General features: G+C 45.0%; 2 protein-coding genes, 2 long non-coding RNA genes and 1 pseudogene across 11 annotated transcripts; 2 read left to right on the top strand and 3 right to left on the bottom strand.

Moving 5' to 3' along the window:
• Window positions 1–3,819: 3,819 nt before the first annotated feature.
• LOC125550923 (replication protein A 70 kDa DNA-binding subunit B) lies at window positions 3,820–7,388 on the top strand. Of its 4 annotated transcripts, XM_048714048.2 has the most exons (13): window positions 3,820–4,008; window positions 4,104–4,177; window positions 4,287–4,418; window positions 4,606–4,775; window positions 4,871–5,144; window positions 5,214–5,307; window positions 5,382–5,491; window positions 5,573–5,651; window positions 5,730–5,865; window positions 5,935–6,092; window positions 6,167–6,461; window positions 6,569–6,829; window positions 6,904–7,388. In XM_048714048.2, exons 4-13 carry the CDS (start codon window positions 4,635–4,637, stop codon window positions 7,240–7,242), a joined length of 1,887 nt encoding a protein of 628 aa, XP_048570005.1. In that variant the 5' UTR covers window positions 3,820–4,008; window positions 4,104–4,177; window positions 4,287–4,418; window positions 4,606–4,634; the 3' UTR covers window positions 7,243–7,388. The 4 variants fall into 4 exon arrangements, with proteins under 4 accessions (XP_048570005.1, XP_048570004.1, XP_048570003.1 ...); XM_048714047.2 differs by having other exon boundaries at window positions 3,820–4,141; XM_048714046.2 differs by having other exon boundaries at window positions 3,820–4,141; window positions 4,212–4,418.
• Window positions 7,389–8,529: 1,141 nt separating this feature from the next.
• LOC125550924 (uncharacterized) lies at window positions 8,530–18,033 on the bottom strand. Of its 3 annotated transcripts, XM_087517872.1 has the most exons (9): window positions 15,504–18,028; window positions 14,259–14,314; window positions 14,027–14,168; window positions 13,850–13,929; window positions 13,267–13,374; window positions 12,966–13,171; window positions 12,584–12,682; window positions 10,006–12,201; window positions 8,530–8,792 (listed from the first exon to the last, which is right to left on the bottom strand). In XM_087517872.1, exons 1-6 carry the CDS (start codon window positions 15,567–15,569, stop codon window positions 13,150–13,152), a joined length of 474 nt encoding a protein of 157 aa, XP_087373998.1. In that variant the 5' UTR covers window positions 15,570–18,028; the 3' UTR covers window positions 8,530–8,792; window positions 10,006–12,201; window positions 12,584–12,682; window positions 12,966–13,149. The 3 variants fall into 3 exon arrangements, with proteins under 3 accessions (XP_087373998.1, XP_087373999.1, XP_087374000.1); XM_087517873.1 differs by having other exon boundaries at window positions 12,584–13,171; window positions 14,027–14,102; window positions 14,223–14,314; window positions 15,504–18,033; XM_087517874.1 differs by having other exon boundaries at window positions 12,584–13,171; window positions 14,027–14,102; window positions 15,504–18,022.
• Window positions 10,610–11,813, top strand: LOC147974955 (uncharacterized; annotated as a pseudogene).
• A 1,982-nt stretch (window positions 18,034–20,015) lies between the features above and the next one.
• LOC147974954 (uncharacterized) lies at window positions 20,016–26,002 on the bottom strand. The gene is made up of 4 exons (XR_015600435.1): window positions 25,439–26,002; window positions 23,244–24,850; window positions 22,471–22,540; window positions 20,016–21,779 (listed from the first exon to the last, which is right to left on the bottom strand). It is a non-coding gene; the product is annotated as an uncharacterized LOC147974954 (long non-coding RNA).
• Window positions 26,003–34,800: 8,798 nt separating this feature from the next.
• On the bottom strand, window positions 34,801–38,057 carry LOC125550925 (uncharacterized). Of its 3 annotated transcripts, none has more exons than XR_007302041.2 (4): window positions 37,725–38,057; window positions 37,498–37,633; window positions 35,973–36,232; window positions 34,801–34,989 (listed from the first exon to the last, which is right to left on the bottom strand). It is a non-coding gene; the product is annotated as an uncharacterized LOC125550925 (long non-coding RNA). The 3 variants fall into 3 exon arrangements; XR_007302040.2 differs by having other exon boundaries at window positions 35,973–36,090; XR_007302039.2 differs by having other exon boundaries at window positions 35,973–37,633.
• Window positions 38,058–63,188: the final 25,131 nt, after the last annotated feature.

Raw genomic sequence — 63,188 nt, 5'->3', positions numbered from 1 at the left:
AGGATTCAGCCATCGTTGGTGATCAATAACTGGTTTGGCATCTTTTTCCAAATTTATTTTGTGTTGGCATAGAGTGGGACTAATGCCCTTAAGATCATCCAGAGTATATCCAATAGCAGCACGATGCTTCTTCAGAGTTTTCAATAATTTTTCTTCCCCCTTCTCTGAAAGGTTAGCACTAATAATAACAGGATATATCTTCTTTTCATCAAGATAAGCATATTTAAGAGTATCAGGTAATGGTTTAAGCTCAAACACAGGATCACCCTTGGGTGGAGGAGGATCCCCTAGGATTTCAACAGGCAAGTTGTGTTTTAGAATAGGTCCCTGTTTAAAGAATACTTCATCTATTTCCCTTCTTTCATTCATAAACATATCATTTTCATGGTCTAGCAAATATTGTTCTAAAGGATCACTAGGAGGTACGACAATAGAAGCAAGACCAAAAATTTCATCTTTACTAGGCAATTCCTCTTCACGGTGTTGTCTACGAAATTTAGAGAAATTGAACTCATGAGACATATCACCTAAACCAATAGTAACAACATCTTTTTCGCAGTCTATCTTAGCATTAACAGTGTTCAAGAAGGGTCTACCAAATATAATGGGACAAAAGTTATCTTGTGGGGAACCAAGAACAAGAAAATCAGCAGGATATTTAGTTTTCCCACACAAGACTTCAGCATCTCTAACAATTCCAATTGGTGATATAGTATCTCTATTGTCAAGCTTAATGGTGACATCAATTTCTTTTAACTCAGCGGGTGCAATATCATGCATAATTTCTTTGTATAAGTCAATAGGTATTGCACTAGCACTAGCACCCATATCACACAAGCCATGATAACAATGATCTCCTATTTTAACAGAAATAACAGGCATGCCTACCACAGGTCTATGTTTATCTTTAGCACAAGGTTTAGCAATTCTAGCAGTTTCATCACAGAAATAAATAACATGCCCATCAATATTATCAGCTAAGAGATCTTTAACAATAGCACCATTAGGTTCAACTTTAACTTGCTCAGGAGGTGTATAGGTTCTAATATTGCTTTTACGAACCACCGTTGAAGCTTTAGCATGATCCTTTATCCTAACAGGGAAAGGTGGTTTCTCAACATAAGCAGTAGGAACAATAGGATCATTATAAGTGATAGTCTTTTCTTCAACTTTAATAGGTGCAACTACTTTTACTTCTATGGGAGGATGATATTTAAACCACTTATCCTTAGGGAGATCAACATGAGCAGCAAAAGATTCACAAAAAGAAGCTACTATCTCAGAGTCAAGTCCATATTTAGTGCTAAATTTACGGAAGACATCGGTATCCATAAAAGATTTAACACAATCAAACTTAGGTGTTGTACCTGACTCCTTACCTTCGTTGAGGTCCCAATCTTCAGAGTTGCGTTTAATTCTTTCCAATAAATCCCATTTGAATTCAATAGTCTTCATCATAAAAGAACCAGTACAAGAAGTATCGAGCATGGTACGATTGTTGTTAGAAAGCCGAGCATGCTTTTTTTGAATAATCATTTCTCTTGAGAGCTCATGGTTGGGGCATGAATATAACATTGACTTAAGCCTCCCCCAAGCTTGAGCGATGCTTTCTCCTTTGTGAGGCCAAAAATTATATATATAATTACGATCACGATTAATAAGATGCATAGGATAAAACTTCTGATGAGATTCCAATTTCAATCGCTTGTAGTTCCATGATCCCATATCATCACATAGCCCATACCATGTCAATGCATAGATTAGGTGCTCATCAGGCATACCTGCAAGCTTAAATAATCCACAAACATCATCCACATAGATTAGGTGCTCATCAGGATGTAATGTTCCGTCTCCTGCAAAAGGATTAGCTAGCAGTTTTTCTATCATACCCGAAGGAATTTCAAAGTAGACATTTTCATTTTCAGTAGGTTGAGGAGCAACTCTTTGCTCTACTGGTCGGGGTGAAGATACCCTGAACAAGCCCCTTAGAGGATTACTTTCCATAGTAACAAGTGACAGTAAATTTCAGCACACTATATAAATTTTTCCTTACCAAATTCCACCTACCAAAGGCGCTTCACTCCCCGGCAACGGCGCCAGAAAAGAGTCTTGATGACCCACAAGTATAGGGGATCTATCGTAGTCCTTTCGATAAGTAAGAGTGTTGAACCCAACAAGGAGCAGAAGGAAATGATAAGCAGTTTTCAGCAAGGTATTCTCTGCAAGCACTAAAATTATAGGTAACAGATAGTTTTGTGATAAGATAATTTGTAACGAGCAAAAGTAAATAAAGTGAAGCAAGGTGACTCAATCCTTTTTGTAGCAAAGGAGAAGCCTAAACAAACTCTTATATAGAGAAAAGCGCTCCCGAGGACACATGGGAATTATCGTCAAGCTAGTTTTCATCACGTTCATATGATTCGCGTTCGATACTTTGATAATTTGGTATGTGGGTGGACCGGTGCTTGGGTGTTTTCCTTACTTGGAAAAGCATCCCACTTATGATTAACTTCTATTGCAAGCATCTGCAACTACAAAAGAAGTATTAAGGTAAACCTAACCATAGCATGAAACATATGGATCCAAATCAGCCCCTTACGAAGCAACGCATAAACTAGGGTTTAAGCTTCTGTCACTCTAGCAACCCATCATCTACTTATTACTTCCCAATGCCTTCCTCTAGGCCCAAATAATGGTGAAGTGTCATGTAGTCGACGTTCACATGACACTACTAGAGGAGAGACAACATACATCTCATCAAAATATCGAACGAATACCAAATTCACACGACTATTAATACCAAGACTTCTCCCATGTCCTAAGGAACAAACATAACTACTCACAAATCATATTCATGTTTATAATCATGGGAGTATTAATATGCATAAAGGATCTGAACATATGATCTTCCACCAAATAAACCAACTAGCATCAACTACAAGGAGTAATCAACACTACTAGCAACCTACAGGTACCAATTCCAGACTTAGAGACAAGAATTGGATACAAGAGATGAACTAGGGTATGAGAGGAGATGGTGCTGGTGAAGATGTTGATGGAGATTGACCCCCTCCCGATGAGAGGAGTGTTAGTGATGACGATGACGATGTTTTCCCCCTCCCGAAGGGAAGTGTCCCCGGCAGAACAACTCCGCTAGAGCCCTAGATTGGTTCCGCCAAGGTTCCGCCTCGTGGCGGCGGAGTCTCGTCCCGAAAGCTTGCTTATGATTTTTCTTCGGACAAAAGACTTCATATAGCAGAAGATGGCCACCGGAGGGCCACCAGGGGGCCCACGAGGTAGGGGGCGCGCCCATGGGGGTAGGGCGCGCCCCCCACCCTCGTGCCTGGTGGGTGGCCCCCCTCTGGTATTTCTTCCGCTCAATATTTTTTATATATTCTGAAAATAACTTCCGTGGAGTTTCAGGACTTTTGGAGTTGTGCAGAATAGGTCTCTAATATTTGCTCCTTTTCCAGCCCAGAATTCCAGGTGCCGGCATTCTCCCTCTTCATGTAAACCTTGTAAAATAAGAGAGAATCTATCTATACCTATACTAATTAGCGACTCCCTAATAATTCCCACATTAATTAGAAAATTGGAGCCATACATCTAATGATGGGACCGAGTTATTACGGTCTAGATTAACCCATACAATTTGAGGCTGAAAAAATTAAGTTCGCTTATTAAACAGACTGATTCACAAAGCCCAAAATCATTGGACGGCTGAGTCAGAAGAAAAGGCCCATAGCGCCGTGAGTCAAGAAAAGGCCCGTAGCGCTCTCCACCGTCTCTTCCATTACCAAATAAAAAAGAGACCCCCGTTCACAAAAAAGGAGACCTAAACCAATCCTAATTTCTTTCTCAATCTCATCTCTCTCTCTCTCTCTTGAACTCCCAGGTCTCTCCGCATCTCCCCATGATGACCAGATCCATGTCTCTCAAATTGGAGCAAGGAATTTGGGCATGGATCCCTCTCTCAATCACGTCTCTCTCTTTCTCTCAAACTCTCAGGTCTCTTCTCTCCTCACCTCAAATTGCAGCAAGGACTCTTTTATCCTCACTTCAAATTGCATCAAGGACTCTTCTATCCTCACCTCAAATTGCAGCAAGGACGTTGGGGCGTGGATCTCCTGCGCTCAACGAGGTTATCGCAATAAATTATTTTCCTCATGTGGATCAGGTTCCCCTTCTCACATTGATTTTCTTTTTGCTAGATTGGATTCAAAAAAAATCTAAGGATTCAATTTCAAATCTAATCTTCTCACGTATGCTCTTTGGATACGTCACAGAGATCGGCTCGGGGCAGAACTAAGCCCATAAGGCTAGCTTATAAATTAAGCCTGCAGCCTAACATAGACCATCTCAAATCAAGGAGGCTCTGTTCGTTGTCAGCATCGTCATTGGTCAGATTCTCCTATTAGGTGCGATAGTTGCCTCTGTTCAGTTGCTTTTCACCCAATTTTTAGATGATTATTTTTTCTGTTGGTTCAATCACATTGTTAGGCTTTGCACTTACTATGTCATACAAACTAATCTTTCTTTCCGATTATAAAGTCTTTGATTTGGCTAAGACTATAACAAGTTCTAATCTTCACTGTTCGCTTACAGGTCAAATTCTTTTGTTTTCAATTGAAACAATGGCATACGATATGCTCGATGCGATTAACAATGGGAAGGATTCCTGGAAAGTGAAGGTCAGTGTAATTAGGCTATGGGACGCCATTAACCTCAATAACAATGAACTAATTAGCCTTGACATGATACTGCTTGATGAACAGGTCAGTTTATTGGTAAAAGGATTTTTTTTTCAACATAAATAGGTCACTATAATTTAAATACCAATGCATCTTCTCGCTGCATTATAATGTTTCAGGGCACTATGATACATGCGAAGGTAATAAAACATATGGTTAACAAGTTCAGGCCATTGATCCAAGAAGGTTTAGTCTACATGATAGCAAATTTCAAGGTTACATCTGCCATGAATTTCCGTCCAGTTGAAGGCGACAAGATTATTAACTTCTTGCACACAACAAAAATTCAAGAGATTAAGGGACTTAAAAATATCAGAATAGCAGAACAAAGTTTCATGTTTTGTAGTGTTGAAGTTCTTTCCAGAAGAGATGGCCAGAGGATGTACTTATCCTGTATGATTGTATTTGTTTAAATTATTAACTTGAATCTTCACCACATATTAATACCATCTTATTTAGCAGATGTCATTGGGGTAGCAAGTTATATAGGGAATATTGAAGAGACGGAGACAACTCCTGGGATTTCCAAGATTCGAGATATTGTACTTCGAATTGAGTAAGTACACTTAAATAAAATTGTATGAATAAAATATCATGGCTGCTCATAGTCATGTCTGTTGGAATATACAGGGATCAAAAAGTTAATATTAGACTCTGGGGCAATAAGGTTGACCAAATTGATGAAGATTCTATGGGACATGTTGTCATAGTAACATCAACAACGGTCAGAAAATTGAAAGGTTTGTATTTATATCAATCAAGGGTAAGTAGTGTTATGCATGTCTTTTTTGTATTCGAAATTTAATATCAAGTGCTTGCAGAGTACTCGCTGTCATCTACAGGTGCGACCAAAGTATATATCGATTTGGATATCCTTGAAACAGCTGAGCTCCAAACGAGGTGCAACCGTTTTTCCGCAATAATATGAAGAAATCCTATTTAGTCATGTACATGGATACTTACCTCATGCGAAAATAGGTATTGCTTGGAAGATGATATCATAGAGGAAACAGGGCCGGAAGCCCACTTGCAAGGAACAATTCAAGAACAAATGCTCTATAACAGAAAGACACTAAGAGAAATAACTGAAATTGCATATGAATCTGAAAAACAGGTATTTATGATTAACTTTTAAATTCTTTTTTCATATGTTTTATGTGCTAATTTAACCTACAATGGACAGGAAAAGTTCTATACTGCAGATGCAACCATTAAGTCAATTGATACATCAGATGAGTGGTACTACATAGGATGCGGCAAATGTAACAAAAAACTACAAAAAGAAGGGAATCACTTCTATTGTCCAAAATGTGAGAAAGAACCTGAGAAGACATGTCCAAGGTAAATTTGATAATATCTCATGTTTTAGGTAGTAATTTATCCTCCACTTACCAGATGTGTCATTTTGTTACTAGGTACAAACTTAAGCTAGAGATATGTGATCATACTGCAACAACAACTTGCACCATGTTTGAGACAGAAGCAAAAAAACTGATTAAGCAATCTGCAAGATTCTTGATAGATAGGGATGACTGTGATATCCATGAGCAGGCAAAAAAAATTCAGAAAATATGTGGGCAGAGATTGATTTTTCAGTTCAGACTGAATGACTATAATTTCAAGTACGGTTACCAAGATTACACTGTTCATAGAATATTTTTTATGGACTCTGAAGAAGATTCATCGGTACAACACGTTAATGTTGAACAGGTATCGTCTATTTGTACTACGATGCTCCATAACATTTTGTATATGTGCGTGCCATATTTTACAATGAATGTTTATGGAAACTAACTCAATTTGTCATGTTTTTGTAGAACACTACGAAGGGCACTAAAAAGTCTAGGACTAGGAACACATGTCGCGTTGTACATTCTGATGAAGAATCAGAAGAGGATAGCCAAGAGAAAGATGAATGCAAATTCAAGGAATCTAGCCCCAAAAGAAAGCGTACAATAAGCATTACTGAAGATGAAGATTCCGAAAAAGATGGAACTGAGAATTATTCAAAGACCAGCATAACGCTTACTGGTGTTGATAAGGGATCTAAGAAGAAAGGAATTCAGAATGATAACCATGTAAGTTTCTTGGTGCATTTTCATGTTCTTTCATAGTTGTTGTACACCTCTCTAACTGGTATAAATGTTCGCAGGAGCAAGTGAACAAATTATCACTTTCAAAAACTATAAAGCAAGAATCAGAGGATGATGAACTCACTATTGACCAGACTAAAAGGGGTAGGAGACGGAGCACAGGTCGTGCTACACATCTTGACGATGAATCAAAAGCTAAAGGTAGTCAGGAAATAAACAAATCCAAATATATGGAATCAAGCCCCAAGAGGAAGCGTGTTGTACGCAAATGCGTCGGTGTTGATCAGGAGCACAATGATTCAAGGCCTAGGACAAGGCTTAGTTGTGTCGATAAAAAATCACTGAGCAAAGGCATTCAGAAGTCTGGTGTATTAAGGACTCGAAAGACAAGTCACTAATTAGTGGAGATCTGTTAATTTAGGATGTAGTACAATAGATGGGAAAATCACATTTGTACTTTATATGAACTTCGTCATTGTTTAAGATATTTGTAATAAATGTAAAGGCATACCTTTGTGTTAGTAAGTTATTATTCTCTCTATTATTCAGAAGTAAATGTTTGGTGTAATTCTGAATAGTCTAAAACAATTCAATCTTAGTTACCTTAGTTGCTTGCTATATGAAGAAAGCATGACAGCTAAAAGAACAATTCTGTGGTTCATGGTTGAGTCCATATTTGATTCTGTTGTAGCATTTGATCGCCAGCATCAGGAACTGATTTCTCTCCGTAAGTGCATCCCTTTTAATTAGAAACAGTTGATTTCTCTCCGTAAGTGCATCCCTTTTAATTAGAAACAGCAGTGGAGTTTATCCATCCTGTTCGCCAAATTTGTACCAGGTGCCAACTCTGGTAGGAATTAATTAGGGTGCTCTCTTCATATGTGCTAGCCTCCCCAAGCTAGCCGGTGGAGGGATTGATCAGCTACCCTTTTTTACATGGATCAGATAGCTTTTTGGTACGACTAACCTCCCTACAGAATCAATCAATTTGTTTGCTTTGCTAGCTTGGTTGGGCACACACGTTTACAAAGGAGGTCCTGATTCAGTGATTTCCTGAAGTTAGTTTTCAGCTTGACCTGTGTTGCGTGCATAGAGATTTCACATACACTAATCCTGGGGCATAATCAATTCTACCTGTCACCCTAGCGTACATAGAGATTTCTCATACACTAAGCCTGGGGCATAACCCATTCTACCTGTCGCTTAGCTCTGACGCACATGCTCCAGTACGCACTGCATTCCGTCTTGCCATCTAGCCCTATCATGCGTGGCCGACCATGACTCAAGTTTAGACTGGAATTAAATATTGGTTTTTCCATGAAGACATGTAGATAAGCACGAGTTCTGGATGGTTAAACACACGGATAGAAATTTGAATGAAATACATAGACTATACGTGTATGGAACGGAGACGTGCATATATAAGACATACATCGCTAAGACTAACTGCTCAGATCTAAACGTACGCGTGACAAATTCTACACAACAAAATCCTCTTATCTCTCTTTTGGTAATTTTTTTTGGTAAAATATAGTATCAAGTCAATTCGTCTCGCCGCCGATCACATCCTTCATCCCGGCAAGACAGCACCTCTGATCTCATCCTACATCACGTACAGGCGATAATTAATCCTTACACGGCAAGCAGTAAGGAGCGAATAGGTTGTGTGCCAGTACTTGCAGGTATTCATTACCAACTTCCACTATTATATGCATCAACTCCGTAATCTCATCACATATGCTTTGTTAATTGCAACTACAGAGAAATTGATGAACAAACATCAAAATTAGTTTGCCAATTACAAACCATATAGTATGTCCTGTGCTTAAAAGGTAATAACACATGTACATGATCTACAATTCTTTGTTGGCATACTATCAGTAGGAGAACAGGAATATTTCCAGGAAACTGATTGATCCAGACAACATCCTTCAAAACAATGTGGTACCTGACATGTATACATTAAACTTATCGTCAGCAACTAAGAATTTCCGGACAAGTAAAATAAGGTGCTTACAAGATGTCCTCACTATCATTTACTGCTTACATACTTTGTGATAACCCCGATAAGGAATAAAATTCTAAGAAAGTTAAATATGATTGGATTTCGACTATCAATATGATAATAGCCCATCCAAGTGCACGGGTCAACTATCAAAATACTTGATACTCTTTGCATGTTGTTGTTCTTGGACAAAATCCTTACATTTTTCCCTCATATTTTTCAGGATTAACTACCTGCAGTCAGCATGCGTCGAACTCGCAATGGACTCGACAAAAACAACAATAGGTATTCGTTACCACAATATAAAAACAATTTTATACCCATTAATTTACCTAGATTATTAAAATGGCACCAAAATCTAATGCAGCAATGAAAGACCTGACAAAGCAACCTCCAAACTTGCCACTCTACAATCTAATGATAATCAACCAGACATCATTAGAGCAGCAATGAAGGATGCTGCACGGAAAAGGAAAGAAATACTTCAGCAGAAAAGGAATCAGGTGCTTATAAGATGTCCTCACTAGCATGTACTTAATTTTTTTTGTGATGTTCCCAATGAGGAATAGATTTTAATTTCTACAGTCAAGGTTAAATATTCAGTGAGAAATAAAACATGGGGTACATGCCAGATCTTTGCCTCCAGAAAGGAAATACTGCTAACTTCCATATACTTAATTCTATCTGCATGTTGTTGCTCTCAAACAAAGCGTTACAATTTTTCCCTCATTTCAGGATTCACTAGCTGCACTCAACTTGCGTCGAAGTAACGGTGGACCAAATCAAAACAACAGAAGGTATTCATTACCCCAATACCAAAAAATAATTATATAGCCATTAATTTTCCTGGATTACTCAAATGATACCAAAATATAATGCAGCAATATATTGGGTGATCAAACAATACAAATACCTAAGCAAGGAACCTCACAGCTTGCGACAGTAGAATCTAATGATAGTCAATTAGATATTATCAGAGCAGCAAGGAAGGAAGCTAGACGAAAAAGGAAAGAGATACTCCAGCTGAAAAGGGAAAGGAAACGAATAAGGACAGCAAAAGACAGAGGTGTGGTATCGATCAAGCATTAGCCGAGCATGAGATTAGCAGACTGATCCGTCGATTGCGACGACTTTCTAAGTGAAAACAGAAACTTACATCGTACACCACGCATTTGTAGAACCGATCCCCTGCCTACTGACCAGATCTCGCTACGTTGGTGACGACCTGGTCCCCGCAGAATGGGCAAGGCATGAGAGGGAGGGGCCAATCCCATGGGACGGGGAGAGAAGTTGACGACGAGGCAGACATGGCGGAGAGGATGAGATTGCAGATGGGGGTGGATGAGCACTGAGAATGCTTGGAGAAAATAAATGGAAGCGGTGGGTGGATGGAGAGTGGACTTAAGTAGCTGGGGCAATTATTACCGGACGACGCCGTTGGGTGGTGAACGGACACATACGGCTCATGTGGCTCAGTTGATAAGCCGAGCCATCTCTTGCCATCCTGTACCTCTACGGCTGGGCAACGGCGCGGCTCAATAAATGACCGACTGCGGCGCGGGGAGAAACTCCATGTACGGTAACGCAATACAGGAAGACGCACGGATCTTAACGCGGACCACCGGCGTAGATATAGGGATCAGCTGAGCTCGAGCTCAGAAACAGATTTTCGCTGTGAAGTATCAAATATAGCAAAGGATGTCACTCAAGTTTCAAATTTGGGAAAACCAAATTGCGTTTGTGAATTTTGCAATGCCATTATGTGGCATGGAGAGAGAAGCACAAACACACATAACATCACAGTTCCAAAATTTGGTCTCTGCTGCAAGGAAGGGAAAATTAAATTACCACCACTGAAGCAAGCTCCGTTGTATCTCCGACAGCTACTATGTTACAATGAAAGAGGAGAGTCATCCAATTTTCGCCAGAACATCAGGTTGTACAACTCCATGTTCGCGTTCACTTCAATGGGAGGAAAGGTTGACTATGAAATTAATAAGCAGACACCTGGACCATATGTTTTCCGTTTGAATGACCAAAACTACCATCAGATTGGCACTTTACTTCCTAAAGATGATGTGACGAAACCAAAATTTGCCCAATTGTACATACATGACACAGAAAATGAAGTGCGTAACAGGATTACTGCATCAACTTCAATGGAGAGTAAGACAAAGCCAGATGAAAACATTGTCAAAGGTCTACTAGAGATGCTAGATGAGCACAATGTTTTAGTCAAATCGTTTCGTATGGCAAGGGACAGGTTTGAAAACCGAGATATTAAAGATGTAAGACTAAGATTGATCAACAAAAGGTCGAAAGATGGACGGCAATACAACCTCTCATCTGCCTCAGAAGTTGCAGCACTAATTATCGGGGAACAAGATGGAGAAAATAATGAATTTGATATAATAATTGAGACCAAAGACAGAATGTTACAGAGGATTTCAGAGTTGCACCCAAGCTATATGTCAATGCAATACCCCTTGCTTTTTTCCATATGGAGAAGATGGGTTCAGACCAGAAATAGAGTATCAAAAAAAGAGAGGCGACAAAGGTAAGAGAAAGTATGTAACAATGCTGGAGTTTTATGCATATCGCATCCAACAACGTCTTAACCAAGCAACAACCTTGCAAATGAGTGGACGTTTGTTCCTATAGTTCTTAGTTGATGCAGCAACGTGCATTGAACAATGGAGACTAAATTGGTACAGGACAAACCAAGGTAAGCTGAGGACAGAACTATAGAGAGGACTGCATGATGCAATAGAAAATGGAGATACACGAACTGAACAAGTTGGCCAAAGAATCATACTACCCTCAACATATAATGGTAGCCCTAGAAATAAGCAGCAAAACTACCAAGATGCCATGGCGATTTGTCGTTGGGCTGGCTATCCTGATCTCTTCATCACTTTACATGCAATCCAAAATGGCCGGAAATACAGGATATGCTGGATCTAATTCCAGGCCAGAAACCTGAAGATCGTCCAGACATTGTTGCCAGAGTATTCATGTTAAAACTGAAGGAACTTATGAATGACATAAAGAACGAGAAGTGTTTCGGACAAACAATTGCGAGTAAGTTTACCAACCAACTACAGATTTACTATTGCCTAGGTGATTGTCCTAAATCATTTCTTCTCAAATTTCTTTACTTGCATGCAGTTGTCTACACGATAGAGTTCCAAAAAAGAGGCCTCCCTCATGCACATATACTGGTGTTTCTACATCCAGATGATAAAGATCCCAGTCCTTCCCAGATCGACAAAATCATATCAGCCGAAATTCCTGACAAGAATAGTGATCCAGATGGGTATGAAGCAGTGCAAAATTACATGATACATGGTCCCTGTGGTCAAGCACACCCAAAATCACCATGCATGGTCGATAAAAGTTGTGCCAAACATTTCCCCAAGAGTTTTTGCACTGAAACTACAATAGATGAAGATAACTATCCAGTATATAGAAGACGAGATGATGGCAATACTGTGGACAAAAACGGAGTGAAGCTAGACAATAGATTTGTTGTGCCATACAATAGAAACATACTGGTCAAGTATCAAGCCCACATAAATGTTGAATGGTGCAACAGATCAAGGTCTATAAATTATTTATTCAAATACATCCACAAAGGAGAAGATCGAACAACTGTATTAATAGAAACAGAAGAGAAACAAAGAGAAACAAGAGGTGTCAAATTAACAAACAGGGACGACGAAATCAAGAGATACCTTGATGCTCGGTACATATCTGGATGTGAAGCCGCATGGCGCATATTTCAGTTTCCTCTTCAGTATAGAGAGCCTGCGGTTGAAAGGTTACAATTTCACCTAGAAAATGAACATGTTGTGGTATTCCCAGACTCGATGGATTTAGATAAAATCATATCTCGGCCTAACATAGAAAAGACAATGTTCACAGAATGGATGACAGCCAACCAATTGCATGAGGAAGCTCGCAGTTTGACGTATGCACAGTTTCCAACCAAATGGACTTGGCATGCAAAAGAGAAAGAATGGAGGAAAAGACGTGGTGGTAAAAAACAATAGGCAGGATTTACTATGCACAACCAATAAGCGGTGAAAAATACTACTTGAGAATGCTTCTAAATACCGTGAAAGGATGCAGATCCTATGAAGAAATCCGAACAGTTGATGGGGTTGTACATCCAACATACAAATCTGCATGTTATGCTCTTGGGCTACTTAATGACGACAAGGAGTGGGATGACTGCATCAAGGAAGCATCCCATTGGGCCTCTGCTCCTCAAATGCGCCAACTTTTCTGCACAATACTTTTATTTTGCGAGGTGACTGATCCTGCAAAGTTGTGGCAAACAAACTGGGAGTTACTATCTGAGGACATCCAACGTCGGCAAAGAAGAATACTCAATTTTCAGGCCCTAGAACTCAACTCATTGCAAATAAAGAGCCTCCTCTTGGCAGAGATCGAACAGCTATTGGCTAAAGGTGGTAAGTCCCTCAAAGATTTTCCAGGAATGCCACTACCAGATAGTTCGATTCTTCAAGATATAAATAATAGATTAGTAAATGAGGAACTAAACTACGATAAAGATTCTTTAAGAATAGAGCACACAGAGTTACTACAAAAGCTAAATCAAGATCAGAGGATGGCTTTTGATGTTATAATAGAATCAGTTAGCAGCAGTTGTGGAAAACTGATTTTCGTTGATGGATATGGTGGAACTGGAAAGACATTTCTGTGGAAAGCAGTCACGACAAAATTAAGATCCGAAGGAAAAATAGTTCTAGCAGTAGCTTCAAGTGGTATAGCAGCACTTCTTTTACAGGGTGGAAGAACAACTCATTCAAGATTTCACATTCCGCTCAAAATCACAAACGAGTCGACATGCAACATCAAGCAAGGAACATTTCTCGCGGAACTAATAAAGAAAACTTCACTGATAATATGGGATGAAGCACCTATGACACACAAGCACTGTTTTGAGGCATTAGACAAGAGTTTGAGAGACATACTTCGATTCACAAATGAGGATGCCGAGCATAGACCGTTTGGTGGAATGACAGTAGTCTTGGGAGGTGACTTCAGACAAATCCTACCAGTTATATACCAAAGGGGAAAAGGGAACATATCATTTCGGCATCTATAAAGAGATCCTACCTATGGAAGAACTTTGAGGAGTACCTACTCACAGAAAATATGCGTCTGAATTCATCCGAAGGTAGTCCAGAAGAGAAAGCAAAGACAGCTGAATTTGCAAACTGGATACTAAACATCGGCGATGACACAACAGCAACAATAGATGATGAAGACTGGGTTAGCATCCCAGAAGACCTTATTTTAAATAAAGGAGATGACCCAAAAGCATCTATAGTTAATAACACATACCTTGAATTACACAACAAGTACACTGATAGAACATACCTAGAGGAAAGAGCGATCCTGTGCCCAAGGAACGAGACTGTTGACCAGATTAACACCTACATCATGAGTCAAATTCCTGAAGAGGTAACCTATCTCAGTTCAGATACAACATGCAAGGCAATGTCTACGGTGGAAGACAAAGATATGTTGTACCCAACTGAATTTCTAAATAGTCTAACATTTTCTGGAATACCAGATCATGAACTGAGGCTGAAAATAGGATTACCAGTAATGCTTATGAGGAACATCAATCAAAGTGCAGGACTTTGCAATGGGACAAGACTAACAATAACACAGCTAGTAAAGCGTTTCATCGAAGGCCAGGTCATAACAGGTACTAACATTGGTGACAAAGTTTACATCCCACGAATTATTATGTCACCAAGTGATTCAAAATGGCCTTTCATTCTGAAAAGGAGACAATACCCAATATCAGTGTGCTTTGCTATGACAATAAACAAAAGTCAGGGGCAATCTCTCAAAAAGGTTGGACTCTACTTAGAAAGGCAAGTGTTCACACATGGCCAACTCTATGTTGCAATGTCAAGGGTTTCCAGCAGAAATGGATTGCGGATACTTATATCAGATGAAGAGCGTCCATCCGACAAGGTTGCAAAAAACATTGTTTACAAGGATATATTATAGATATTTTTTAATAACTAGAATTAGAAGTTAAGAACAAATACAAACATTCTTAAATGACCAAATATAATGTGTTGCAGACATAGTAGCCTTTTTTTTCTAGAAAGACATAGCAGCCTTAACTGTTTTAAATTGGTTTTTAAAATTGTTTTAAATGGTTATCTCTGAAATATTATATTTGTCAGCAAGGTACTTCTCTCTGCATTTACAGGTAAACAAAAATATGCGAGCAAGGGCTAACAACTGATTTGACAAGATCAATACCAGTTATATATGTATGCATTAGGGACGTGGCTCTAAAGTTACAGAGCCATTGAAGAACCAAGATCATTTTCTCAATTACTATAAAATTTCTTTCTTACATAGCCTACCAGTCATATCCAATTTCACAAATAATAGAAAATACTGGAACAAGTAATTTTGTAGCTGCATCTGCCAGCAATTTCCTTGATGGCTCCTCTACCATCGTCTCTCAAGTACACTTTACAGCAAGATGCAAACATACGCTGCTCAAATTTATTTAATACAAAGAGGAAATGGTAAGGCAAAGGGAGATATGCACCTGTTCGTGCAAACACACAGTAAAGAGGAAAAGATACATACTGAATGGATAAGATAATGCCACTTTCTTTGGTAGATGGATAGGAGTTGCCGCCGCTGCTGCTGCATGAGGAAACTCCGCTCAGCAACGCGGGCGCCGGAGGAGATTGCAGCTTCCGCCGAGATGGCGTACCGCACAGCAAAGGGGAACGGCCAGATGGCCGGCGCTCCGGCCGGCGATGTGATGCGATTCGCCGCGGAGGACTATAGAAGGTTAATGATGCACGCACTGTCCATGAGATCCACCGGCGAAGCCGCTCTCATGGCGCCGGTCAGAGGGGCGCGCACTAGACACGACGGCAGCGCCGACCGCGGCCGCCGAAACCCGCTGCTCATGCTACCAAAAATCTGTAACTAATAAAAATGCGCACATCTAAATGGACATTAGCCACAGTGTAACTCACTACAGAAAATACAATTTCTATTCTAAATGGACATCACAACTCCCTACAAATAAATTACGGTCTAAATATATCCAGTTCTGTGTCAAGTAATTTCGAAAAAAGGGAGTATATTACACAAAATGAAACTCATAAAAAGAAAATACAGATGATAGCAAAATCTAATTGTTGAGTATACAATTTACCCAAGGAGTATTTGAAGGAGTTATAGAATTGATCGTGCAAAGTAGTAAGTTTAGGGGTATATGATAATATTTTTAATTTTAATCTCAAGAAAAAATATTTAAAAAATTGTGGTTTCTCAAAATAACATACTTAGCACCCATATTTATATCCAACAGTACATTCATTAAGGCCCCAAAAAAACATAGCAAAAAAACAAAAATCATAGCAAAATCTAATTGTGTAGCACACAATTCACCAAACAATTTTTTGAAGAAGACCTAGAATTGATCGCTATCGAGCAAAGTACTAAGGTTAACAAAAAAAAATCCTAATTTCAAATTCAATCTGAAGTAACAAATTTATAAAATACATTGTAGCTTCTCAAAAGAAAAAGTTTAGCAATCTTTATATCCAAGAGTACGTCATTGAGACCATAAATAACCCGTGCAAACTGATATCCGTGCCTTTCATGAAAGTTTATGTTTTACCCCACAATAAATGTACTAGCCCGTGCAAACGCACGGGTAGACGACTAGTTATCATAATTAAATTCTTTGAAATCCAAAAGAGTGGGTTTATTAATATCTAGGGTTTTGATTTCTTCAATTCCACTTTTATCAATTTTAACATCAAGATCTAAAAACTCCAAATTTTTGGAACGCCTTTTAGGTAAAGGTGGATCATATTCAGTCCCATCATATTGCAAAACAAAGATTTAATAGGGGACACATCAATAACTTTTAGATCTTCATCTTTATTTTCATAGAAATTTGAAGAACACGCTTTCATAAAGCAATCTTTCTTAGCACGCATCCTAGCGGTTCTTTCTTTGCACTCATCAATGGAAATTCTCATGGATTTGAGAGAATCATTGATATCATGCTTAGGAGGAATAGATCTAAGTTTTAAAGAATCAACATCAAGAGAAATTCTATCAACGTTCCTAGCCAATTCATCAACTTTAAGCAATTTCTCTTCAAGCAAAGCATTGAAATTCTTTTGCGAATTCATAAACTCTTTAACACTAGTCTCAAATTCAGAGGGCATCTTATTAAAATTTCCATAAGAATTATTGTAGGAATTACCATAATTATTAGAGGAATTGCTAGGATAAGGCCTAGGATTAAAGTTTCCTCTATACGCGTTGTTACCAAAATTATTCCTACCAACAAAATTCACATCCATAGATTCATTATTATTCTCGATCAAAGTAGATAAAGGCATATCATTAGGGTCAGAAGAAACACTCTTACTAGCAAATAATTTCATAAGTTTATCCATCTTTCCACTCAAAACATTAATTTCTTCTATCGTATGAATTTTTTTATTAGTAGATCTTTCAGTGTGCCATTGAGAATAATTAACCATAATATTATCTAGGAGTTTAGTAGCTTATCCTAAAGTGATTTCCATAAAAGTGCCTCCCGCAGCCGAATCTAAAAGATTTCCAGAAGCGAAATTCAATTCGGCATAAATTTTTTTGTATAATCATCCACAAATTCAAACCATGAGTGGAGGAATTGCGTATCATTAATTTCATCCTCTCCCAAGCTTGTGCAACATGTTCATGATCAAGTTGCTTAAAATTCATGATATCGTTTCTAAGAGAGATGATCTTAGCGGGAGGAAAATACTTAGAGATGAAAGCATCTTTGCACTTATTCCAAGAATTAATACTATTTTTAGGCAAAGTCGAAAACCAAGCTTTAGCACGATCTCTAAGCGAAAAAGGAAATAGCTTCAATTTAACAATATCATTATCAATATCTTTCTTCTTTTGCATATCACACAAATCAACGAAGCTATTTAGATAAGTAGCGGCATCTTCACTAGGAAGGCCGGTGAATTGATCTTTCATGACAAGATTCAACAAAGCAGCATTGATTTCACAAGATTCAGTATCGGTAAGAGGAGCAATCGGAGTGCTAAGGAAATCATTATTGTTGGTATTGGTAAAGTCACATAATTTGGTATTATCTTGAGCCATCGCGACAAACAAGCAATCCAACACACGCGCAAACGAGAAACAAGCGAAAAAGAGGCGAACGAAAAAGAGAGGGTGAATAAAACGGCAAGGGTGAAGTGGGGGAGAGGAAAACGAGAGGCAAATGGCAAATAATGAAATGCGGGAGATAAGGGTTGTGATGGGTACTTGGTATATTGACTTTTGCGTAGACCTCCCCGGCAACGGCGCCAGAAATCCTTCTTGCTACCTCTTGAGCACTGCGTTGGTTTTCCCTTGAAGAGGAAAGGGTGATGCAGCAAAGTAGCGTAAGTATTTCCCTCGGTTTTTGAGAACCAAGGTATCAATCCAGTAGGAGGCTACGCGCGAGTCCCTCGTACCTACACAAAACAAATAAATCCTCGCAACCAATGCGATAAGGGGTTGTCAATCCCTACACGGTCACTTACAAGAGTGAGATCTGATAGATATGATGGGATAATATTTTTGGTATTTTTATGATAAAGATGCAAAATAAAATAAAAGCAAAATAAAAAGCAACGGAAATAACTAAGTGTCGGAAGATTAATATGATGAAGATAGACCCGGGGGCCATAGGTTTCACTAGTGGCTTCTCTCAAGAGTATAAGTATTTTACGGTGGGTGAACAAATTACTGTTGAGCAATTGACAGAATTGAGCATAGTTATGAGAATATCTAGGTATGATCATGTATATAGGCATCACGTCCGAGACAAGTAGACCGACTCCTGCCTGCATCTACTACTATTACTCCACACATCGACCGCTATCCAGCATGCATCTAGAGTATTAAGTTTATAAGAACAGAGTAACGCCTTAAGCAAGATGACATGATGTAGAGGGATAAATTCATGCAATTTGATAAAAACCCCATCTTGTTATCCTCGATGGCAACAATACAATACGTGCCTTGCTGCCCCTACTATCACTGGGAAAGGACACCGCAAGATTGAACCCAAAGCTAGGCACTTCTCCCATTGCAAGAAAGATCAATCTAGTAGGCCAAACCAAACTGATAATTCGAAGAGACTTGCAAAGATAAGCAATCATACATAAAAGAATTCAGAAAATTCAAATATTGTTCATAGATAAAAAAAGAACATGGTATGGTAGACGGATGAAGTACATACTGATGAATAACAATATATAATATATTTAGAAGCATGATGTCCAAACTAAGCAGATCGCATTGCGATAGTGTAGAATGACAGTATTTGAATTTGAAAACATGTTATCATGAATGGAATATGTACTGAAAAACAAGAAGGCATGCCATATTTACATGCATGATCAGCAGGCTAAGCACAAGGCATTGCAACAGAGTAGATGCACTCCAGGACATTATATGCATGCTATACCCATATCATGGGCCAACTTAGAGCAAGGACCTTGTGGGGTGAATAAGATTCATCATCTTTCTGCAAGTCTTGTGAAGAACTGCCTTTACATGTTCCATCATATTGGGTATCATTGACGTCAAGTTTGTTGGCCGTTACATTGCTCCGTGAGGTTCTTGTGGATAAATTAGTGTGTGCAATTATATCTGACATGCATGGAAGACAACTAGTAGTTAGATTTATGTAAAGAGTGCATGTAGGAGACGACTAAATAGTAGGACTGGGGTTAACTAGCAGCAATAGGTCTCAAACACTAAAGGGACAGATGAAAGCTACAGAATATGTATCGTTTGTACTCGAGATTAACTAGATGGCACACAAAAGTATTTAAGAACAACATATGTAATACTAGAAGTGGTATAATACTATAATCACCAGCCTGTGGGATAGCATTGGCTAATCTAATCTATTATATATAAAAAGTACTTTACGGGCTAACCAGAAAAAAATTAGTCTAAAAATTACCACAAAAATTAGAAACATCTAACCGTTAATTTAATAGTCCAAAAAAATATGCCCATTAGATTAGATTTGACTTTAAAATTACCCACCATTGCCATTGTGTTATAAGATATAGTGGGGAAAAAACTTCCCTCACGTCTACCTTTTTTCCTTTAAAAAATCTTAACCTACCGAGGCCAACTTACGAACAGAAGAAGCGATCTAACAAAATCAGAAGAGACCTACGCTCAGGAACCCAAGCTTGCCTAAATCATCTTAACCGCCATTGCCTTGGCAAAATACCACAAGAACGATCCAGGCTACCACGTATACATGCTTCCTCCTCTCAGGTCAGCAATCTAGGCTTCCACCCCTACGTCTTTCCTCCTATCTCAGTTTTTACTCAAGCAAATAGGACCGGAAGGCACATGTCGCCCGTCCAAGGTGGCTCACACAACAATATACAGCATGAGGAACGGCCCAAGCCAAGATAGGTATGTTAATCGCTTCTCCCATACAATCCAACCCTACCCTGTTCATTTGCATGTATTCTCTTTTGTTTTTGTTTCCAATACCATATACACTAATCTCACAATCAATCTTACGGCCTATCACATATTCTTTACACCAATCTCACAATCAATCTCATGATTCCATAGACAAACTCATGATATGTTAGACTTGTACCCATCATAATGTTGCTATTACAGTTACTCCAAATTAATATACACCACCATGATGGCTTTCCCTCAAAGAAGAAAAGGAACTCTCACAAGCAAGTTCCCCTAATATCCTCAATTGCGCCATCGATCGAGCGAGCCTCCAGTAAGTACCATTTGCACAGATCGTGTAGAAATGACATATAGTTTAATCTTTTCTCAAAAGCACCAACAGAAACAAAAGGTATGACAACATAATCAAATAAGCTTTTCATTCATGTCCTAAGTTTCCTTTGTGCTTGTTCGGTGGTTATTGTACATCAACTTTGCATCCTAGATTACAATCTTATCTTATTCTTACAGTTCAATCTTTTCCCAACAGCAAGAACAGAAACGACAGTACAATGCACACCTAAAAAATCTCTTATTTCTACTATGGTATTTATGCTTATGCAGGGCAAGTAATACAACAGAGATAGCTAGAGATGTAAGACTATATAGGAAAAGAAAATGCGAACAAAGAATAATCCAGAACCAGTGACAAAAACAAAATCAATAATCAGTCAGGCTAGTATGACTAAGAGGTAAGTATCAAGGAAGTTCAATCAAGATCTACAATTTGGACATTCAAGAACCTTATATTTCTTTTAGGGGCATGTAAACGACTAAAAATAACACAAAGTGTATGACAGAAAAAACAAGGATAGAGAAAAAATCACCAAATATGTAAGTTCTATCAAATTTGTTTCAGTACCAACAAGAACAACTAGACAGTATGAATTTTAAATTGATGTTGAATTAGGAAACTTGAACAGGACGTTGGAGAGGGCAGATATGGAAATTTGGAACGTAAGAAACCCAAGTTGCAAGTTAGTGATGTGATGCAATTTTCTGGTACGAAGAAAGAACTTCAGGTAGAGAGAGAACATGCCATCTTTCAGATTATGCTACCAACAGGCAAGGTTGACTTGCACTATTGAGAGAGCCGCTGGATAACACCAAATTGCTAAGGAAACACAATGGAAAGAGGTGGAAAAACGACATGAAAAAAATTCAGATTGTACAAGTCCATGTTCGCTTTCATATCAACGGGAGGAAAGGTAGACATAAAAATAAACAATGGTCATGGACCTTATGTATTTGGAATGAATGGCTAAAAATACCACAAAATAGGAACACTACTACCTGAAGGTAAAGATAAAGCACGCACAGCACAGTTATGCACCTATGACCCTACAAATGAGGTAAAAATAGGATTAACACGTCAGCATCAAAATACAAAAGGGAGTCAACCAATCGTCATACTGTCGAGGGCCTTAAAAATATGTTGGATAGAGATAATAGACTAGCAAAAACACTCAGAATGGCAACCCAAGTTGCAGGCTTGATTGTGAATGATACAATAGGGAATAGAAAAGGATGTGATATCATTGTTCAGTACAAAGAGATAAGGCCGAGAAGAATATCACAGAACCATTCATAATTCACGGCTTTGCAGTATCCATTATTATTCCCCTATAGAGAAGATATAGAGGAAATATACATTACATATTAAGGTAAGGTGCAAAATTCAAGAGAAAGCATGTAACAATTTTGGAATACTATGAGAGTCATATACAACACCATACTAATCAATCAAAACACTTCCTGGTGTGTCAAAAGCTTAAACTACAGTTCAATGTGGATGCCCTTGCATGCATTTTGCAGTACAAATTGGACTGGATCAAAAGACACCAAGGAAACCTAAGAACGGAATTATATGCTGGCTTGCAAGAGGCAATAGAAAGAGAAGATACAAGAGGTGAGCAGGTATGAAAGAGAATACAACTGCCATGTGCCATCCAGCTTCATAGATAGCCCAAGATACAAAGCACAAAACTGCCAAGATGCTATGGCAATATGTCAGTGGGCTGGATACGCATACCTTTTTGTGACATTCATGTTGAACGCAGCTTGGCCGCAGATATAGTCTATGCTACAGGAAGTAGGCCAAGCTGCATCGGAAAAACCTGATATTGTTGACTGAGTGTTCCACATAGTTCATGAGAGACATAAGAGAAAGGGGGTACTCAAAACACTTGCATGTAATATCATGCTGACTTGATCAGACCTGCTATTTTCTTTTCTATAGCAAATGAACTAATAACAAGGATAACCATAAGTAGATGGAAAATTAGTACAGTGCGAACTATCCTCAAAATAAAATTGAATTTTTTATGCTAACATGATATGGAAGAACAAATATGATCTACTACTCCTAGAAGTATTGGAAACATGCATCAACATTCGATCGAAATAGCTCAATAATACCAATTGTCGACTCTATATATTATCTAATATTTAAACCTTATTCTATTGTACAAGTCAATAGCGACAACATCCACATATCGTTATAGTTTGTATGTAAAATGCAATAGCACCCATTTTCATATTCACTTATTAAAATTAATTATATCTTTGGAAAATAGTAAAACTATACCTAATTACAAATGAACTTATTAATTTCTTAAAAAATTTTAAATATGAATGGGGACAAGGGGCCTAACACTTCAGATGCCACTCCCAAGTACGGAAAAAGTGTATGGGGCACAAATAGATTTACATATTTCACTAACAAGTCGTACCTTAATGTACATTATATGAAACAAGAAAAAAATATGCCAGTATGAGATAGGCTGGAAAGGAAGAAGGGGGGACCTGCAGGTGAATAATGAGCCGCCGAAGTAGGATGAAGATGACCTGGCGGGGCGCCTCGCTCCGGGACGGCCACGATGCGATGGAAGACACGCCGCCAGCATCCTCACAATTGAGGTGGATTCAAGCTGGATGTGCGAGACGAAATCAACGCCCACGTCGCCTCCAAGGACGCCGACGACCGCGGCACTTCAAGATCGACAAGCTCGCCTCCTCCATTGTGTAGCTTCTCATTGAGCCCTGCTAACCCTCCATCACCGTTCAGCTTAGCAGATCGAGGAGGCGTACAGGGAGCCAAATTAGGCACACGAGAGGGCCACCCCGTGCGTGCAGGTGTGTAAGAGCAAGGTCACGGCAAGGAATCAAGAGGGGAAACTGAGGTGGTGTTCGGAATTAAATCCGCAGCGCTCGGGTGGAACAAAATTTGTACAGAGAGAATAGAACAAGATGAGAAGGGGATCAGGCAAGAGCACCGTGTGAGACTCATTTTTTTCTTGAGCGTGAGACTGAATTTTTTTAGGAATGGTGAGACTGTGAGGTGTGTGATGTGTGAGTGCGAGAGAAGCGATCTTATTGGGCTTCCACGAGAAACAATGCGTGCACGCTGTCTACATTTGACACACCCACTTGGGCTTCCACCAGAAAAAAAAACTTTTTTTCTAAAAAAACCAAAATTTCCTACTATTAAACAGTGATTGCGTACAGTATTGTACACCCCTAAAAACAGGTGGAGTTCAGATAAGTGCGCTCAGAGTAAATACTAAATTATAGTCTAATTTTCTATGCTGCAAAATGTTCTGAACAAATCAAAATATATATTACATGATCATAAAGAAAACATATTAAACCTGTACCAATCATTGATATTTGAAGTATGCATATGAAAGTACAATTTCATATCAAGTCGGTACAAACTATCATTTAGATCCTACGGCCACATCCGGCAAACACACGGGCTGGGGAGGTGCTCCCAAAAAATTCGATGAGAAAGTCTTCACCCAATATTTCCAAAGAATGAAAGAGAAATTATTCTCATCTTATCATGAAAAAAAATACCAAACATATGTCTATGGGTAAAATCATGTTTACAATCATCCTTGACAAACAAACGATAATAATTATAAATGTCATCACACTCGGTTCCAAATTTTCTTTACACAAATAAAATAATTTGTTTTAATTATTAAACTTCAAAGAATTCTAGCCCGCACATTGAGCGGGCCACTTTGCTAGTGGATGATAATTATGGGACAACGTTACCTAAAGAACAAGTCTCTTAGCTGAACTATGGAACAACGTTAACTCCTGAACAAGACCCATAAGAGATCAGCATGAATATACAGTGAAATATGGTAATCTATTTTCCATGCTGAGATGAATAACAAAGCCATAAATGTAGCACACAAGTAAGATGAGGGTACAACCTATCTGGCCGCCATCCGTAGGAGTGAGCATCATGTGCTGACTTGCCGATGGCCCTGCAGTTGTTGTGGCTGTCCATGTCGAGCACGCGCATTCGATGCAGGGAACTGTTGAGTGGGGACTATAGTTCCCTCCTAGTGTATGCTTCCCTTGTTGGAGCAGCTGCGGTGAGTCGGAAGACGGTGTGGCTGAAGATGCAGAAAACGCATAATGTTAAGAACGACACATCTCTCTGATCCGAAGAAATACCCTAAGAGATCAACAGCAAGGTACGAGAGTGGTCACGCGTCTGTTGACTGAAGACTAAATTGGGGTCACACGTTTTTATTTTATTTTGGTATTGTCCGATCTATGCCGGATGGCTTGATGGTCGTCTTGTGCCTCCCGGTTGACACTGTTCGGAATCTTCCCCAAAGAGTTAGCGACCACCAGCAGAGTAGCCTGCCTCCGCCGTCCGTGGCCCCGACCAAAACCCCGCTCCCCACCCCGCCGGACTGCCATGGTTGTGCCGCCCCCAAGCCAATCCACAAAGACTCGCTGTCATCCAGATCCAGCGGCGGCAGTACCTTCAACCCATGCAACTCTAAGATAGCCATCTAAGCGCTGCTTCTGCGACGAACTTGCGCCCCCGCACCCTTACGTTAGACACCAGCCAACCGGCAGCCTAGGAGCTCCGCCGCCTCGAGGGGTGTTGCTTTCCATTGGGAATCGATTGGCCCAGAATAAAATTCAGACAACTGACACCTAAATAAAGTGATTTGACATGAGGGTGTGACCTATCTGGCGGCCCGGTGAAGTAGGCAGCTCCAGCTTCCGAGTCGGTGAGGCCGGCGCGGTTGCGGTGGCTACTGGCGGCAGGGAAGCAGAGATGTCGCGACAGTCAACGGCTACGGGGAAGCAGCGTCGGGGCTCTGGACGGATCCAAAGTTGGAGCCGCTCCGGCGCCATGAACAACGGCGGTGGTGAATCGGCTCCGGTACAATTCATGCAGCCGTCATCGAGGCAGATCTGGCAGCACGGAGTAAAAGGCACACAGCCCAGTGCACGACGACAAATGGACAGCGTCTCCGGCATTAGGGAGGAGGGCGGTTGTGAATTCGGTGCGGTGGGGGCACCATGGAGGAGGGGCTGAGGTTTCGCGGCTCGGGAGAAGGGAGCTTCCGGCGAGAAGGTGATTTGGCGCCCACGAGGTATGAATGGGGAATTGGGAGGGCGAAACATGTCTTACAAACGCATTTGTGTGAAATGTGTGTGTGTGTGTGGGAGGGGGGGGGGTTATAGTTCTACCCCTGCTTTTAGGCTTCTCGGCTTGGGTCTGTGTACTAAGGGTCGAGGATAGTAGAGTAACTTTGCTTCTCCCAAATAGTGGACGCGAGCGATTTCGGGCGAGGAGGGCGTGTTAAAATAGTGTGCGCGAGCTATTTCGGGTGAGGAGGCGTGTTTTGAAATAATGGGCACGAGCTATTTCGGGCGAGGAGGGCGTGTTTTGAAATAATCGGCAAGAGCTATTTCGGGCGAGGAGAGGGTGTTTTGCCGACCATGGTTTATGAATTACACAGCACATGTCATTTTGGCCGAGGAGAAGGCGCGTTTGGATGAAGTTAACAACCTACCCTCCTTGTACAATGGGCCAATTGATGTGTGTCCCACATAGGCCGGTAATTTCGCGTCTCCCATTTATTTGCTCTGGCGAATTCCACCGAGAAGATGTTGTTTAACGGTTCATTCAAATTTTGGGAGAACGAGCATCCACGTCTACCTTACCAAGTCGATTCAAATCAAATTTTGAAATATTAGGTTGCCACTTCTTTTTTAGATGGAGAGATGATGCTCGGGAGTAATGTGTTTTTACATTCTCGTTGCTAATGATTTACTATATGACAAATAGTTGACCCACTCAAAAATGGGAATCAAACCCAAAATGAAATATCTTGATTCAATGAAATAGCTCGTTCACCAGGTCAAAATAGTGAACTAAATCCAAAATTTAACACCTCAATCGAGTAGCATGTTGTATAGTATTATAGTACTCCATGAACATGTTGAAAGTCAAATTAATGAACTTGTTTGATATACGCATATCTCCGCTCATGTGTGGATTGCAGACAACATGTTCTCCAATTTAAATATTTGAAAGCAAGTTTATATCCAAACATGGTTCATATCAGTCTTTGATGCATAAAGCGCGACCTCCCCCTCTCCCGGACTCCTGCTCTCTCTCTCGTCGACAATCTTCAATTCTGTCGCATGCATCCAACACACAAACCTTCTTGGTCCCTCTCCCTCTCTCTCCATCTCTCTCTCTCTTTGTGTGTGTGGGGGTCTTTCTAGTTCGCATGCATATATACTCCATCTATATGTCTCTCCCGTACACTATGTATGATTCTCTAGTCCAAGCTAAATATCTTGGGTGCAGTCATCGTACGCACACAAATTCCTTGGCCTGTTGCCCGTAACTCTCTCACGCACCACTCTATCGTCTCCGAGCTCTTCCCTCTCTCTCAAACTCTCCATCTCCCTGGGTCACACATACACATGCATATCTCACTCTCACTCGATAGACCCATCTAAAACTCTATCTCTCTCCCTCGTTCTTTCTCCATCTCACACACACAATCTCATGCCTAGCCAAGTATGATGGTCTCTCACTCAATTGTAGGAACACGCAGTCCCCCTTATATGTATATGACTAGCTAATCTTAGTCTCCATCACTAACATGTGCATGGTCTATCTCGATTTCTCTCGGGGCATCTTTCTATCGCGCACACACCTCGTCCCTCGATCTCCCACCCATATAGTCCCCTCACGATCTCGAGGGGATCTCTCTATCACAAACACACCCTCTCTCCCTCCCCATGCGTCCATGTTCTCCATGTGTCCCTCTCGACCTTTGTTCCTTGTTGGCCCGACCTCTAATGGACATGTGCTATAGGGGTGTCTCTCTCCGTTGCAAACAATCATGCACTAGCTATCTTCGTGTATCTCCTCACCTCGCTTTTCTATCTCGGAGATGCATGCGTGATATGTTTGCACAAGAAACAAACAAACACGCTCTCTCTCTAATTTATCGTTTGTTGTCCCTTTCTCTTTCACACACATACTCTTTTTGCACACTCACTCATTCTCCTTCATACGCACTTGATCTCTCTCGAATCTTCAGTCCATAGCATATAGATTTATTGAAAAGTCAAACATCACAAAGTTTGACCATGTACGTGGAGAAAAACATTTACATCTAGAACGGCAAACATATACCATTAGATTCATCATGAGATGTAGTTTCATATGATGTATCTTTGGTATTGTAGATATAAATAACATTTGCGTAAACCTGGTCAAAGTTTCCAAAGTTCGACTTCTAAAAAATTTATATGCACTGTATTATCAAGCGGATGGAATATCTCTTTCCACCTCTCAGCTATCTGACATACCACTCAGCCTTACCGGGGCTCCTCTATCTCTCTCAAACTTTATATTTCCCTGGTTCACACATACACATGTCTCGCTCGCGCTACATAGACCCATCTAGCACTCTCCGCCCTTGTTCTCTCTCTATGTGACACGCACCCCCCCTAAGTACCATAATCCCTCACTCCATCATAGGCGCACACACTCCCGCCCTAAGTATGATTATCTCTCACTGGCCATCAGGAACACACATATTGTCTCCTTCCATCCATACGTCTATCTCGATATCTCTCGGGGTATCTTCTATCGCGCACACACCTTTTCACTTGATCTCCCATCAGGTAGTCCCATCACAATCTCTAGGGGATCTCTCTATGAAAAACATACACTCTCCTCCCCATGTCTGCATTTTCTCCGTACGTCTCTCTCGACCTCTCTCCCTTGTTTGTCAGACCCCTCTTGGCCACGTGCTAGGGGTCTTTCTCTCTCGGTTTCAAACAACCACACACTATCTCCTCACCTTGCTTCCCCTGTCGAAGATGCATGTGTGATATGTTTGCATAAGACACACATGCTTTTTTCTCTACTTTTATCGTGTGTTGTCCATGCCTCTTTCACACACGCACACACACTTTTTTTAGTCACTCTTTCTATTTCACACACACTCTCTCTAGTTAGGTACTCTCTCACGTCCATAAGCATATGGATGTTTTGAAAAGTCAAACCTTAGAAAAGTTTGACCAGGCATATGTGGAGAAAAAAATTTACATCTGGAACGATCATTAGATTCATCACAACATATACTTACTTCATACTATCATTTATCTTTGGTATAGTAGATATAAGTAATTTCTTTATAAACTTGGTCAAAGTTTCAAAAGTTTAAATTTTAAAAAAATGTTGGCACTACATTATCGAACGGAGGGAGTAGCTCTTTCTCTCTCTCTCTCTGCTATCTCTCATGGGCCTCCCTTGTCACTCGAACTCTCTATACCAACGGATTATATGGTCACTGTGTCAGCGTATAGCTCTGTATATTGTTTAGTTGACCGGTCAACCAGTCCACATGCTGCCTTGTCAGCTTGTGTTCTCTATCTTTGTGTGCTGGCCCATGTGGCAGTGGGTGAAAATAAGTAAACTAGAGGCCCATCTGACATGCGATGAAGTAAACAAAGTTCAAACCACTCGGGGTAGCACCCCGCACGCTAGTAAATTGAGGGCACACTTCTTTCGCGTGAAGGACGCACTCGCGCACAATTCACCACTACGCGATGGCATGCACAGAAGGACGCACTCGCGCACACCCAGTAGGCCAGCACACAACACACACCAACACACGTGTACACCGGCGTCGCCGCCGGCTGAGATGGACGGTGAGGCAGCCAACAAGAAGATGCGGCTCAAGCCAAAACCGCATCCGGTGAACCTGGACTTCATCAGCAGCCTCCCCGACGACATGCTGCTCGTCATCATCGGCCTCCTCCCCACCAAATCTGTCGTGCGGACCGCCCTGCTCTCCCGGCGGTGGCGCCCCCTCTAGCGCCGCGTCCCCCTCAACCTTACCATCGCTAGCTGCCTCTGCGATGGGGATTGCAAATGCATGGCTGTAGTCTCCAAGATAGTTTCATCGCACCCTGGGCCAGCTAGACGCCTTGACATCCGCATGTTCAGTACCAACTGCAAGGTCCAATCCAAGTTCGACAAGTGGTTCTTATCCCCCGCCCTAGATCAGCTCGAGGAGCTCAGCTTCGAAGCTGGACGATGTCGCTATCTGCCGCTGTCCGCGCTCCGCCTCACGCCAATGCTGCACCGTGCCAGCTTCAGCTCCTGCTATCTTCCCCAGATTAATGCCGCGCCCGCCCTTCTTCTCCCTCAACTCAAGCAGCTCGACCTCTTCGACGTTGACATCTCGAAGAAGGCTATGGAGCACCTGCTCCACAGCTGTACTGCGCTCGAGTACCTTCGTCTTGAGCAGATCCACGGGTTCATTAGCCTCCACATCGGCTCGACGAATCTTCGATGGATTTATGTGTCTTGCTGGCCCCGCAACAAGACGTCAATTGGGAAGAGATCACTCGAGCTGTTCCACGTTATGGTCATTGAGAATGCGCCTTTCCTTGAGAGATTGCTTGTATCTGATCTAGAAGGTCCAACAAAAATCAGGATCATTGACGCGCCAAAATTGACAGCGTTGGTGTACTCGTCTACAAAATTCTCCGAACTCTTTATTGGATCCGTAATCGTTCAGGTACATCACTCATCTTCTTCTCCGTCTACTTGAAATTCACATTTTTAAATTTCTTCTTGATGTATTTACGACTGTCATCTAGAAAATGATTCCCACAAGCTTGACCTAGTCTCTGCGCACAGTGAAGATCTTGGCAATAAAATCCATTGGCCACAATCTGGATCAAGTTGTTGGATTCCTAACATGCTTTCCGTGCACGGAGAAGCTACTCATCGAGGTCAAACTTATTTCCTATTAGTAAACGGTAATCACAACGTAGCTCAATTTTTTCGTAATTTTCCCAAATTACGATGACAAGTGTAGTGTTCAAAACTGCATCTACACACTGCACCAAAAGAAATGTTTTTAGTATTTTTTTCTCACATGATCACCTGCATTGTTTTTTGTTGTACTACTATAGTAGCCTAGGCTAGTCATAGTGGAAAGTAACTTGGACTAGTAACTCTATGGTTACCCTAAGAGCAAGTACTACCTCCGTCCTGGTTTACTCTTCCTATTTTGTAGTATCAAAATTTGACCATAGATTTAACTGACAAAATGTTAATGCATGTCACAAAAAATTATATCCTTGGATTCATATTATTTGAACATAATTTCAAATGGTATAATTTTTTATGACATGCATTGGCATTTTCTTAGGTAAATCTATGGTCAAAGTTTTCCAATAAATACAAGGTAGTACAAAAGTGGGCTATAACGGCCCTCCACCAAGTAGGCCAAAGCACGTGCCAAATTCACTTGTGATGCATTTGGCATCGATGCCCCTCCATTGCCCACCTGGTGCTCCAATCTGGATCACCTGCTTTCCTCCGGTGACTCACGTAATGAAAAAAACCTTGCGTGGGAGAAGGAGAGGACTGAGGCAATAAAAAAGCACTTGTTTGGGAGAGTGAGAGGCTGGTGTAGTTGGTTTGATTGATTTGTTTATACATGTGTGTTTGTGTGCACAGTGGTGCCAACTCTCTCACATTGCGAGAGCGGTGCCAAAATCTTTTGATTTGACATCGATGCGTATTACATGGCATACTTTTGAGAAATATGGCATTGTCCACATAGTGGAAGGCAACAAATTCCCAAGCTCTTCACGTGCTCCTAGGTAAGCGAGAGGAAAGAGAAAGAGAGAGAGAGAGAGTGAAAAAATATCACTAGCCAGCCAACCCTATCGTATGAGCGAATGATATTGGTACCTATTGATGACACATCAATCTTATACAGACAACTGCTCTAATATGTTCTCTTCTTTGCAGATAAAAAAAGATCAGAAAGTGAAAAATGTGTTGCACTATAACAATCTCATCGAATGCCTTGATCTCCATCTTACAGAAATTGATTTGATCGACTACTGAGGCAGCACATCTGAGATTAAATTCGCCAAGTTCTTTGTTCTGGAGGCAAGTGTGCTCAAGGTAATGAGGTTTGGCGTTCTCTAGCGCAATAATGAATGGCGTGCTGATCACCGCAAGCGTCTAAGCCTAAATGACAAAGTCTCCACAGAAGCTGAATTTGTTTTTGAAACATCAAGTGGCCAGAGACTCAAAAATTTATTTGCCCATTAGTGACATGTCAAGGCGGTGGATTTTAGTTTGTACGAAAGTTCTTACATAAACTTCCTAGTAATTCCCTCTTCGTAGGTGCAGCATTACTCCTAACATTTATAATATCAGTTTGAAACTTGTAATATTGCCGTGTCCTATTCCTGCATTTCAAAATCCTACGAATCAAAGAGGTCCTGAGTTGGTGATGATGTTGTTCCTGCCATCTTTCACCAATAGCCGTCGGATCTAGATCTGACGCATACAAACCAAACTTCTGTAGTTTTGCAACAAGATGCTCGCACTTGTTCCCTATTTACAAACAACTCCTTGTTTCTCACAATTAGCCTTATCTCCTCCCCACCACATCTAGAAGGCCATGGAAAAATCTGGCACGATGGCCGCTGCCAGTGCTGTTGGGGGAAATGACACCTATGGGATGACTGGAATCCCTTCTACGGTTGGCGGGCGCGGGGTTATGAGATGAGCGGGATTAGGAGTCAGCACAGGATCGTTTACCCAGGTTCGGGCCGCGAGGATGCGTAATACCCTAGTCCTGCTTTGGTGTGTATTTGAGTGTTCTTGAGCTCCTGAACTAGCTATGGTGTCTATGTAGTTTGAAAGAGCCAAATACTTCTCCAATATGCCATGGACCTCCTTTTATAGTCGAAGGGGCTCCCACAATGGCATACAGGAGGTGGAAAGGTGTACAGTGAGCAAGCTTATCGCCTAGCATTACGAGACAAGACACATTAAATGCGCTACTTAGGTGTCCCCTTGCTTTATCGAGGACGGGAACGGGGCCCGTCCCATCCGTCGCTGCTCCGCCTCGCTTTGACACGCGCGTCCAGGCCAGCGATGCATGCAGTGCCATGTAGGCTAGTAGGCTGCTGAGATGGCGTGGTGGTAGGGTCTTCACGAAGATCTGCATGCCACCACGTAGGTGCTTGCTGAGTTGGCCTGGAAGCCGCATGTCGCCACGCAGGTGCCTGCCCAGCTGGTTGGGCTGGCAGCTGTATGGGAACGACGGTGGAGTTTTGATGGATGCGGGCTTGGCTATGGACACGCGGGCGTCCTCGGCAAGGGTCTTGCCGGGGCCCCGGCAAGGGTCTTGGCGTGGTGGCGGTCGTCCCCGGCAAGGATCTTGCCGGGGATCTCGCGAACTTCCTCGGCAAGGATCTTGCCGAGGATCATCGTCTTCTAATCCTCATCTGATCTCGAGTATTCTTTGTCTTCACAAAGATCTGCATACCACCACACAAGCGCCTCCTGAGCCTGTGTTCCAACATTGTCAATGGTGGTGGAAACTCTAGGCTCAAAGGTGGCAATGATGCTGGTGCGGGGCAAGTTGCCATGGCAAGGCTCTTGCCGGGGCTGCGGAGGCCGCCCCGGCAAGGGTCTCGCCGGAGGAGTCCATCTCGCCCTCATGCTCTTCGTGTCTCTGGTCTTGGCGTTGCTTTGTCGGTCTTGGGCTTGGGCTTCCCATCCTTGCCCTGCTAAGTGTGGCCGCGAGTGTGGCTCTCACTGCCCGTGCACAAGTAAGGGGTGCAATGGAGAGCACCTACTTTCGTACACCGACAGGAGCCCCCGGGCCTGGGCCACACATAAGCGCCATGCATTGTTGGACCAGGCCCAGAATGGTGCATGCTACCTCTTGAGCACTGCGTTGGTTTTCCCTTGAAGAGGAAAGGGTGATGCAGCAAAGTAGCGTAAGTATTTCCCTCGGTTTTTGAGAACCAAGGTATCAATCCAGTAGGAGGCCACGCACGAGTCCCTAGCACGTACACAAACAAATAAATCCTCGCAACCAACGCGATAAGGGGTTGTCAATCCCTACACGGTCACTTATGAGAGTGAGATCTGATAGATATGATAGGATAATATTTTTGGTATTTTTATGATGAAGATGCAAAGTAAAGAAAGTAATAAAAACAGCGCCAGAAATAGCTTGTTGTCGGGAGATTAATATGTTGGAAAATAGACCCGGGGGCCATAGGTTTCACTAGTAGCTTCTCTCAAGACCATAAGTATTTACGGTGGGTGAACAAATTACTGTTGAGCAATTGACAAAATCGAGCATAGTTATGAGAATATCTAGGTATGATCATGTATATAGGCATCGCGTCCGAGACAAGTAGACCGACTCCTGCCTGCATCTACTACTATTACTCCACACATCGACCGCTATCCAGCATGCATCTAGAGTATTTAGTTCATAAGAACAGAGTAACTCTTTAAGCAAGATGACATGATGTGGAGGGATAAATTCATGCAATATGATATAAACCCCATCTTGTTATCCTCGATGGCAACAATACAATACGTGCCTTGCTGCCCCTACTGTCACTGGGAAAGGACGCCGCAAGATTGAACCCAAAGCTAAGCACTTCTCCCATTGCAAGAAAGATCAATCTAGTAGGCCAAACCAAACTGATAATTCGAAGAGACTTGCAAAGATAACCAATCATACATAAAACACTACAAGAAATATGTTAATACATGACAGTCCTGATCCGTCATGGATTAGTGAAAAACTGTCATGGGTGCCTGTCCATGACAGATTTGAAATCCGTCATGTATATCGCGTCATAATTTTATAGCATACCTTACATGACGATTCTTGTCCGTCATGGATCTGTCCCAGGCCCGCCCAGGCCCAATCCATTGTGACAGAGCAATCCGTCATGGACTAACACATGTAGGATTTTTGGTTGACCAATTAGAATGACGTGTCTACCTGCGTGGACATTATTTTTCTTCACAAAATTCATCATGGTTGAGCACATTAAACCATTTCTTTCGGCCTAATTTTTAGCACAATGCGTTACACAAAGCCTAATGCCAATTTTGGTCCAGGAGAAAATATTTGTTAAATGTACAACATTACACAGTTCAACCAGTATGCAGCCTTCTCTATGTATCTACATCATAGCACTTTATAAAATCCTCAAAAAAAAGATAACTTGCATTTTATATTGACAAAATATATCACACATCATGAGTACAATTCATTTTACATCAACAGATCATACAAACTATTGAGGCTGTTATTTAGGTTCTTGCTGTCGGCCCTCCTGATGGCAACCATCATGTTTGATTGTGATGAGCAGCACCAAGTAGCCCACTTCCCAATCTTACCTGCATATTTACAAGAATATTAGATTATTTTAGATATGAACAGATAGTAGAAATAATATAATTACAACAAATATAAAAATGAATTACATGTTGTCCAAAAATCTTAAATCTTATAGTGCCTAGAAATGAGAATAACAATGTATCTACTATAAAATAAGAGTAAACATGAGGTTTCTTATAAAATTATCAAAAGAAAAATGTGTCAAGTGACAAAGTAATACACACGTCAGAGAACTAAGTACTATATCATTGAGGTTGTCATTCAGGTTCTTGTCGAACCTCTTGAAGGCAGCTATCATTTTGTGGTCATACCTAGAATATTTCACTAACAAACATATGCATGCTGTGAAGCCTCTGATCATCGAACCGGGCAGCGTAAACTTCAAATGTTCGTATGTCAACAAGTTTACAAATGAAACTCAAATATTTATGCTACAAGTTCATCTCGAACCGCTGACAACAGTAAACAATGCGTAACATATTTAAGTGGTATAGACTGATCAAGCAACTTTAAGTAAATGCCAAAGGAGTGCCATGTAACAAATAATCTATTTACATGGTTACAGGAAATAGACTAGCAGCAATCTGTGAGCACATGTCTCTGTTACATGTGCAACTTTGGCATATACATACAGTTTGACATTTACTTTTCTTTCTTAATATACAGAACAGGTGGGCACGGGGTATAAAACTAGCTAAAATCTTAGCAGAGATACTCCAAGCAGGGCCATAGGTATAACAAGAGCTGTACATATGCTTAAGCTAGATACATCCTTGATACTTATCAAATCTGTAACTCATATAAGTATATAGCATGCTCAGAAAAATGTATCTTGTTCTTGAGCTTCCCGTGTTAAAACAGCATGGCAGATATTTCAAACTAAAATATTAGGTATTAGCTATAATGTGTTGCCTTTGCAGTTTTATATTGCTGCCAACGAAAAAGTTAGGCGATGACAGAAGAGTTCGGAATATGTATTTACCTCCTGTGTTTTGTCACCATGGATCGCCGTTGCAAGGAAACCTCTGTTGTATAGCCAATATCTCAATGAATCAGCTTCTCGTTTTGTCTCCACGAAAATCATTGTTAGTCTGTTCAGGCTAGAAAAATCAGAAAACTAGCATGAGAAAAATCTTAAAGAATAATAGCAAATAAACCCAATTGTTACAATCTAAGATGGCAGCAAATAATACCATATCGGTGAGTACGACAAGGTGCGATGAACAAAATATGTACTATTTGCTGCAACCAAATGATGGTAGTAAGTACATTTCAGGGATCTGACGCTGAACTTGTATGTAATTAGCGCAAGAGCAAGAGTAGGCGAGGAGGACTGATCAACAAAATGATGATATCAGATAGAAAGTTTGCACATATATATAACAGAGAAGCAGTGTAATAGCAGCGCTAGTTAACAATCTTACTCTTGGTCAATTGATTGAGTGAGATTTATGAATTACTTTTATTCCACAAACAAGAAAATCCAAGGAACCAACAGAAGCATCTCATGGGCATTTAATTATTAAATTATTAGTTTCTTAACTAACTAGTGGATCTCAAAAATTCTACACTGCTAGTGCTCTCATGGTGAGAGAAGAAACAGGAAATAGCAAACAGTACGGCCTAGTTCGGCAACACCTTTTTTCCAGAACCATAGTATTCCAACACCTCAGTATTTCAATAGATGGGCAACAAATACTCCAGTTTCTGAAAAACATAGATTTTCTCAGTTTCGATAAAACTGCAGAGGTGTTTGGCAAGTGGCAGTTTTTCTCACTTTTATTTGGTTTGCACAGATTGTTACATTGTTGCATGCATACTTAGCTAAACTCATGGATCAACTCGTGCTAATGGCCACCGTATGCATGCAGCCTTGCACTGGCATGTTTTCTCCTAGATGGTAGGAAGGATCTGTAGTAGTAGAGTTATCTCTTGCAATCAATCAAAGAGCAAGCTAGTTACGACATGCACTGCAAGTCCACATCTGCCGCTCGTCCATCCTTGCCAGCGCCATACGACTGCTCACAGACCTATCAAAGACATCAAAGTGATCTGGAGCGATACACCCCTGTTAGAATCACCTCTGTGTGCATGCGTTTTCAGCCGGCACTAAGTAGTCATTTGTATGAGTGCGTGCGCCCCTGTAGCCGGATAGATGGATCGACTAGCTATCGATTTTTTGTGTCACAGGTGTCGATGGACAGAGTGACAACCCAGCAAGCGTTTCTCAGTTTTTTGAAAAGAGATCGGGACCTCTTTTCTATATACTACAAAAAGACCACGGTTTTAGAGATATACCAATACTTAAAAACTACAAAAATACTTTGGCTCCCAAACGCAGCCTACTATCTCTCGTTGGTTGTAGCTTACGAGTACCAGGAAACAAAGTGGCCACATTTTCTGTGCCAGGTTCAGTCCAAGAGAAAAGGATAGCCCGTGGAGAACTACGCTTGAGCAGAGTAGCAATCACTTAGAAAGAAATGAAAAACAGAGCGAGAAGGGTCAACCTTATTGTTCTCTGTGGAATTGTGCTGGTTGGGGCGGAGGACCTGGCCATCGAGCTCGTCTAGCTCGTCGGGCTAGAGCGTGGGGTCCCGGTGGTCGCCTTCCGTTGAACTGAAGAGGCGTAGATGTCCTGCTGATCTGAATCGAAGCAATAAACTTTCATTGGGGATGGGACAAAAAATGAAGTAATGAAGGAGATAGGAGACGATGGGGGGAAGGAGGGAGGGACCTTGTGCGGGGCGTTGACGTCGCCGGAGAGGTCGAGCTCGGGCCTCCCGCAGGTCACGGTCGTCGTCCTCTCCTCATCCGGCGCTTGCTGCTCCAAATCTTCAGATGGCAAGGTAGCTGCGCCTCCTGGGAGAAGGAGGGAGGCCTGTGTCGCAGATCCATGGCCCAGGTCGTGAGCAGCAGTGGGGCGCCATAGCGGCTAGGGTTGGCCGCCTCTTACATCGGGCCGGTGCAACCGCTGTAGCCATGGATCTCGGGCGGAGAGGTGGAGGCGGAGGCGGAGGATGGGGCCGAAGAGAGGCGAGGCGTGCTGGCGGCGGATGGAGAAAGAGATTGGGGACAGGAGTGTCTTAGGGTTAGCTTTTATATGGGGGAAAATGTTTAGGGCTTTAGGCGGGCTCTAGTGGGCTTGCGGGTCTGTACTAGGCGGTTCATTATGAATTTCGAGACTGTCATCGGAAATCCGTCATGGATTAACAGGTTTGTTGTAGTGAAAGAATTCAGAAGATTCAAATATTGTTCATAGATAAACTTGATCATAAACGCACAGTTTATCGGTCTCAACAAACACACCGCAAAAGAAGATTACATCGAATAGATCTCCACAAGAGAGGGGGAGAACATTGTATTGAGATCCAAAAAGAGAGAGGAAGCTATCTAGCTAATAACTATGGACCCGAAGGTCTGAAGTAAACTACTCACACTTCATCGGAGAGGCTATGTTGTTCATGTAGAAGCCCTCCGTGATCGATGCCCCCTCCGACGGAGCTCCGGAACAGGCCCCAAGATGGGATCTCACGGGTACAGAAGGTTGCGGCGGTGGAATTATGTTTTTGGCTCTGTATCTGGTAGTTTGGGGGTATGTAGGTATATATAGGAGGAAGGAGTACGTCGGTGGAGCAACGTGGGGCCCACGAGGGTGGAGGGCGCGCCTAGGGGGTAGGCGCACCCCCTACCTCGTAGCTTTCTTGACGTAGGGTCCAAGTCCTCTGGATCATGTTCGTTCCGAAAATCACGTTCCCGAAGGTTTCATTCCATTTGGACTCCGTTTGATATTCTTTTTCTACGAAACTCTGAAATAGGCAAGAAAACAGCAATTCTGGGCTGGGCCTCCAGTTAATAGGTTAGTCCCAGAAATAATATAAAAGTGTATAATAAAGCCCAATAATGTCCAAAACAGAAGATAATATAGCATGGAGCAATCAAAAATTATAGATACGTTGGAGACGTATCAAGCATCCCCAAGCTTAATTCCTGCTTGTCCTCGAGTAGGTAAATGATAAAAACAGAATTTTAGATGTGGAATGCTACTTGGCATAATTTCAATGTAATTCTTCTTAATTGTGGTATGAATATTCAGATCCGAAAGATTCAAGATAAAAGTTCAATATTGACATAAAAATAATGATACTTCATACATACTAACTAAGCAATTATGTCCTCTCAAAATAACATGGCCAAAGAAAGTTCATCCCTACAAAATCATATAGTTTAGTCATGCTCCATTTTCGTCACACAAGAATGCTCTCATCATGCACAACCCCGATGACAAGCCAAGCAATTGTTTCATACTTTAGTAATTTCAAACTCATAAACCTTCACGCAATACATGAGCGTGAGTCATGGATATATCACTATGGGTGGAATAGAATATAATGATGGGGGGTTATGTGGAGAAGACAAAAAAGGAGAAAATCTCACATCAACGAGGCTAATCAATAGGCTATGGAGATGCCCATCGATTGATGTTAATGCAAGGAGTAGGGATTGCCATTCAACGGATGCACTAGAGCTATAAATGTATGAAAGCTCAACAAAAGAAACTAAGTGGGTGTGCATCCAACTTGCTTGCTCACGAAGACCTAGGGCACTTGAGGAGGCCCATTGTTGGAATATACAAGCCAAGTTCTATAATGAAAAATTCCCACTAGTATATGAAAATGACAAAACAAGAGACTCTCTATCATGAAGATTATGGTGCTACTTTAAAGCACAAGTGTGGAAAAAAGGATAGTAGCATTGCCCCTTTTTATTTTCTTTTTTGGGCCTTTTTTGGCCTTTCTCTTTTTTTATTGGGACAATGCTCTATTGAATGATGATCATCACACTTCTATTTATTTACAACTCAATGATTACAACTCGATACTAGAACAAGATATGACTCTATATGAATGCCTCCGGCGGTGTACCGGGATATGCAATGACTCAAGAGTGACATGTATGAAAGAATTATGAATGGTGGCTTTGCCACAAATACAATGTCAACTACATGATCATGCTAAGCAATATGACAATGATGAATGTGTCATGAAGAACGGTATGGTGGAAAGTTGCATGGCAATATATTTCGGAATGGCTATGAAAATGCCATAATAGGTAGGTATGGTGGCTGTTTTGAGGAAGATATAAGGAGGTTTATGTGTGAAAGAGCGTATCATTTCACGGGGTTTGGATGCACCTGCGAAGTTTGCACCAACTCTCAATGTGAGAAAGGGCAATGCACTGTACCGAAGAGGCTACCAATGATGGAAGGGTGAGAGTGTGTATAATCCATGGACCCAACATTAGTCATAAAGAACTCATATACATATTGCAAAAATCTACAAGTCATCAAAAACCAAAGTATTACGTGCATGCTCCTAGGGGGATAGATTGGTAGGAAAAGACCATCGCTCGTCCCCGACCGCCACTCATAAGGAGGAGAATCAAATAACACCTCATGTTTGAAATTTGTTACATAACGTTTACCATACGTGCATGCTACAGGACTTGCCAACTTCAACACAAGCACTTCTCAAATTCACAATTACTCTACTAGCACGACTTTAATATTATCACCTCCATATTTCAAAACAATTATCAAGCATCAAACTTTTTTTAGTATTCAACGCACTCAAGAGAAAGTTTTACAAATCTTGAATATCAAGCATATTATTATTATTAAGCAATTTACCATGCTATTAAAGACTCTCAAAATAATCTAAGTGAAGCATGAGAGATCAATAGTTTCTATAAAACAAATCCACTACCGTGCTCTAAAAGATATAAGTGAAGCACTAGAGCAAAACTATAAAGCTCAAAAGATATAAGTGAAGCACATAGAGTATTCTATCAAATTCCAAATTATGTATGGCTCTCTCAAAAGGTGTGTACAGCAAGGATGATTGTGGCACACTAACCAACAAAGACACAAATAACACAAGAGGCTCCAAGCAAAACACATATCATGTGGTGAATAAAAATATAGCTCCAAGTAAAATTACCGATGGAAGTAGACGAAAGAGGGGTTGCCTTCCGGGGCATCCCCAAGCTTTGACTTTTTGGTGTCCTTGGATTATCTTGGGGGTTACATGGGCATCCCCAAGCTTAGGCTCTTGCCACTCCTTGTTCCATAATCCACCAAAAGATTTCACCCAAAACTTGAAAACTTCACAACACAAAACTCAACAGAAATCTCGTGAGCTCCGTTAGCGAAAGAAAACAAAAGACCACTTCAAGGTACTGTAATGAACTCATTATTTATTTATATTGGTGTTAAACCTACTGTATTTCAACTTATCTATGGATTATAAACTATTTTACTAGCCATAGATTCATCAAAATAAGCAAACAACACACGAAAAACAGAATCTGTCAAAAACAGAAAAGTCTGTAGTAATCTGTAACTAACGCAAACTTATGGAACTCCAAAAATTCTACCAAACAAGGAAGACCTAGACAATTTGTTTATTGATCAGCAGCAATTGGAATCAGTATTTTATCACATTCGGGTGATTTTTAACAATTCAGGCACTAAGCGCAAAGTTTCTGGAAATTACAGCAAGATCAAATAAATATAATCCAAGAAGATCCTATAGGTTTAACTTGGCACAAACACTAATTAAAACATAAAACCACATGTAAACAAAAGGTAGATGGATTATTTATTCCTAAACAGAAGCAAAAGCAAAAAAACTAAAATAAAATTGGGTTTCCTCCCAACAAGCGATATCGTTTAACGCCCCTAGCTAGGCATAAAAGCGAGGATAGATCTAGGTACTTCCGTAGTAATAAGATAGATCGGTGAAACTCATTTCATATTCTCTACGTTCGGCAGCAAGTTTTCTTTGAGGCAAGCAAAAGTAATCAAAAGGGCTAAATTTAATTGGGCAAAAATCCCCAAGATCAATTTTAGGAGGTATAGGTTCCTCTTTCGGCCCTTCGTATTGCACAACCAATTCATCATTATAAGCATTCTTTTGACAGAACCTTGTGAGCCTATACTCAAGAGAGTATCCTAGCTCATTATTTCGAATAGCCAAATCATCATTAAGTTCAGAGATTCTATCAATTAAAAATATTGGTAGGCACCTTTTTTCTAAGATTTTCATTGAAAGCAACATAGTCAATAGATTGAAAACGCATTACTTCTTCTTGATCAAAGATGATAGATTCTATGGGAGGACGGCCAGCGTCCACCCTATAATGCGCAAAGATCTCTTTGGCCTCTTTTATTATAAATCTGAATTCATGAGCCAAAAAGATGGTAACGGCATGCTTAACAGAGGAATGCTCGATATTAGAAAATTCTAGGAAAATCCTTTGTATGGAAGGATGCATATGCATAAATTGCCTTTCAAGTTCAACGATAAGCCCATAGAAGGATGCATATGCATATGCTAGTTCTATGGAGAATAGAACTGCCCATAGAAGGCAAAACACCGACACAAGTAAAGAAATCTTGACTAACTCCTTTTCCAATAATATTACCACTACCAATTCGAAATCTTTTTGTATGCAAGGTAGGGGGTTCTTCAGCCGGAGCATCAGAATTTTCCATGTTATTATTATTGTCCATATCTGCAATAATTTCCCCAATTTCAGACATAACGGCAAGCAAGCGAGAAAAAGGCAAACGGAAAAGAGAGGGCGAATAAAACAGCAAGGGTGAAGTGGGGGAGAGGAAAACGAGAGGCAAATGACAACTAATGTAATGCGAGAGATAGGGATTGTGGTGGGTACTTGGTATGTTGACTTTTGCGCAGACTCCCCAGCAACGGCACCAGAAATTCTTCTTGCTACCTCTTGAGCACTGCGTTGGATTTCCCGAAGAGGAGAGGATGATGCAGCAAAGTAGCGTAAGTATTTCCCTCAGTTTTTGAGAACCAAGGTATCAATCTAGTAGGAGGCCACGCGAGAGTCCCTCGTACCTACACAAAACAATAGCTCAACGCAACCAACGCGATTAGGGGTTGTCAATCCCTTCACGATCACTTACGAGAGTGGGATCTGATAGAGAAGATAGATAATATTTTTCGTATTTTTGATATAGAGATGCAAAGTGAAAAGTAAAAGGCAAAGTAAAAAAGCAAAGCAATAATAAAGTGATGGAGATTGATATGATGAGAATAGACCCGGGGGCCATAGGTTTCACTAGTGGATTCTCTGATGATCATAAGTGTTCTACGGTGGGTGAACAAATTACTGTTGAGCAATTGACAAAATTGAGCATAGTTATGAGCATATCTAGGTATGATCATGTATATAGGCATCACGTCCGAGACAAGTAGACCGACTCCTGCTTCCATCTAGTACTATTACTCCACTCATCGACCGCTATCCAGCATGCATCTAGAGTATTAAGTTAAAAACAGAGTAACGCCTTAAGAAAGATGACATGATGTAGAGGGATAGTTTCATGCAATATGATAAAACCACATCTTGTTATCCTCGATGGCAACAATACAATACGTGCCTTGCTGCCCCTTCTGTCACTGGGAAAGGACACCGCAAGATTGAACCCAAAGCTAAGCACTTCTCCCATTGCAAGAAAAACCAATCTAGTAGGCCAAACCAAACTAATAATTCGAAGAGACTTGCAAATATAACCAATCATACATAAAAGAATTCAGAGAAGATTCAAATATTATTCATAGATAGACTTGATCATAAACCCACAATTCATCGGTCTCAACAAACACACCGCAAAAAGAAGATTACATCGAATAGATCTCCACGAGAGAGGGGGAGAACATTGTATTGAGATCCAAAAAAGAGAGAAGAAGCCATCTAGCTAATAACTATGGACACGTAGGTCTGAGGTGAACTACTCACACTTCGTCGGAGGGGCTAGGATGATGTAGAAGCCCTCCGTGATGATGGCCCTCTCCGGCGGAGCTCCGGAACAGGCCCCAAGATGGGATCTCGTGGATACAGAAAGTTGCGGCGGTGGAATTAGGTTTTTGGCTCCGTATCTGATCGTTTGGGGGTACGTAGGTATATATAGGAGGAAGAAGTACGTCGGTGGAGCTTCGAGGGGCCCACGAGGTAGGGGGGCGCGCCCTAGGGGGGGCGCCCTCCACCCTCGTGACCGCCTCGTGGCTTTCTTGACGGAGGGTCCAAGTCTCCTGGGTCTTATCTGATGAGAAAATCACGTTCCCGAAGGTTTTATTCCGTTTGATATTCTGTTTCTCCGAAACACTGAAATAGAAAAAAACAACAATTCTGGGCCGGGCCTCCGGTTAATAGGTTAGTCCCAAAAATAATATAGAAGTGGAAAATAAAGCCCAATATAGTCCAAAACAGTAGATAATATAGCATGGAGCAATCAAAAATTATAGATACGTTGGAGACGTATCACTGTAAGCCGCGTTCACCAGTGCCTCGGCGAGCGTGTTGGTCTTCTTCATCCCATGAACGAAGCACATGACTCTTCCCCGTGGCTGCGCCCAGAGTCATTAGTGTGGTGACGCCGTTCATCACGCACAACCTGGGAGGAGCGCACTGTAGGCGCCGGCGTGGGTGTCTTCGAGGTCGCCGTGCCGCCCGTGTGTGGCGCGACGCCGCCCTTGGAGGGCCCTGCGCCGCTTGCGGGGGGGCCGGCTCCTCTTTGGACTTGGTGGCGTGCGGCTCGTCGCCTTGCGCACGAACGATGCCGCTCGCCAGGCTTCGGGTGCTGGAGCGACGTGGGTGTTCACGGGCCGCGCCTCGGCTTCCATCCGCAACCACCCCATAACCCGCCCGCACTGGCACAGGCCGTTCGGCTCCAGATGAAGCGATCACTGTGATCGTCTTCTTCTTGGGAGCCATGGTGATGAAGAACCACTAGACTAACTGCTAAACCAAATTCTCACAACTGCGCCACCCCTACCTAGCACGCCATAGATGTCGGGGGAAACGACACTTATGGGATCACTGGAATCCCTTCTATGGTTGGCAGGCGCGGGGTTGTGAGAAGTGCGGGATTAGGAGTCAGCACAGGATCGTTTACCCGGCCTTGGGCTGCGAGGATGCGTAATACCCTAGTCCTGCTTCGGTGTGTATTTGAGTGTTCTTGAGCTCCTGAACTAGCTATGGTGTCTACGTAGTTCGAAAGAGATGAATCCTTCTCCAGTATGCCATGGACCTCCCTTTATAGTCGAAGGGGCTGCCACAGTGGCATACATGAGGTGAAAGGTATATAGTGGGCAAGCTTATCACCTAGCATTACGGGACAAGTCGCATTAAATGCGCTACTTAGGTGTCCCCTTGCTTTATCGGGGACGGGAACAGGGCCCATCCCGTCCGTCGCTGCTCCGCCTCGCTTTGACACGCGTCTAGGCCAGTGATGCATGCAGCGCCATGTAGGCTGGCAGGCTGCTGAGATGGAGTGGTGGTAGGGTCTTCACGAAGATCTGCATGCCACCACATAGGTGCTTGCTGAGTTTGCCTGGAAGCCGCATGTTGCCACGCAGGTGCCTGCCAAGCTGGTTGGGCTGGCAGCTGTATGGGAACGGCAGTGGAGTTTTCATGGATGCGGGCCTGGCTATGGACCCGCAGGCATCCTCGGCAAGGGTCTTGTCGGGGCCCTGGCAAGGGTCTTGCTGTGGCATCGTGGTCGTCCCCGGCAAGGATTTTGCCGGGGGTCTCGTGGATTTCCTCGGCAAGGATCTTGCCAAGGATCGTCGTCTTCTAGTCCTCATCTGATCTCGAGTATTCTTCGTCTTCACAAAGATCTGCTTACCACCACGCAAGCGCCTCCCGAGCCTTTGTTCCAACGTTGTCAATGGTGCCGGAAACTCTAGGTTCAAAGGTGGCTATGATGCTGGTGCGGGGCAAGTTGCCACGGCAAGGCTCTTGCCAGGGCTGCGGAGGCCGCCCCGGCAAGGGTCTCATCGGGGGAGTCCACCTCACCCTCTTGCTCTTCATGTCTCTGGTCTTGGCGTTACTCTATTGGTCTTGGGCTTCGGCTTCCCTTCCTTGCCCTGCTAAGTGTGGCCGCAGGTGTGGCTCTAACTGCCCGTGCACAAGGGGTGCAAAGGAGAGCCCCTACTTTCGTACACCGACAGGCTCCGTCCACCCCCAATCTTGGTGTTCTGTGCAATGCACGGGCATCTACGCACGGGAAATTATGTCGAACACAGCTAGTTGTAAGTAGGCTAGCTCTACAGCCATGATGATAGTGACTGCAGATTGCCGAACATGGCGCCTACACTCAGGTGTCATCTCCGGTGCAGGGTCTTGTCACTTCACTGTGAGGAGCAGCACATAATAATTTGACCAACGGGTAGTACAGTACCACTACATTGGTAGTACTACTACTAGTATTGTACTAGCACCACCGTCTGGATTTAGTAGTACTACCACGTCCATCTGGATTTAGTATTTGACTAGCTATATCTAGTAACGCATGTCACAAAAAATGTACTACTCCCTCTGTAAATAAATACATGGTGTATTGTTTTATTCCTTCCGGTAGATGGCTCAAATCTGAAGACTCATCAATCAGACTACTATTGTACTCACCGAGCTCTCATCTTGGTAAGCTACCAACGAAAAATTGCAATCAAAGACTACTATTGTACTCCCTCCATACTGGTGCATTAGTCATGTTACGAAAAACAAATAGTAATTCCAAAACTTTTTGGCGCGGTGCATTAACTACCCACCTCATTCCCTGTTTTTTGCCACGAAAAAAGAAATCACCCAATACAAGACGTGGGGTGCGTATGCATCCAATGACTTTAGACTACTCCCTCCATCTAGGTGTATAAGTCATCTTTGAGCAAGTGAAAAGGAGGAGTGGGCTCTCATGCAAGAGCCTATCTATATGCGGATTCCTAGGCCGATACAATAAATATGAAGAAAGAGAGAGAGAGAAGATGAGAAAAAGTAGTACTCTTATATCCAGCCTTATAGCTAACCTTATTGTATGAGTGGCTACAAGTGATGGCTCTATATGACATGGCAACATCATATAGCCAGCAGCTGGTATACTATTAACCATGCTCTTAGGTTGTGCACCGTGACCAAGATGAAGGGGAAATCGAGAGAACTTAATGTCTTTTTGCTAATTAGTAGCATTACATGCAATGAACTAACCACTACATGTCATGTTTGGTAGTCTCAAGTCATTGAAAGCATGCACGACGCACATCTCTCATTGGTTGATATGTCACGAAATAAGAAACGAGGAGGGAGTTAATGTACCATGCCTAAGTGTTTTGGGATTTTTGGTTTTTGTAAGGTTACTTACACACCTAGATGGAGGGAGTAGCACAACATTTTTTGTTACATGCATTAACATTTTATTAGTTAAATCAAAGGTCAAAACTTGGCGCAAAATGAAAGGGGACCAATAAACCAGTAAACATCAAAGTTCTCTCGTTTGGCGCCAACTAGAGGTCCGGTGAGATGACTATACTGCATCGGCGGACGCAGCTTCATTGACTTACTGCACCTACCTTTGGTGTATGACATGTGGGCCCAACTGGTGGCTGGCCCACCTGTCATACATCCAAAGGCAGGTGTAGTAGAGGGCCGATGAGTAGATGGCCAAGACACATGTGAATGCAACGCATTCTGCACTTCTCATATAAAGGCTCCCTTCCAGTCCAATCTACGAAATCCTACGCACCTACGCATCCTAACCAAGGGCAAGAGTGATCACTCCAATCGCAAGATCAGTTGACTAGAAGCTAGATCCATTGAGGTGATGAGCGCGAGCATCAGTCGGCTGTGCCCGGCACCGAGGAACGTCTCCAGGTCATGCTTTAGGCCGCCAAGGCGAGAGGCCGCTTGGACGACAACTTCATCTCCTTGTTCGACGAGGTCCTCGCCGGCTTCCTCAACAAGTTCACCATCATCAAGAAGCTCGCGGACGACCTTGACGTACGCCTCCATCCCACATGCCCAGGCTCTATGGTGCCCGCCACCCTCAATGGCCTCTATGGTGACAACCTCTTCGATGCACTGGTGGCGCTGCGAAAGCCCTCCGTCGTGCCGAAGAATGTCCACCTCGAGGTCGCGCTCGCCACGCAGTGGCTGGCGCAGCAAGACACCGTCGACATAATCACCCACGTCTACGCGCAAATCATCCACAAGGACTACTACATGAAATAGGAGGACGATAGGTCGCTGGCCTTCTTGGACCACAGGGCAACCTTGGACGGCATTGTTCAGAATCACGTTGAGCTCGCCGCCAATGCCGCTGCTCCTCACACGTCGGTTGGTGACCCAGCGCACTAGGAGTGAGGATGTCGTTGATGGATCCGTATATATGTATCTTTATCTTTCCGTCAAATCCATGTAGTAATATATGGTACTAGTAGTAATTATCTTACCTTTCGCATCAACTTCATAATTTTCGTATGTACTCCATGCATGAATCGCTCCAGAACCAAACTTCTCATTACTCTAGGGAAAATCATTATTTCTATCTATCGGTCGCGCCATGGAGTAGAACCAAATTTTACAAGTTACAAGTTCAAAAGGAAAAGCATGTTGTGTTCGCATCACACCCCCACACGGTTGGTCTGGCATGCCTCTCAAGGGGGAATGCATGCTGTGTTGCATTTTCACTTACAAGTGGGACCGTAGTTGAGCAAACCGACTATCAGCAAACCCCCACCTCGCCCATCGCACGATGGGTGAGAAAAAAGGAGGGAGAAGAGATGGGCGTAGCACGGACTCCAAGAAAATTGGTGTCATATGGGACTCGTGTGGGTGACGTGTGCCGTTCTGCTAGACGTGAATGCTAGTTATGGCCCATGCCACCCCACTATATCGAGGTGCTGGTTACGTAGAACAAATTTCCTGGAGTCCGTGCCCAGCCCTCCTCTATCTCTCTTCTTAGCCAGCAAGTAGACGCGCAGAGCCCATCGTCTGTTTTCTCACATGCGGTCCCACATGTCAGTGAAAACGCAAGAGGACCCATTGAACCTGCACATCTTTCACCTCAACATGCTAGTGATGAAAAACAAATCCAATAAAGATCTTCGGTGGCCACTTTTGGAGTTACTCAAGAGTAGTAAGATTCTACTTACAGTTTAACCCAAGATGCACATCACGTGGCTTGAACTAGCACTCCATTTTCTTGCATGAAACGGCCTGGATGCTAGATGCCCCACGTGTCAGCAAAAGGAGGAAGAACTCGACCAAATCTTCTCCACATTTAGACCGGAGGAGTAGGAAACACGGCAAGCCCTGTGCCTACATCATACTACGTACAATCCCACCTCACATAGTCACACTGTCACCATATTTCTCGGCCTCCGTGCGACAACTAACTATTGTGCTAGCATACTCCAATATTGGTTGGCTCTATGTCATGTGGCAACTTCATATAACCGGATGCTGGCTATACTACTATGGCACTAACACTCCAAGAAGTGAGTCGAAAACCATTCATAAATTGAGTTTACGACATGCATATGCAAATGTACCATTCATTACATACAACAAGTCATCAACACACAACGACAACGAGGATACAAGTTGGATTATAGATTAGTTCCAACAAAACATTCTAGAAAATACTAAAGTTTTCATCACACAACAAATAAAAAGCAATGAAATGAACTTCAGCTCAACCAATCCTCGGCGTTGGAAATGCTTGCTTTGAACCAGAAGAGCTTCTCTGGGAAGGGCCAGCTATTGTCAATCTCGAGACCAACGCAGGACTGAGCATCGAGGCTGAAGCAGCCTATATCAGGACGCATATTGTGATAGCCATGGTAGGGAACCATAGAAATGTCCAAGGTATAGATACAGTTGCTTCTCATAAATGGTAGTAACGTTGTGTCAACAGCAGCTGGATCACCTTTCACCATCATTGGATAGTTTTGTCCAAGGAAGAGCGAGTTTTCTCCAAGAGTATCAATACTAAACCGGGGAGAAGGTGTTGGCGCTAGCACAGTAGTATCCATCCCAAATACCCTGCAACGGGTGTTGGAATAGGTCCGGAGAGTGCGACCATGGGAGACAACACCTGCTTCCTTAGTAACATCAGCAGTGCCCTGTATACAGACAAGAAGAGGTGATCCATCGGAATAAGTTGCCAGGCGCCACTGAGTATATGGGTCCTCATGCTCGTGATCATCATCATCGTCATCTCCCCCTTGGTTATAAAAGTTTTCAAGTATAGGTGGTGGAATGTTCATAGGACCTTGGAAACACAAGAAGGTTAATTAGTAAAGGGAAACTAGCCAACCCGCATGCATATGGATGAAACAATTATAATTATGGTGGAAGACAAACGTACCGAAAGCACCAGGATTCCATGCAAAAACAGTGCCACGAGTGGTGGCAGCAAACACAAGACCCTCATATTGAATTGCATCACAATACACATCCGTGTATAGAAACTGAGTTTTGAGCCATATCCATCGAGTCAAAGTATGAAGGACGGTAACAAGCTTGTCGAAGAAAGCGACAACACAAGCATTCCTATAACCCCAAGAGCGGTCGGGAACTCGACAAATTGCTATCTTCTATAGACGACAGTCACCATGGTCATAGTTGAACGTACGTAGAATACCGGTGTGCTCAACCTCTGGGTATTCTGATATTTTTGGAAGTGGAACCCAGTGACGAGTGTACACATTCACAAGTTCGCACTCGCAGTTGTACCCAATATAAACAACGCAATCTCCATTTGCTCCTGCCCATGCCTTACCATCAAGTGATGGCATCTTAACATCACATGTATCATTATCAAGCGACATCAACTTGCACAAGGCGAGGCCTCCGTCGTTCGCGCGCCAGTCAGCTGGGTCACGGCAAAGAAGATAGGGGAGATCAAACCACTCCTGGACCCTTGGGTTCCTTGTAATGATGTCATTAGTTGAGTCGAGAATGGTCTTGAACGAACCTACCATGCTAGCCAAGGTGATGACGTCGCACCGATCAATGAGTTCCTTCACCACGTCATCTTTCAGATCGAGGCAAGAATAACGGGGTCATTTCCGGCCTGTTCCCTCAATGGAGAAGATGATCGAACAATGGCAGAAGGAAGGGTGAAGGCAAATGGAGGAGGGAGGAAGAGCGTGCGACAGCAGTTCCAAACCGAGAGGAAAGGCAAAGAGGCGGTGGACGGTTGCCACGGTACACAAAGAGGCGCCCCGACCTACATAGACGTTGGTTCGAAATTTGTACAAAAGGACTTGCCGTCGTCTCACTAACATGTTGGAACGGGACCACATGTCAAAAAAACATGGCGTGTAATTTCTCATGCAAAATGCGATCTGGCCTCGTTGGCCCGAGGTGCCGCATTAGTTATCGACCTTTATTTTTTCATGGCATGCCATTCAGTTTTGAAGCACGACTAACTGGTACTGTATGCAGAGTAAATATAAACTACTCTACCACTACTCCACCTCTAGTACTAGTATCAAAAAAGATATATAGGCTGGAGCTTCAACACTTTCTTGGTAAGGGATGCCCACTTGCTTCTCACACTATCACCCTCTCTCCAGATCTAAAAAAGACGGCCCCTCTCTCCCTCCTCACTGGTGGTCTTAGATCCACCGAGGAACAAAAGGACGTGTAGCATTGACGTACTCGTCGTCGGCGAGCGAGGTTACGCACTGACGACAAGGCCGTCCTCTCAGACTTAGCGCCCGCGCGGGATGGCATCCATCCCCAAGCTCGCTACCGTAGTGTGTGTGGAGAGACGACGACCACAAGCGAAGCCACTTCCCGCCGACCCTCAGGTATGCTACCTCTTTTTGAACCATACCCTTGTTCTATTGCCCCATGTGCCACGTCGCTGCATGTGGATCTTTTTCCACACCACCATCTTCCCAATTTTCTATCCTCTGCTCTGCTGGTCACGCAGATGAAAACCTTAATTTGCACTATTAAAGGAAACCCTACTTCATGCAGACTAATCCATGTCTGGGTTGAATAAGGAAAGGAAGGGAGGAAGTATTGTCCAAGAGACTAGGCATCGAACCCGCATCTAGGTTGAAAAGGGGAAAATCAGTAGCTAAGGAGCGAGTCTCGTGTCTCTTGGTTGAAAAAGAGTGAAAAAGGGTAGAAAGGCAAGACAACACAATAGAAAATGACTAGGTCGATCGGTTTGTTGTCCTCACATAGGAAAAATGTGGCTAAAGAGAACAAAAATGGGACGTAATCCAATATGCTGCCTGGATATTTGTTGCTCTGGGCACCACTCTATGCGTCCGTGGAGGTACATCATACTGGTGCGCCCACTGTTCGAATGGGCATCCCATGCTCTTATTGCCACTTTTTTGCTGTTAGTATAACACCAGCGGTAAAGTCAAGACATGCTACTGCTAAAGTGATGCCACATTTAACTAATGTCGCACTCAGTCTAATGCCACCGATAAATTTAAGAAATGCCATTTAATGTCACTGGATTATTTCAGGGTTAGCTGTTGATTGTGGATGTATTAAAGATTTTTCAGCTAAGGTATTCTAATATTGTTGCACAGCCAGTATACCAAAGATGAAACTTGTTACTACCTTCAGAATTTTGCACTGTTAATGCTTATAGATTACATACCTGACATCCTGATGTAATGTTAAGTAATTTATTTTTGTACAGTGTCACTGAATTGTCAAGGCCGTGATGGCATTTTATTGTAGTTAAACTGCAGAAAATATGCTTAAAAGAAGAGGAAAGGTCAGGAGTGGTTCACTCTTTAAGAAAAAAAATATATATGCCTTCCTGACATCGGCCGTTGTTGCCTTATTTATTCCTTCAAATAGGTGGTTAGAAACAGTCTTGCTACCTTTTCCCATTAAGAAATTGGAATGCTTATATTTGTGAGTCTATGCTTCAACTAGTGCCACTTTTATAGTAATCACACTTTCAATATCTATGCAAACAGGATGCTCGATTTTAGTGGAGCTGCACAAAAAGTCCAAATGGTTCAGCATTAGGAGCATGTTTTCTTCCAAACCTTTATATCCAATTGGTGGCACTATGAGCTGTTCATTATGAAGGTACATGGTTTGCTACTATCTTGCTACTCTTTTTGTACTGTCATTAGATAGTAATATTAGTGGTTTGCATGTGAATTTATTGGCAGGGTGGACCTACATTGGAGGTGCAGGACATGATTCAATGATTGGATGCTCAATTTCGGTTGTATCAATTTCACCTCTTCCATCACTACGAACATGGATATCCTTGGTCTGATGAGGAATAGGCTCTATATGTCTACTCTGAACCAGCAAATCAATTCAGTACGAAATTGTCCAGGGCCAAACATGACAATACCGAATTTTCTAGTGCAAAACATGACAGATGCTAGGCGGAAGAGGCGTGTTTAAACCGAAAATACAAGGTGGGTATATGTTTACTAGCTGGTTGATATTTGTGCAGACAGATGTCTTCCCGAACAAACAAAGTGACCGCAATTTTTGTGGAACTGCACAAAAGAATAGTAGTCACTGCATGCAGTGCCATTTGAAAATAGACACAGAAAGACTGGATAGTCACTTCATGGACTGCACAAAAGTAGTACTGTACTATTTATTGGCCAACACTAGGTGTCGGGGGTTGGGTGCGACATATGCCAAAGGATGGCTTATCATGGTGGGAGCGAGTAGAACGTCGCCGGTTCCCGGAAGCGGGATGAGGCATAGACACGAACGCCGGCGTACTTTACCCAGGTTCGGGGCTCTCCTAGGATATAACACCCCTAGTCCTGCTCTGCGGGGTCTCCGCATGATCACTAAGGCACTAGTGGATACAATGGTGCTCCTCGAGATGTATGCTAGAGGTAGAAGAAGGCAGGCACACTCTCTCCTTCCTCTAGGTATGAGTCTAGGTCTAACAGGCTGGGAACCCTTTGCATGGGTGCCCTGGGGTGTTTATATAGGCCTACCCCGCAGGGGTACAATAGTAATCTGGCCGGGTGTAGGACCTGGCTGTCAGTGTCTCTGGTCACCTGATTCTTCGCCGGCTGTTGGGGCCCGCCGCCTGGTCTGGTACGGAGCCGACAGGCCGCTCCCACCGCTTGCGGGTCTTGCCGGCTGCTGGTTACTGTACCCGTGATGCTAATGACGTGTACTTGGTGAGGGAAGCGTGGCTACAGTCTCGTCGACTGGTGGGAGATCACTGTAGCCACTCCCTGTCTTATCTGCTTAATGGTGCACGGACCCCGAGGGAGGAGGGGGCCGCCTTCTGGAGGCCGGCCTTCCTCGGGTCTGACTGTTCAAGCCACCGCCGTCCTCCAGGCTCTCGCTGCCCGGTAGGGCCTGCCGCCTGCAGGCCGTACCGACAGGTCGTCGTGGGAACAGGGCTCCGCCTGCCAGCAGTGACGTCAGGGGTGGAGTGGCAACAGTGCCGTGCCGGGTGGAGATCTCCTCCTATACGGTGAACTGTGGCCACGCCCGGCCCTGGATACGGGGGTGATGGGCTACACTGTAGCCTCACCCTGTCTTGTCTTCTTAATGGGGGCGCAGAATCTAAGGGCGCCGGGGGCCGCCTGCTAGGAGCCGGCCTCTCTGGAGGCCACCTACAAGGAGTCGGCCCGTCTTGGTGCCGCCTTCTGGAGCTCAGCCGCCTTCTAGCAGCCGGCTGCTTGGGCAAGCCGGCCATCAGAAGGTGGCGCTTCATCTTGATGTCCTAAGGGGCGCGACTAGCCCCGATGTCTTGAAAGTTCAAGGACTCGGGTTAGGCTACCTGTGGTCCATTACTCCGACAATAGTCCCCGAAGCTGGTGAGGAGCCACGGCTGAGGAGCCGACGAGCCTCAGTAGTTTCCTTCCATGGGTGCATTGGACGGAAGCTTCATCCGACTCCCGGCATGCCGCCTGGAGGGAGTCGGCCACATCCAGACGGATTTTTCTGAAAACTTCGAACGCAACGGCGGGAACCAGGTGTCGTGCTAGATAAGCCTCCAGGCCTGCCATCCGTCGTAGGCACGCCACGTGGCGTCAACCAGCCGGGCCAGCCTACTAGCCCACGCACGCGATGGGACGTGACAGGAGGCTGGGCCCACCACTAACGGGCCTCGGCCCGCGAGCGGATCCGCTGCGGCCTAGGCGGTCGGTTGAGCTTCCTTGCGGAGTTACAGCACGTAGTAACTCGCGCGACAAAAATGGGGACGTGGGGTCGTGGGCACAGTTAATCCCATGATCCCACGCCTCGTCTCCTCGACTTCATAGCCCACTGGCTATAAGTAGGGGGAGCGGCGGAGCACGCGCGCCCTCCTGCCCCTTTCTAGTCTTCTTCTTCTTCCTCTCGCCGCAATGCCCTCGAGCCTCACCAGAGTGCCGCTACAGCTTGCCGCCGTTAGGCTCCCTCGCCCCAAGCTTCTTGCTCGATCCTGCTCGGTCTCCATGACGCGCGAGAAGGGAGGGGACTAGGATGGCTCGGTGGTGATTGACGACCACCTTACCTTCCTCTGCGCGACACGGCGGCTTCCCGGCCCAGGCTTCGTCAAGGTGCGCGTGCCGCCGGAGAAGGAAATATCGCCGGTGCCGCAAGGAGGTGAGCGGGTCGTCTTCCGCTCGCACTTCCTCCGCGGCTTCGGGCTACCGGCGAGTGGGTTTCTCCGCTCCTTCATGGGGTTCTACCATCTTTAGCCGCATCACTTGACGCCCAACACCGTGACGTTGCTGTCCGCCTTTGTCACGGCGTGCGAGGGATACCTCGGCATCCTCCCCACTATAAAGTTGTGGGTGTCGGCGTTCTGGGAACGGGGGTCCCCAGGCTTGCCTGCCTGCGGCCTGCGGCGTGGCTCGAAGTGGGGCCCAGCACGGCCCATCTTCATCAACACAGACCCAAGACCTTCGCGAGGGGCCAAGCCTCGCGGGGCGGATGACACGGAGCTTCCTCAGGCACGGCCTCATCAGGCTGGCTCGCGAGGAGGCGGAGAGATCAAGGCGGGGTACCTCACGAGGTGCCCGTGATGCAAGCCATGACGACCAAGGGCGCCAAGTGGGCACCAGCCCGCGCTGTGTCGTCCTTTCCTCTTTGGTGCAAAGGAAGCAAGCGCAGGCGAGAGCATCAAGCAAAGGCACCCGTTTCGGTGCAACGAGACCAAGACCAGCCCAACGGCAGGGAGGAAGTCATTGTGGAGCCCAAGCCAGCGTCACCACCAGAGCCTTTGGCAGGCGAGGACCAACTTTAGTCAGGTTAAGTGTACCAGATGTTCCCCTTCAAAATGGCCAATTGTTGGCGCCCTTCCCGCTCAATATTTTGGAAGAGGCCCAGGGCCTTTGCCTATAAATAGGACTAGCCACCCCCATGGGCACGGGGGAGATAAGGCATCGAGAGATCGGCCAATCCAGAAACAAGCTAGGGTCGGATCGAGTAGCATCACACACACACACACACAGAGAGAGAGAAGGGTGACTGAACTCCTCCTGGCAGTTCATCGCCCCAGCTAAGAACAGACCCTCGCGAGGCTGTGCTTCCTTGTATTGCTCATCATCATCATCATCAGCCCAAGAGGCAATCCACCACACCACAAACTAGAGTAGCGTATTACACCACAACGGTGGCCTGAACCAGTATAAACCCTGTGTCTCTGGTGCTGTTCTTTCCATAGCTTAGATCTTAGCGAGGCAGTGGGGTGCAGGTATGTAGAAGGCGAAATCTCCGCGCGCACCCCAGTGTTCGAACCTCAAGGGTCTGCCGAAACCCGAAATCCGATATTTGGCGCGCCAGGTAGGGGTGCACCGGAGTTTTCCCTTCCGCCACCGCCACGACCTGCCTCGCGATGAGTAGCGCGTCGCCCGCTGCGGTCGCCGGCGCCATCACGGGGGCCAGGGTTCCGAACCCTGGCCCTGCAACGGGTACGGTGGCCGGACAAGTTCAAACCAACGACGCCGCCGCGCTACAGCAGCACGACTGATCCGCTGGCCTTCTTGCTGGCATACGAGGAGGCCATCCTCGAAGCTGGAGGTGATGATAGGGTCATGGCTAGCTGGTTTCCCATGGCCCTCACCGGTGCTCCGCGCGCATGGCTGCTCCACCTGTCGGCAGCCTCCGTGGCCTCTTGGGGGGAGCTCCACGGCCTCTTCCTCGCCCACCACGCTACACCAACACCCCCGGTCGTCGCGGCCCTCCTGGGCGGATCGTAGGCGCCGCCTACAAGTCACCACGTCAAGCCATTCATCCGCTGGGTTAGCGTCGCTTCCACGCGGCAGGGGGCTCTCACGGACCGGGCGGCGCCCAAGGCCGGCCTGACCTTCAGCTCGGAGGACCACCCCTCCAACTCGGCCTGCTCGGGTGCGCTTCCCATGCTGTGCACCCCCACCATCTGCCAGGTGGCCGTCACCAAAACTCTCATCGATGGTGGCGCGGGTCTCAGCGTGCTCTCGGTTGAGGCCTTCGACCTCCTCTGCATACCCCTGGAACGGCTGCAACCCAGCCGGCCCTTCTCAGGCGTTGGGGGCGGGTCATCCGGCTCCTTGGGACAGATCCGACTCCCAGTAACCTTCGGCACCTACGACAACTTCCGCATGGAGCTGGTCAACTTCGACATCGCCCCCATCGGCCTCCCATACAACGCCATCCTCGGCTACCCAGCGCTTGCCCAGTTCATGGCCACGACGCACCCGACGTACAACCTCATGAAGATGCCCGGGAGCAGCGGTGTCCTCACCGTGCACGGGGACACCGGAGACGCGCTGCGAGTGCTCAAGCTCACCTTCAAGACGGCGGCGTCGGCACAGCCAGCCGACTCGGAGACCCCCGAGCCCAAGGGGGCTGCACCCGCCAAGAAGAAACAGTTGTTCACCCAAGACAAGGCATAAACCAAGCAGATACCCGTCGATGAGGACGGGTCCACCAACGCCACTTTCACCATAGGCGCCAACCTCGAGCCCGAGCAGGAGGAGGCCCTGGTCAAGTTCCTGCGCGCGAACAAGAATGTATTCGCTTGGGAGCCCGACCAGTTGGCGGGGATCCCTAGGAGCGTGATCGAGCATCACCTCAACGTGCGCCCTGTGAAGCAGAAGGCAAGGCGGCAGTCCACAAAAAAGCAGGCCTTCATCGTCCAAGAGACCCGCAAACTAGAGGCCGCTGGGGTCATTCGCGAGGTCCGATACCCGGATTGGTTGGCCAACTCTGTCGTTGTGCCAAAGAAGGGAGGGAAGGAGTGCATGTGTGTCGACTTCACCAACCTCAACAAGGCCTGCACGCAAGATCCGTTCCCGCTCCCCCGCATCGACCAGATCATTGATTCCACCGCAGAATGCGACCTGCTATGCTTCTTGGATGCCTTCTCTGGGTATCATCAGATCAAGATGGCGGTAGAAGACGTCGAAAAGACAGACTTCCTAACCCCGTGTGGGGTGTACTGCTACACATGCATGCCATTTGGGCAGCGTAACGCAGGAGCGACCTTTCAGCGGCTGATGCACATCACCTTGGGCCCGCAGCTCGGGAAGAATGTTGAGTCTTACGTCGATGACATTGTGGTGAAGTCTCGGGAGTCTAGGACCCTGATACAAGACCTGGAGGAAACCTTTGCGAGCCTCAACGCAGTGAACCTGCGGATCAGCCCAGAGAAGTGTGTGTTCGGAGTCCCCTCGGGCAAGCTCTTGGGTTTCCTCGCGTCCCACCAAGGCATTGAGGCTAACCCGGAAAAGGTCAAAGCGGTCGAGGACATGAGCCCGCCAAAGACCCTCAGAGAAATGCAGAAGCTCACTGGGCGCGTGACTGCGCTAGGGCGCTTCATCTCCAAGTTGGGGGAATGAGCGCTGCCCTTCTTCCAGCTAATGAAGAAAAAGGGGCCCTTTGAATGGACTGAAGAGGCCGACAAGGCGTTCCAAGATCTCAAGAGATACCTGACCAGCCCTCTGGTCATGGTAGCTCCGCGCCCTAAAGAGCCCCTGGTGCTTTACCTCGCCGCCACTCCCTACTCCGCCAGCGCAGCCCTGGTGGCGGTTAGGGAGGAGCGTCGAATCAGAACCATAGCAGTAGCCCGGGACAAGGCAAAACAGGAACAAGGAAGGCCCATAGAAACCGCCACCGCGGCTAGGGAGGATCAGCCACCGCAGAGGAGTGCACCGGAGGCGGAAGAGGCCCCTCTCCCAGATGGCCAGCCTCCGGAAGCCTCATCGCCTCAGGAGGCGCCATGGTCTCCGGAGGGCGCCACCAGCACTGACGCACCCAACCTCATTGAGCACCCAGTGTACTTCGTCAGCACGGTGTTGCGGGACGCGAGGGCACGGTACCCCATGCCTCAGAAGCTCCTCCTCGCGCTACTGGTGGCCTCGCGCAAGCTGCGGCACTATTTTCAGGGTCACCCTATCAAGGTCGTCTCGTCATACCCCTTGGAAAGAGTGCTCAGGAGCCCTAACTCAGCCGAGAGGGTCGCTGAGTGGAACATAGAACTGCAAGCGTTTCAGCTCGAATTCAGCACGACCAGAGTCATCAAGGGAGCAACATTAGAGGATTTTGTGGCAGAATGGACGGAGGCACCAGGCCTCAAGGCCGACGAGGATCGATCTCTCTCCCCAGGAAGCGAGGCGTCGGAAGGCTGGGTCATGTACTTTGATGGGGCGTTCTCTAGGCATGGCGTTGGGGCTGGGGCGGTGCTTATATCGCCCACTCAGGACAAGCTCTACTACGCTGTACATCTCTATTTCCAGCGAGGTGAAAAGGTCTGCAACAACATAGCGGAGTATGAAGGTCTAATAGCGGGCTTGAAGGCCGCAGCTGCCCTGGGGGTGAAACGCCTCACCATCAAGGGCGATTCGCAGCTCCTTGTGAATTTCTCCAACAAGGTGTACGAGCCGAAAGATGAGCACATGGAAGCTTACCTTGCGGAGGTCCGCAGGATGGAGAAGCAGTTCTGGGGGTTGGAGTTGCAGCATGTGCCCCGTGGCACCAATCAGGAGGCCGACGACATCACCAGACGAGCGTCCAGGCGGTTACCTCAGGAGCCTGGCGTCTTCAAGGAGCGGCTCTTCAAGCCCGCAGCCCTGCCGTCAGTGTCAAACACGGCTCAGCCTCGGGAGGAGCTCCCCCAGCCACCCGCCTCAGGAGCCCCGGTCTGTGGCCTGGCCTCGAGAGCACGCCTGCTCCTGACGATGGAGCCTCAGGAGGGGTGCTGGATCACGGAGCTCCGGAGTTACTTAACACAAGGGACCCTGCCGGAGAAGGAGGAGGAAGCGGAGCGTGTGGCATGGCTGGCCACGGCACACTGCATCAAGGATGGAGAGCTCTATCGGAAGCGACCAAACGATGTATCCCTGCGCTGCATCTCCAGGGAGCAAGGAAAGGAACTGCTGGAAGATATACACGGCGGAGACTGTGGGCATCATTCATCATCACGGACCCTCGTCGGCAAGGCGTTCCGCAGTGGGTTTTATTGGCCCACCGCACTCAATGACGCCGCCGAACTGTTGAATGCTTGTGAGGCCTGCCAGTTCCACGCCAAGCAGATCCATCAGCCAGCAGGAGGCCTGCGGACTATACCCCTTTCCTGGCAGTTCGCAATCTGGGGGCTGGACATCCTGGGCCCGTTTCCTCGGGCGCCAGGGGGCTACCGCTACCTCTACGTCGCCGTGGACAAGTTCACCAAGTGGGCTGAAGTAGAGGCCGTCCGCACCATCCCTGCGGGTTTCGCGGTGAAGTTCATCAGGGGCATCATGAGCCGGTTCGGGGTGCCGAACCGCATCATCACAGACAACGGTTCACAGTTCACCAGTAACCTCTTCAAAACATATTGTGCTAACCTTGGAATGCAGATATGCTACGCTTCGGTGGCACACTCCCGAAGCAACGGCCAGGCCGAGCGAGCCAACGCAGAGATCCTGAGGGGCCTCAAGACCAGGACGTTCAAGAAGAAGCTGGAGGCCTGCGGCAGAGGTTGGTACGATGAGCTTCAGTCCGTGTTGTGGTCCATCCGCACAACCGCGACCAAGCCGACTGGAGAGACCTCGTTCTTCCTGGTCTACGGAGCCGAAGCGGTCCTCCCTCACGAGGTCAGACGTCGCTCCGCACGGGTCCTGGCGTTCGACGAGGCGCAGCAGGACGCCATGCAGGGGATGGACCTCGTGCTAGGGGAGGAACGTCGCCGAGAAGCCGCGCTGCGAGCGGCGAGGTACCAACAAGCACTGCGACGATATCACTGCCGCAACATCCGCCCCAGAACTCTCGAGGTAGGAGACCTCGTGCTCAGGCGGGTTCTCTCCATGGAGGGACTGCACAAGCTCTCTCCCATTTGGGAGGGCCCGTTCAAGGTTGTTCATGTTTTCAGGCCTGGCTCCGCGCGCTTGGAGACTCAGGAGGGGGTGCCGGTCCAGAACGGATGGAACATCCAGCACCTCCGGAGGTTCTACCCCTAAAAAGGCCCCGAGCCTATGAAGAAGGCGAATGCCTGTGAAGATTATCCTTTTTGGAAAAGGCCCAGAGCCTGTGAAGAAGGTGAATGCCTGTGAAGATTATCCTTTTTGGAAAAGGCCCAGAGCCTGTGAAGAAGGCGAATGCCTGTGAAGATTATCCTTTTTGGAAAAGGCCCGGAGCCTGTGAAGAAGGCGAATGCCTGTGAAGATTATCCTTTTTGGAAAAGGCCCGGAGCCTGTGAAGAAGGTGAATGCCTGTGAAGATTATCCTTTTTCTAAAAGGCCCAGAGCCTGTGAAGAAGGCAAATGCCTGTGAAGATTATCCTTTTTGGAAAAGGCCTAGAGCCTGTGAAGAGGGAAAATGCCCGTGAAGCTTGCTTCCCCCAAGGAAGGCCCAGAGCCTGTGAAGAAGGCCAACGCCTGTGAAGCTCGCCGCCCGTGAAACTCTCACGTAATAATGAGTTGGGGCTGTACACGCCCCGGAGTATCAGGAACGCCGGCCTCAGGCCCTGGGGCTCCCTCCCACGCCCAGTGGCAGCACTTAGCTCCACGCTGGTGAGAGTGCCGGACGCGGCTTTTTCATTTGCTTTCCGCAGTTGGCTTGTTCATTCTCATTCAAAGTTTTGTTGAAGCTGTTACCGTCTTTGACTTGAGGTTCTTCGCCTTTTCACTCTCCTGCCTCGATTTCTCTTATGCAAGGCCTCGCGAGGGGGGTAGCCGAGTGCCCTCGTGAGTGTTTCTGTCCTAGTCGTTCAAAGGTTCCGCGACCTGGGTCCATTACAGGAGCACCCCTCCAGTCCGTGCCCCACGGGCACCACGACACGAACACAGGGCCTGGGTCGGTCGCCCCCCCACGGCTGGGGCCGGGAACTATCCACGCGCGGGCACGTAGCCGGAAGGCACGATAACGGAAGCAAAGCGATGATTAACAACAATAACCCAAACACGCCCCCGCAGGGCTCCACGCTACTGTCTTTTTATGCAGGAAAAAGGAAAAGAAAGAGCAAATCAGGCGCAGCTCGCCTCACACGGCCTGCAGGGAAGACTCGAGCTGCCTCCGGGGCTCAAGAAGACTCCCTCTCGCGCTTCATCGAGGCGCGGCGGCGGGCAGACGCGCTACCACCCCCCAAACAGGTACGACGACGTGGAGGCTGACCGCGGCCACTGCTAGAAGAGTCGCCACCTGAAGAAGAACCAGTGAAGCTTGGGGAACCCTGAGCGCCGCCAATCACGCGAGCGCTGTCCTCTCCATCATCGCCGGGGCTGGGTCCCCGGCCACGGTCGTCGTCCTCAGGGCAGCACCCTGCGCGGCGACCATCTTCCCCAAACACCCTCACATAGAGGGTGGCATCGCCGTCAAACTTGAAGTGCAGGGTGCACCGACGGCTCAGGCCACGCGCGCGGGCAAACGTCTGCCAACCGCGGGTCAAGGCCAGACTCCCGGCTGCGGAGACCTCCAGTGAAGCCCATGAGGCCCGGCTGCAGCAGCCGTCTGCCTGAAGCCAGAGGCCGCCCGGGGCGCCGGCCGGGAGCTCGCCGAGGAGGAGGCGAGGAAGTTGAAGCCGGGCGCAAGTCGGCTCCGCCAACCACACAACGAACTCCGGTAGCACCTCTGTAGCGCGAAAGCGCGGCCTAGGGGAACGCGCGACCGAAGCGCGCCCCCCGGCCGCAGCTGTCCGCCCATCACCATGCTAAAAATCATCTCCATGGCCGCGGGGAGCTGCCATGGTGGCCACAGGATGTTTGCGAGGGCGCCCTCGGCCGCGCTTGGGCGGGGGAGAGGCAGGCTCAACCTGGCGAGCCTTCCCCTTCTCTGCGGCCGAGAACCTCCTCGACGGAGCCATGAAGAAGAAGGAGAAGCAAGGGGGGATGAACTGGAAGGGCGCGCGCCGCTCCGTACTTATAGCCGGCGAGGGCCAACCGTCGGCCTCCACGATCGCAGGTAATCA

This window comes from Triticum urartu, chromosome 4A (genome assembly GCF_056163025.1).
Source record: "Triticum urartu cultivar PI428250 chromosome 4A, HENAU_Tu73, whole genome shotgun sequence".
Lineage (NCBI taxonomy): Eukaryota > Viridiplantae > Streptophyta > Magnoliopsida > Poales > Poaceae > Triticum > Triticum urartu.
The sequence above is the reverse complement of the archived record's forward strand: the minus strand, read 5'-3'. Positions and strand labels throughout refer to the sequence as shown.

What these genes read in the sequence shown, in the direction of transcription:
- LOC125550923 (XM_048714048.2), top strand. Translation starts at nt 4,635, where the DNA reads ATGGCATACGATATGCTCGATGCGATTAACAATGGGAAGGATTCCTGG. An exon ending in CCAGAGGATGTACTTATCCT is followed by an intron (nt 5,145 to 5,213) that starts GTATGATTGTAT and finishes CTTATTTAGCAG; the next exon opens with ATGTCATTGGGGTAGCAAGT. An exon ending in GAATTCAGAATGATAACCAT is followed by an intron (nt 6,830 to 6,903) that starts GTAAGTTTCTTG and finishes AAATGTTCGCAG; the next exon opens with GAGCAAGTGAACAAATTATC.
- LOC125550924 (XM_087517872.1), bottom strand. Translation starts at nt 15,569, where the DNA reads ATGCAGCAGCAGCGGCGGCAACTCCTATCCATCTACCAAAGAAAGTGG. An exon ending in AGGATCGCTCTTTCCTCTAG is followed by an intron (nt 14,169 to 14,258) that starts GTATGTTCTATC and finishes ATTTAAAATAAG; the next exon opens with GTCTTCTGGGATGCTAACCC. An exon ending in AATTCAGACGCATATTTTCT is followed by an intron (nt 13,930 to 14,026) that starts GTGAGTAGGTAC and finishes TATAACTGGTAG; the next exon opens with GATTTGTCTGAAGTCACCTC.